Source organism: Atractosteus spatula (genome assembly GCF_055471065.1).
Source record: "Atractosteus spatula isolate fAtrSpa1 chromosome 26 unlocalized genomic scaffold, fAtrSpa1.hap1 SUPER_26_unloc_1, whole genome shotgun sequence".
NCBI classification, from domain to species: Eukaryota; Metazoa; Chordata; class Actinopteri; order Semionotiformes; family Lepisosteidae; genus Atractosteus; species Atractosteus spatula.
The window spans coordinates 1,985,156-2,057,244 of record NW_028296644.1 but is presented as its reverse complement, the minus strand read 5'-3'; the positions used below and the strand labels follow the sequence as shown (position 1 = coordinate 2,057,244).

General features: G+C 44.7%; 1 protein-coding gene, 2 long non-coding RNA genes and 3 other non-coding genes across 7 annotated transcripts in view; 3 read left to right on the top strand and 3 right to left on the bottom strand.

Annotated features, from left to right (window-relative positions):
- The window catches only part of LOC148810578 (uncharacterized), a 3,098-nt gene extending 640 nt beyond the window's left edge, over positions 1 to 2,458 (bottom strand). Inside the window, exons 1-4 of the long non-coding RNA XR_016086613.1 lie at positions 2,316 to 2,458; positions 935 to 1,036; positions 738 to 847; positions 1 to 629 (exon numbers count right to left, since the gene is read on the bottom strand). The exon at positions 1 to 629 is cut by the window's left edge and continues 640 nt beyond it. This is a non-coding gene — a long non-coding RNA (uncharacterized LOC148810578). The remainder of the gene's footprint in view (positions 630 to 737; positions 848 to 934; positions 1,037 to 2,315) is intronic.
- Positions 2,459 to 37,556: 35,098 nt separating this feature from the next.
- On the bottom strand, positions 37,557 to 37,632 carry trnag-ucc (transfer RNA glycine (anticodon UCC)). The gene has a single exon. It is a non-coding gene; the product is annotated as a tRNA-Gly (tRNA).
- A 3-nt stretch (positions 37,633 to 37,635) lies between these two features.
- Positions 37,636 to 52,070, bottom strand: LOC148810576 (uncharacterized). Its single transcript, XM_088909066.1, has 3 exons — positions 51,938 to 52,070; positions 38,169 to 39,407; positions 37,636 to 37,643 (listed from the first exon to the last, which is right to left on the bottom strand). The coding sequence occupies exons 2-3, from the start codon at positions 39,253 to 39,255 to the stop codon at positions 37,636 to 37,638; spliced, it is 1,095 nt and encodes a 364-aa protein (XP_088765192.1). The 5' UTR covers positions 39,256 to 39,407; positions 51,938 to 52,070.
- Positions 52,071 to 52,170: 100 nt separating this feature from the next.
- Positions 52,171 to 55,014, top strand: LOC148810575 (uncharacterized). Of its 2 annotated transcripts, none has more exons than XR_016086618.1 (4): positions 52,171 to 52,288; positions 53,566 to 53,667; positions 53,755 to 53,864; positions 54,584 to 55,014. It is a non-coding gene; the product is annotated as an uncharacterized LOC148810575 (long non-coding RNA). The 2 variants fall into 2 exon arrangements; XR_016086617.1 differs by having other exon boundaries at positions 53,973 to 55,014.
- A 1,263-nt stretch (positions 55,015 to 56,277) lies between these two features.
- LOC148810574 (U4 spliceosomal RNA) lies at positions 56,278 to 56,419 on the top strand. Its single transcript, XR_016086740.1, has one exon. It is a non-coding gene; the product is annotated as a U4 spliceosomal RNA (small nuclear RNA).
- A 1,552-nt stretch (positions 56,420 to 57,971) lies between these two features.
- On the top strand, positions 57,972 to 58,113 carry LOC148810573 (U4 spliceosomal RNA). Its single transcript, XR_016086731.1, has one exon. It is a non-coding gene; the product is annotated as a U4 spliceosomal RNA (small nuclear RNA).
- The last annotated feature ends 13,976 nt before the right edge of the window (positions 58,114 to 72,089 follow it).

Here is a 72,089-nt window from a genome sequence, read left to right as displayed (position 1 = left end):
ACGATGGCACACCCGGGTCTGTAAAACAGAGTGAAAGCTGTATTCACATTTTACATAGATCTTTTTTTTTGCGTCTGTAAAAATAAGAATAGTGTTTCTTTTGCAACGCATCAAAAGTCACGGCTACTAATTTTTCATCCAGCTGTTCAAGTATGGTGTGTACATGCACGTATGGGGAGCGGTCGTCAATTATGTTTTTCAGCAACTGTTTTATGTCCCGCTCAGTGTCATTTGTAATGGTGTACAAACCCAGACACCTGGTGGTGTACAGAACAGCCGATAAAATTCGGGCTAAATTGAGAGACTTATAAATTTCTAAAGCGGCAACCGTCACATCTTCAAACCCATCTGTGTACCCGACAGACAGGTGTGTGACCCCGCTGACCGGGATGGTCAATCAAACAGGCCGGGCAGTCATCAACCAGAACCCCCTTTAAACAGTGTTTGAAGATGCAATAAACTACTGCTTTCACAATCTGGGCCATAACATCGGGCTCATTAGGGACATCGTTAGCTAAACCTGGTTGGGCATCAGCTTTATTAACATTTGGTCGAACACACAAGCATAGACACGAAACATTCAGTTGTGCTGGTAGTCTGAAGATTGACCCGTCGACTTCCTCTTTATTCTATTAAAGGAAAAAGAAAAGGAAGGCTTAACAAAATAGAAATGCTTTGTACCTAAAATATCGAGCATTTAACGCACTTTTGAGCTAAAGTTTTTCGTTAATATTTACCATTTGTAGCGAGGTATCATCGCTAACACCCGGCAGTTCTTCAATATCTGGTACCCCATATGAACTCACACGCCCGCCGCTGTCACCCCGTCACAGGGGTCGGGTTTTTGCTAAAAAGAAGACCAAGTATTAAAATGACATACACTAAGCGCCGATACAACAATTCCACGATCAGAAAAAATATTTTAGCCACCTACCTCTTCACTTTGTAGAGCAGCGGACCCCGGTGTTTCTCCACACAAAGAAGCCATCTTCGCAGCTCCCAACAACGGGTGGTGTCTGACAGCTCCAGGGGCGCGCTGCGAAAAGTATTCACTTATCAGTTTATAAGTTTTAAACTTTAAAAGTATTAACACACAACACAAACACAAATGATGTGTTTGCCCAGAAAAGAAATTTTAAACACGCGGGGTTGGTCTTAAAGTTTTTAAAATAATGTAATAAGACACAACTTATTTTTAATAACACATTCGCGACAGCTTTTTTTGAAAGTTTGAAATAAACTTCCACACACCACAAGCGTAAAAGTCTTTAAGGTATTAACAGGCAACAAATGCTGGGGTGTTGTTCTTTATACTTTAACGGATTGATCTTAAAGTTTTAAAATCACGTATTAGAGATATTTTTGGTGGGGGGTCGGCGTCACGGTAGTTAAAGGCTCTGGAATGCAGAGTTGGGGTGGGGGGTTAAAATTGACCTCAGCGTGAAAGTTTATAAAATTTTTAAATTTTAAGCGGGTACAATTAACAGTGACAATAAACGGACGGATATAGGAGTTATAGTTTTTCATTTGTTTTAAATGCTGTTTTGTATATACATTTTATATTCATGTAAAGTTTTCTAATTTACAATCACCACATGTATTTCACGCAGAAATGTTCTTAACATCGCATCCCAAAAAAATAAAACCTCAAAACGTCAAGCTTGGTTTGTGAACACGTCGCTATAAAGAATAGATACATTTTCTTATAGCGTTACCGTTAATAAAAAACATTTTGCTTAATAATATTCTTAGTGGTCTGTTGGTGAATCAAACACAGACACCGAGGCACATTTTCACCACGTATTAACCGCTATGAAATTTAGACACTGTTGTATGTCTTAAAATAATATAGATTTTAACATTATAACGGTGTAAAACGTTTTCTAAAATGTTTCTTAAAATAATTTCTACAGACCAGTACGTGCACGCCCAATGATACCTAAGATTAATGGTTTTATGGGGGGGCCATGTGTGTTTCTTAGAAGAGAATGTTTATCGGTTTGGGGTATAAGTACCAGCGGTGTAACAGGCGAAGTTTTGGATGGATTCCAATTCTTACACTCTCGCGTTATCGACTAACTCGTCAGAATGGATCACACCGATCAATTACAACAGTCTGAAGATAGTCTATTTACAGACTTAACACTGTTCGATTTGATAGACGAAGACGAGGACTCTCGTATATCTGTTATGTATATCTGGCTTATTGTGAGAAAATTACAACGTCACGGTGCATGTCTCATGTTAGCTATAGTTGCAAAACGTTGTATAATATTTGTATACTAGGCAATATTGAATTATTATAATGGAATTACCAGGGAGTTGTTCCGTAATGTGTTCGTGACTGTGTGTATCCATTCATTTCCATTAGCCCCGAAAACAACAGCTCTAAAAAGACCAGTTACGGCACAACCCAACACTGGTGAGTAATTACGACAATGTTTTGAATAACGCTTTACGACCATGTGAGTCTTAAAGACACAGGGGTACTTTCTCCACACCAATACACGTATGTGTCTATTCCACAGACGCGGGCGAAGGGACAAGTCGCTACACGTTTAAAAAACTTTGTTTCGGTTTACAATACCACCGCAAAACCTTGTGGAGACACATGCAGATGTTCACGTTATACTAGAGGGTGCGGAGCATATTATCAGATCGCCTGGGAGAAGAGGTCGGTATTATATAAAACATTCTTTTAGCATGCCCATTTAAACGTGTCTATAATAAAAATTCCCACCGTTTTTCTATTTTTTGGTAATTTGCGGTGTTGAGTTCTTTCACTAATGGTATTTTCCCTCTCCGTGCAGAACCCGAACCTTCAAAAAATAAACTGCGATGCCGCGCTAACACGTTAACGGGGTCAACGAGCTCAAAACATCTCAAATCAACAACCAAAGGTTAATATAATTTAAGCATGGTCAAGATGTGTTATGATCCACTTACGGCAACCGTTACTTCTTTTGTTAGAATGTTAATTCGTTGAAAGATCCTAGTTCGCGTAGTTTTTTGTTTGGGGGTGTTAAAAAGCCTTATTTTAAAACTGCTTAGCCTTTAAAGTGCCATGGGTCTATATGCCGTTAACCATGCCGCTTGACCCAGTAGCGCCACCACAGTCTTAAAGGAAACCGGTGTAACAACATATCTGGGTAACTTGTTCCATTCACCCGCAGCCCTTTGTGTAAGGATGCGCCACATGTGTGGCGTTTTTATCATAGTTATCGTAGTTTTCTGAATTTGACCGTTTAGAACGCATTGATTGTTGTGTTGAAAAGTCTTTTATTTTTATCACAGTGTAGTTTTCTGATTTTGAGATATGGAGCATTGGCGTGGTATTAAAAAGTCTTTTATTTATTCACTCAGCAGCTGTATCGACGAGCGGCGAAACAAATGTGGCGGAAACGTCGGACCCTAAGGTGGTGACCGCATCGAAGGCGGCTGTTAATACTCTGCCCAAAACCAAACGTGTCAAGCCTTTGGAGCGAAATAATAATGCAATTAGAGACTTGGTGTTTGGTGATGTGCGAGATTCAGTGCGGTATATTACACAGTTAGTATCAACGGTGGGCACTAATGAGGTGGATAAAAAGCGTGATTTAGAGAATCTAAGAGCCGCTTTAGCACGTGTACATTCCGTGTTTCCAAAGCCGATCCAGGTTTACGCTGCTAGCCTCTTAGACGTATTTTCTAAAGAGGATGCCACTCTAAACTCTGGATTTCATTACCTGATAATGCTATTTCATGGTTCATTGGCGAAGACCCACAGGGATAAATGACTAAACATGCGGTCTAAAAAGTGTTTAAAAGACCGACCGCTTGCCAACATCAAGCGTTTGTACATTAATAAAAGAATTAAACTGTCAAAAGCATGTTTGTTGCGTCGCAAAAGATTCAGAGAGAGGCATCAGATTTCCTAAGGGCCGCCAGAACCACGCAATGAGAATGCAGTGGTAGAAAATAACTTAATGCCCGGGGGTGCTGTAGCAGAACAGGATGTCGGTAACTTTGAAAACCGAGAACCGGTTGTGCTGAATGATCTGAATCAGGTTGGTGGCGGTGCAGGGGCGAATAGAGACCCCTTAGTTTTCCTGGAGCGTATACGTAGTTATAACAGGTCTTATAATAATTTTAGAGCAACAGAGCACCATGAAGAATTTCATTTTGATAATCCTGACAGAATAGCCTCGTATGTACAGGCTATAGACGCTGTGCATGGTGCAGTCCAGAGAATATTGGATGAACTTTCTCCAAACATCGGGGCGAATGATTTTGTACAGCTGCGTTTGACTGCGGGTGGTTTTAACAAACCTTTGTTCTCACGCAGGAGACACCCCGGAGAATTAAATGCTGCCGATTTTTTAAGCCACATCTCAGACCTCTTAAAGAGCCACACAGAAGTTCTCACTGATGACAGCCTCCGATTAGTGGTGACGATAGTTAGGAATATGCAGGGGGGTGCCCGCCGAAGATTTAAATCTGTTCTGTACAGCCGGGTACTTGCTCGGAAAAAAGCGCACCTTATCGACTTACATTACACGGGGGGTAATCTGTGTTTCGCCAGGAGTGTGTACGGTTTGTTGAATGAAGGTTGTACCGATGGGGAAATGTTACAGGGCGCTAAACGAATGCACAAAGAGTTGGGTTTTCCAGAGAATCGGAAAATTAGTTTGTCATACATTACCGCTTTTGAAAAACATTTAAAGGTGGTCATTAAAATTTTGTACCACGACCAGGGTGATTGGAAATATTTTACAACGGGGCCCACACCACCAAATTCTAAAATACTTTTTGTTCTACTGCATGAAGAGCATTTTTACGGGGTTTTAAATATTAAAGCTTTTGTGGGGGCGGCGTATTTTTGCACTAACTGCCATGCGGCGTATAGCCACAAGAACGCACACGCCTGTGTTAAAGCTTGTAAAACCTGTTTAGATCCCCAGTGTTGTGAAACTGATGCAGAAATTCAGAATTGCCCGGCCTGTAAGGTCTTTTGTCGTAGCTCTCAGTGTTTGGCGAGACACTTTCAGAATGCGGCGACGGGTGTTGGTAAGTGTGAGCGCAGGGTCTTTTGTGAGAAATGTGGGGTTTATAACCTCGCAAGTCACAAATCTAAAGAGAAACTGTGCTCATGTTGTAACAACGTGATCGACACCCCTGACTTTCAAACAAGTACATTTTTTTCGACTTTGAATGCATGCAAGAAACGGGGACACACATACCAAATTACGTCCACGCCCTTCATATTGACAATAAACGAAGCTGTGAATTCTATGGTGAAACTTGTCTAAAGGATTTTGTGTGTAAATTTATCGATAGACGTTTCAAAAACAATACGTTCATATCGCACAATGGCAAGGGATATGACAATTACCTAGTAATCAGACAGTTGTTAGATGAAAAGATGGACGTTGAACTAATTAATCAGGGTGGTAAGATAATGTGTATGACCGTAAAAGCTCTGAACATCAGATTTATTGATTCTCTAAGCTTTCTACCTATGAAATTAAGCAAACTGCCGGCAGCCATGGGGTTCCCCGGGGGTAAGGGTCATTTTCCACACTTGATGAACACTTCCGAAAACCAAAATTATGTTGGCCCGATGCCGCCGCCAGAACGTTACGGTGTTAACTACATGCTGCCGAGCGAGAAAGCAGAGTTTTTGGTTTGGTATGAAGATTGCAAGGGAAGTGTCTTTAAATTACAGAGAGAGTTGAAACGCTACTACAAGTTGGATATGGCAATTCTAAGAGAAGGCTGTGTCAGGTATTGGGACAAGGTCATGAATATGACCAGACAGACACGCGTGACTGAGTCAGGGGCCTGCGTTGTGTGCATCGACCCCTTTCAGTTTGTGACCATCGCTAGTATCTGCATGGCCATGTTCAGACTTATGTTCTTACAGGAAGAGACGATAGCGTTGCTACCCCATGACAATTACCACCGCCAGCAAAAATGATTTTCTACACCCAGCATTCAGTGGCTTATGTACATCGAACACACAGAGCCCGTTAAAATCCAACATGCGTTAACCACGGCCGGTGAGTTCAAGGTTGGACCATATTTTCTGGATGGTTATGCTGTAATTGACGGAGTACAGACAGCCTTTGAGTTCAACGGTTGCTTTTTTCACGGTTGTAGCGTTTGTTATTGTGAAAACGATTTTAATCCGCTGACAAACACTACTTTTGGTTGGTTGTACAGAAAGACGATGGTGAAAATTAATTTTCTCAAAATGAGAGGTTTTAACGTGCGTGTTTTGTGGGAGCACGAGTTCAGAGACATGCTTGTTGAAAATGGAGACTTGGGTAAATTTCTAACAGCTGCTCAGTTACCAGAGCCTCTGCAACTGCGCGATTCGCTTTTTGGGGGGAGAACAAATGCTATTTGTTTGCATTACACAGCGCAGCCCGGTGAAAAAATTCATTACTATGATTTCACCAGTCTGTATCTGTTTGTGAACAAAAATAAAAAATACCCACTGGGGCACCCCCGAATAATATATAACAACTTTGGAGATTTAAAACAATATTTCGGTTTAGCGAAGGTGAAAGTTTACCCACCCAGACGTTTGTACTTTCCAGTTCTTCCAACCAAAATTGACAAAAAACAGTTTTTCACACTGTGTCGTACGTGTGCTGAAACAAAACAGACCACTCCCTGAGAGCACAGTGATGAAGATCGCACCTTGACTGGTGTCTGGTGCACCCCTGAATTACAGATGGCCTTAGATCTGGGGTATAGAGTGTGTAAAATTTACGAAATTTGGCATTTCGAAAAGGCCTCACATGATCTTTTTTCCGATTACATCAAACTGCATCTGAAAGGGAAACGGGAAGCTTCGGGGTTTCCAGAGTGGTGTACAGATGTCACGAAACAACAAAGATATATCAGCAAATATTATGAAAAAGAGGGTGTCCGGCTGGACCCCGGCAACATTAAAAAGAATCCAGCTAAAAGACAGCTTTGAAAACTTGCCTCGAACCGTTTGTAGGGCAAGTATGGGCAAAGAGACAATTTACCACAGACCACCATCGTGAGAAACCCCGATGAATTGTTCAGGTACTTATTTACGCCATATCATGAGGTGTCAGCCTGCGAGTTTATCAATGAAAACACAGCCTGTGTTACGTGGAAACACACTGAACACCACTATACAGGCCATTCAAACACTAACATTTTCATCGCTAGCTTTACAACCGCCTATGCCCACTTGGAGTTATACAACCTGCTAAATGCTTTGCAAGGCCGCTGTCTGTACCACGACACAGATTCCGTTATCTTTGTGAGCCGGGAGGGTGAGTGGAATCCGGGGCTGGGTGACTATTTGGGTGAGCTGACCAGTGAAATCGATGCTGGACAACACATCACCGAGTTTGTGTCAACAGGACCCAAGTCGTACGGGTACAAGCTGTCTGGCGGGAAAGCCTGTTTAAAGGTGAAAGGCATTACGCTCAATGTGAACAATTGTGAAAAAGTTAACTTTGAGAGTCTGGACTTGGTTTTTGACTATGGCGTTAACCCTTATGCAGAGTGCCGGGAATTTAAACACATTTCTATTCAACAGCCGATGATCGTGCGTGTTAAAAAGGATTGGCGCATTGAGACCCAGACCTTAAAGAAAACCCAGAAGGTGGTGTACGACAAGCAGGTGCTGCAAGAAAATTTGACACCGTTGCCCTACGGATATTAACACGATGGGTGTCAGGTTAAAACACCCTTTTTCATGCATTTTGTCCGGACCCTCGAATTGCGGTAAAAGTTATTTTATAAAACAACTCTTGGAGAATGGTGATACCGTTATGACTCGTAAACCCGAAAACATAGTCTGGTGTTACAGCTGCTGGCAACCTCTATACGCTGAGTTGCTTGTGAAATTTCCATACATTCAATTTATAGAAGGACTACCGACGTTGTTTTCCGACGACCAGCTACTGCTGCCGGGTAGAGTAAATTTGATTATAGTTGATGATTTGATGGAGTCTGCGTGTGAAAATAATGAGATAGAAAAAGCTTTTACCAAATACGTACACCACCAAAACCTCAGCATCATGTATATCGTCCAAAATGTGTTTTGTCAAGGCCGGAAAAGTAGAACCATAGCGTTAAATACAAAGTACATGGTGCTGTTTAAAAACCCTAGAGATAAACTACAGATTACAACCCTGTCCCGGCAGATGTACCCCGGTAAAGCCAAATTTTTTTTGGAAGCGTTCGATGACGCTACTAAAAAACCTTTCAGTTACTGGTTGGTGGATTTAAATGCTGACACCCCAGATGACTATCGCTTGCGAACAGGTCTTTTCCCCCCAGATGATACACCACGGCTTATGTTTTTAAATAATCTAAAAGTCGGTGATCTCGCAACCACAGACTCAGTCGAAAAAACACGTTCGGGGCGTCATCATGTCTTCACGCGTTCGGAGAAACCTGACTCTCTTACATTTTCTGGTAAAAGCCGCACCCAATCAAATGATCTTGTACAGGCCATAGCTGAAATCGCCTTGAATACCTTGAAAGGGAACATACCGTTATCTGCTAAGCAGTTTGGGACCCTGAAGAGAAAGCGTAAGCTTATAAAGACTTTGAGTCGAAAGGGTCTTTCTCTTAAAAGAAAGAGACTCTTGGTGAACCAGTCCGGCGGTTTTATCTGGACCCTATTGAGTATTGCAGTACAATTGATTACGGGGCTTCTACAACGTCAATAATGGAGCACGCTGAAAAAATGTACCTGGTACCTCAGAAACAGCTCGATCGACTCCGAGAGCAGTCTGGGCTCGAAAGCGATGTGAGAAAAATAACAACCTGCCGGTTGGATGATGAAATGAGAGACATTCTTCAGAACTCACATCTGGCCGAATATGAAAAAGTGAAATTGTACAGTCAGGTGTTACAATGGTATTTGACATTAGTACGCCAGGAGACTTCCGAAAAGGGGACTTTAACTGTTGTACTACCGGAAAATGCACCCGCCGAGCTATCACGCACGTTAGCACAACCGCCGTCATCGAGCTTCGCTGACTTTGGGTATATTTTGGACAGCGTGTCTCAGCGGTTCCGGAGAAATGCAGAGATATTGTTGAAGACCATGGTCCGCAATGAACCATTAATAGCCTGGAATGAAAAAGGGAAATTTGTGTACAAGGGGGCACCTGTTGAGGGCTCTCACATGATTGATCTTGTCAGGGCTCTCACACAGCAGCAACCAGTTACGGTCGGTAAGAAGCCAAAAGGTTGGGATGTGTTCATGGAGGCTATGGCAGAAATCAACGTGCCGGGCACCCTGCTAGCCAACGCTGGTAACCGAGAGCTACTTGAAAAGCTCAAGGCTACCCCGCTGGGGTGTGCAGCGTCGGTCAAAACTTTAAAACAACCGGTAGAGTTGTCGACAGTCGACCCGGTCTCTAAGATAACCGCTGAAAGGAGACAATCATTAATACCTCGACCCACATGGTTGTCTTTGTAACATTTTTTCTCTGGGTATGTGTGTTTGTGATAAATGACTTGAAATGTATATTAAAAAGCGTGAGCAATATAGTTAAAAATGTTTGTAATAAAATGGCTTGGATGTAACATGTATTAAAAAAAGCTTGAGTGCTATAACCACGAATGTATAATAAAAATATTGTATTGATTTTAATTCATGTTTTGTGTTCTTTTTTAAATAATAACCACACAGACAATGAAATGGTTCGATTTCATTTTTATTTTAGACGGTCGATTAACATTTATGACATGTTTTAAATTGTCGTAAACACCCGCATAATTGAACATTCGTATTTTCAAATGGCTTAAAAGGGTACAGGGGTCTCCTTCTCACACGGCGTCTGTTTTTCAGAAACATTTCCACCATGCGGTCATTCTGGATTGCATTCGTAGAATAAAGTTCTAAAATGTTTCTAAAAGATAAGCCTTTACATCTATGGTATAGAAAAAAGACGCAATGTAGACCGCAGGTCACCGCAAAAGAATCTTGCAATTGTCTGTTGTTGTAAAATATGGAATTAGCATTTCTGTTTAAGAAATCAATAATGTTCTTGGGAAAGAAAAAAGGCTTCGGGTGAAAATCCGTAGGAGTCGAAAATTCTGCTCCCCCGTCATCGGGTAAGTAAATAGCAAGCCAGTGTTCACCGGGGCGGTCGTGTGGGTGAGTATTAACTATTAAACTCAGAGGGCGCCGCGCCAGTCTCTCGCGCGGTAGGGCATCACTGGGGAACACGCCTAGAAAACTGTCTCAGGTGTAGTGGTCTCGGGTTAGAATGTCTTCCAGCTGTTTGGTGTTCATCTTTATGTGCAGGTTGTGTGGCCTCCCGTGCTTTTTAGCTGAAGTCGTAAATGACTTGACGTCTCATATCAAGCTCTATCACGTTGTCGAACAGTGCATACACAACCATGTTAACTGTAGTGGGTAGCGGTTGCGTGAAGCGTATTTCAGCTCTCAGATTACCTGTTTTGATAAGTGAATAATGACCTGTGCACTCGTCGTCGGGGCTGAGATTGAAAGCGAACAATGTGTAACCGTGCGCGTACTCCTCGCGGTCCACCAGAAGTGGTTTGTCTTTCAGACGCTTCCCGGATGTTTCCACCAGATTAAAATATTCACGGACGCAATGTCTGGAAGTCTGGTTGAAGCGGTTTAGTGGGGATTTGTTCACCATCAGCGTAGAGAGCCAGAAAGTTAACGTTGTAGTGTTTAAAATTGAAGGGGTTTTGTGTAAAACTGCCGCTGAATGCCGCGTTGTCCACAAACCCCAAAATTACCACTTTGGGTAACTGCCCGAGAAAGAGGTTTTCTTGGTCACACACACAGCTCCCTACAGGCAGACTGAAGACTTTCATCTGTACGCGGTCTATGGGATATTTAGCGTTGGCCGTCAGGAGTGCTTCGGTGTGTCCCAGTCTGACCCCGGCTGACACTCTGACTCTTTTCACAAACAAAGATACAGAGAGTACGCTCAGTTTGTGTTCTCCGACATTGTTCATTAAGCAGGAAGCATCTCTGTTTTATTTTCAGGTCTACGCCATTCAGTAGTAGTTTGTCCTGAAAAAACAGGTCTGCGTGAATGTGACCCAGGAGCTCCAGTTTTCGGCTTTGCGTCGTGTATGATGCTCTTTTTCGGAACCCCTGATTGGGGCCGTCCAAAATTGTGGACTCGGCTGTGTCTTTGTAAAAGAGCCCTGTTGAATACTGCGTCTTCAGCGTCTCTTCACTGTAGTTCAGGACAGACTCTATAAAGGCTCTGTAAGGATAGCAGTTGTTGCTGTGGCTGATCAATCGGTCTCCTACGGTGATGTCAACCTGGCTGAAGATGGCAGCGATGGGGTAATTCACCAGACTCACACAGGCTGCCGCATCAATGTCCCGACCGTCTGCTTCCGTTATTTTACAGGTCAAATAGAGCAGCGTGTTGTTTAAATCTAAATAATCTTCTCCGTTGCCTGCGACGTAGAACTCCAGAGGTGCGTTTTCCGTTAGGGCCGTGAGGGGTGGAACTATGTAAAATGTAATGTAAAAGCTTTTCTCGATGCTTGTTTGGGTAGGAGCTAATTGAAATATGTCCAGCTCTGACTTGGCGCATTCTGCAGACCCGTGTGAACAAAAGCCATATTTAAAATATGTCTCGTTTCGTATCTCGTTGATTGCGGTGTGTCACGCCCTTCTTGGTCGACTTGAAGCTTTTATGAGTTGACTGTCTGCGCTTAGCCGTTCTTTTATCAGGTTTCGGAGGCCCCCGACGGTGAGATGATGACGTCTGTCTTTTTCTCTTGACACCCCTGCGGATGTATGCTAGACCCGAACCTTCCTGCTGATGTGCAGCCACCTTAGACATGACCGTGCTTGTAACATTGCTGACCACGTTTTTGGCGATGTTTTTAGCCGCCGATGCCACGTGCGGCTTAGCTATTTCAAACCCTCGTTTCAGAAAAGGCACAGCTTTTCTAAATAGCGCTCTGAAAATACCCCCGATACCCGCGCCGTACTGAACCGGTAGCCCTGAAAATCCTGGTAATCCATAACCAGCCTGTTGTTTGTAGTAGTGCGTATACAAAGAAGGATCCCCCGTAGCTCTTGATGACCGTCATCCTTTTAGATGTTTGTCGCTTTCACAGGTCTGAAATGCAGCTTGACAATGACCTTTCCAAATGCAAATGACGTGCTCGTTTTGATCCGTCTTTATTTCAATAGTGATGTTGTGAAAATGATCGATGCTCACCGGCACGTAATTGGGTTTGTTGTACAATACTGTGACGAATTCACCATCCACACCTCTGAAGGGCACACAACGCAAAAGCGGTGCGTAGACGTCGCCTATTAACTGGTGTTCTATGATATCGGTGTATATATACATGGTGTTAAATCCGCCAGTCATATTGACGGGGTGCGGTGATTTTACACTTCCAACACCCAATTTGAAACCCAACATCCTCTCCAGGCGGTTATGCACCTGTATAACAAACCGTTTATCACTAACAATCCTTACCGACCGGCTAATGGGGTTGTATTTAAGACTTACGGCCGTTAACTTGGATTTTTCCACAGCCCGTTTCATTTCATGCAAGAGCTGCTCGATGTTGCTGTAGTACCCTCTCGGTAAGGTACATGTCCATATAGTTTTGAGCTCATCGCTGACGAACAGAAAAACTTCATCTTCATCAAAAGTGTTTAGTGTATGCGAATAGTGCAGCTCGACCAGGCCCACTTCCCAGCTCCCGTCCAGGTCAATCGCCTTTGCCAGATGCTCTGTGAAGTACGCTTTGGTGTTCTTTGGAAACATCTTTGAGGATGAATTACTGGCCAGCGTCACATAGAAACCATTGGGGTTCATTTTTCACCACCTCTATATGTCTCGGACCTCGGAAGCCTTTACCCAACCTTTGAATTTATCGCTCCAGCCGCGCCATTTTACCAAAAGCTGTTTGTTTTTGCCACGACCCCTGGCTGCTAAAATCTTTTGGATGCAGTAGACGTTCTCAACAGCGGGGTTTATCCTCTGTAGCTCTTCTGCATAGAAGGAGCCCTTAATGTCGTCGCCTGCGTAGTCCTGCAGTTTGTAATAGGGTCTCAGAGCCGAGGTCTGCTCTTTGACAATGAAAATTTCATCAGTGAAGGTCTGTTCATATCCCTTCTCAAACACTCCCTTTATTTTGGACACCCACACGCGATCACCCACATTAAATGAAAACTTTGACGTGGTGTTCGTCATAGACCGTTCTCCACACCTCAAGGGAGTTGTCGGACATAACAGAAGCCAGGGTTCGTTTAATAGTCGTGTGGTAACTATAGTTATAAGCGTAAATAAGATCTGATAGGACGTCGACATATCGTTTTTGTGTGTCAGGTACCTCCACATTTTTGTTTTAATAGTTCTGTTAAACCTCTCGACCACGCTAGCCATCATGAATCATGATCCAGAATCATGCTGGAGCGTAGGAGGGGTCCACTCTTCCGGAGTGGGAATCCTCCTCGGAAACACAGAGATGGCGCTGGTTTCCTCCTTCTCGGTGGTGCAGGGCCGGATCCTGGTTGCAAACATCGACTGGAGGGGGCAGAAGTTGAGAGCGATTAACGTCTATGCTCCGACGGAACCCTCTATCCGGAAGGAAGTGTTTGCTGACCTGGCCAGCTGCTGCACCACCAACAGACAGGTGGTGCTCGGCGGGGACTTCAACGTCGACCGGGAGAAGGGGAGCGACGCTAGCTCGGCAGAGCTGGAGTCGCTACTCAAGCAGTTCTCCCTGGTAGACGGCTTCAGACGGTGCCGCCCTAACGACGCCGGAACGACTTGGAAAAACTCCCGGGGAGTGTGCAGCCGCCTGGACTACATCTTCCTGCACACGACCTGCTCCCTGGAGTCGGCGACGGTGTCCCCGGCGTGGTATTCCAACCACGAGCGCTTGACGGTGGTGGCTAACACCAGCCTGCCGGCATTCGGTCGTAGGTACTGGAAGCTGAACCGGGAGATACTGGAGGAAGACGACTTCAGGGCACTGTTCCGGAAAGACTACGCGAGCTGGGTCGATCTGAGGGACGGCTACAGCTCCGTGGTGGAATGGTGGGAGTCGGTGAAGGACAGGACACGAACCCTGGCGCAGACGTACTGCAGACGGAAGGCGGCCAGGGAGAGGAAGGAAGCTGCACGACTCCAGAGACAACTCGAGGAGGAGTACAGCTCGGCTAACGGGGGAGGAGCCTTCAATTCAGCCCGGGCACGGGACCTGAAGGAGAGGCTCCGCAAACTGCACACCGAGAAAGCCAAGGCTTTCCTGGTCAAGGCACAAAGGGAGAATTATGAAAATAATGAAACCTGTTCCTCCTATTTCTTCAATCAGGTCCGAGGAGCCCAGAAAAAGAGGGTGATCCACAGCCTGAGACGGGGAGATGGAGAGGAAGTGCTGGATGAGAGCGACAAAGTAGAAGCGGCCACCACTTTCTACAAGGAGCTCTTTTCAGAAAAGCAGACGGAGGTGGAGGCAGGCGATGCTTTTCTTGAGGGGCTGAAGGCACGAGTACCGGAGGAGGTGAGGGAGGACTTGGAGGGTCCGATCACGGCCGAGGAGCTGAAGGCGGCGCTCTTGTCCATGGAGAATGGCAAGGTGCCGGGGCCGGACGGACTCCCCAAGGAATTCTACACCTGCTTCTGGGACACCCTGGCGGCAGATCTGGTGGAAGTGGTGCAGGAGATCTTCCGCCGGGGGAAACTCGGAGACACCATGAGGGAGGGCGTCATCTCCCTGCTCTTCAAGGGAGGAGATGCCGCCGACCTCAAAAACTGGAGGCCGATCACGATGCTCTGCGTGGACGTAAAGATCCTGTCCAAGCTCCTGACCGGCAGACTGAGAACCGCCCTCCCCCACATCATCCACAGCGACCAGACGTGCGGGGTGGAGGGGCGATCCGTCAGCTGGAACCTCCAGCTGACCAGAGACGCCATCGCCTGGGCCGAGGACCGGAACGTGCCCATGATGGTGGTCAGCCTGGACCAGGAGAAAGCCTTCGACAGAGTGAACCACAGCTATCTGTTCAGGATGCTGGAACTCTTCGGTTTCGGAGAGAGTTTCAGCCGCTGGATTCAGATTCTGTACTCTGACGTGGGCAGCAGAGTGAACGTGAACGGAAACCTGGGGGATTTCATTCCCCAGGAATCCAGAGTATGACAGGGCTGCCCCCTTTCACCCCTTCTCTATGTTCTCTTCACAGAGCCCTTAGCAGAGGCGGTGAGACGGGACCCTGTCATCGACGGCCTGGAGATACCGGGAGGCGCGGGGGAAACCCTGAAGATCTCCCAGTACGCCGACGACACGACGCTGTTCCTGAGGTCGGACAGGGGGTTGAGGAGGGCCCTGCAGGTCATGGAGCAATACTCCAGAGCCTCGGGGTCGAAGCTCAACCGCCGAAAGAGCAAACTGAAGTTCTTCGGGCCCTGGAAGCACAGGACGACGGCGCCGGAGGGTCTCGAGCTCTGCACGGAGCCCCTCAGAATACTGGGGGTTTCCTTCCAGAGCCAGGACAACGAGACAAACAACTGGACCGAGAGGATCGCCAGGGTGAACGCGAAGCTGGGTCTGTGGAAAACGCGGTCTCTGTCCTACACAGGGAAAGCGATGGTGTTGAAAGCAGACGTCCTGCCGGCTTTGGTTTACCTGGCGGTGGTGTACCCGCTGCCGGCCAGACTCAGACGAGCGCTGCAAGGGATGATCTTCGGCTTCGTCTGGGGCGGCAAGTACGAGTACATCACGAGAAACCGGATGTGTCAACCGGTCGAGGAAGGGGGTCGAGATGTCCCACATTTCCCCCTGAAACTCGACTGCATCTTTTTCTGCAACCTCTGTCGGGCGCTGCGGGAGCCCATCGGCCACAACTACCAGTACTTTGTCAGGCTGTGGCTCTCTGTCCCGATGAGGCACTTGGTCCAGTGGTCAAACACTTGGCCCAAGGCAGAGAGGCGACCGAAGTTCTACACCCACGCTGTCAAGTGGAGCAGGAGGTACGAGGCCACGAGACAGCCAGAGCTCTGCACCAACCACAGAGCTCTGTACAAAGAGGTGAGGGGGCATCTGGTCGCCGACGAAAGGCTGCAAGTTCCCAGACAAGTCTGGGAAAGGACGCAGCCTAAAGAACTGGACAATCAACTGAAGGACCTCAACTGGATGGCCGTACACAAGAGACTGGCCACCAGAGAGGTCCTCTACAGACACTCGCTCACCAGGAACCCGCATTGCCCCCGGGACACGTGTTTCATCGAGGAGACTCAGGAGCACGTGTTCTGGAGCTGCCCCTTCGCCAAGGCGGTGTGGGGCAGAATGGACAACACCATGCAACTCCTGGAGACGGGTGCGGTGCTCAGTTACCAGTACATTCTGCTGGGGCTGGCACCTACCGGATTGGACAAGGGGACGCAGTTCCTGATGTGGCTGCTGCTGTCCCTCACAAAGAAAGGCCTGTGGGACACGAGGAACAATCTCATCCGGCACAACATCGAGTGGGGAGCGAGGGAGCTGGAGGAGAGGATCCTGGCGGACCTCAGGAGGAGGATGAAGCGCGACGTTGCCAAATGGGGTTTCCCCACGGCAAAGGAGCGCTGGAAAGGACTATGGACCCTGTACAGGGATTAATAGTTAACAGCAAGTGGCAGGGTTTGGAGGGACTCTCATAATAGCGCAAATCCGCCCACCCTTGCAACGATTGATAATAATCACCGCCGTTCTGCCGTTGTTTTTACTACATGGAGTGTTAATGTGTGAGATGTTTACATTTGAGATGTTTTTTTTTCTGATTAAAGTATATTTTATAAGAAAAAAAAAATACCGCTGGAGGAAACAGTCCATCTGGCCATGAAACTCATTTGAACGTCTAGCTACAGTAACTAACAATATCATGATTTATTCACAATGTGTGGAATCAGCACGTCCCGGAGACAGCGTCCGATATCGTGAGCATGCTCTGGTGCTGTCCTGCAGGGCTCTAGCGGGCGTTCGTTGGTGGTATAGTGGAGAGCTGCCTTCCAAGCAGTTGACCCGGGTTCGATTCCCGGCCAACGCAGTGGCGAATGTTTTTAAATGCTGTCATGAGCCTAGGAATGTGACTAGCAAAGCCTTTTGAAAGAGGCTGCAAAACAGAATTGGGGGAGAATCTTACAGGGGATTCTGAGCGTTGTCTGCATACACGCAGTCCGATACGGGTGCTGAAAGCTTGAGCAACTCTGAATGTCATGCTGCCTTTCCCCGGAGTAAATCTGTTACATTGAAAGACTGCTTCTCGCAGGTTCAAAAAGGGCCCCCTGTTAATTGGAGAAATCAATGATTTCGCATGAATTCTGTATGCGTTAAAAGACAGCTATACACACAGAAAAAATGCAGGATGTTTCCCGAGCCGAAACACAGTGCGTTTTTCCAAGCCATTTGACAAAGCCCGCCCACTGAAAACTTCAGCAGATCGTGTAAAGACATTGAACTTTGTACAGTGGTGTGAAAAAGTGTTTGCCCCCTTCCTGATTTCTTATTTTTATGCATGTTTGTCACACTGAAATGTTTCAGATCATCAAACAAATTGAAATATTAGACAAAGATAACACAAGTAAACACAAAATGCAGTTTTTAAATGAAGGTTTTTATCATTAAGGGAAAAGAAATCCAAACCTACATGGCCCTGTGTGAAAAAGTGATTGCCTCCCCTGTTAAAACATTAATCAACTGTGGTTTATCACATCTTTGGAAAGCTGAGTTCAATTTCTCTAGCCACACCCAGGCCTGATTACTGCCACACCTGTTCTCAATCAAGAAATCACTTAAATAGGACCTGCCTGACAAAGTGAAGTAGACCAAAAGATCCTCAAAAGCTAGACATCATGCTGCGATCCAAACAAATTCAGGAACAAATGAGAAACAGAGTAATTGAGATTTATCAGTATGGAAAAGGTTATAAAGCCATTTCTAAAGCTTTGGGACTCCAGCGATCCACAGTGAGAGCCATTATCCACAAATGGCGAAAACATGGAACAGTGGTGAACCTTCCCAGGAGTAGCTGGCCGACCAAAATTACCCCAAGAGCGCAGCGACGACTCATCCAAGAGGTCACAAAAAACCCCACAACAACATCCAAAGAACTGCAGGCTTCATTTGCCTCAGTTAAGGTCAGTGTTCGTGACTCCACCATAAGAAAGAGACTGGGCAAAAATGGCCTGCATGGCAGAGTTCCAAGACGAAAACCACTGCTGGGCAAAAAGAACATAAAGGCTCGTCTCAGTTTTGCCAGAAAACATCTTGATGATCCCCAAGACTTTTGGGAAAATACTCTGTGGACTGACGAGACAAAAGTTGAACTTTTTGGAAGGCGTGTGTCCCATTACATCTGGCGTAAAAGTAACACAGCATTTCAGAAAAGGGACATCATACCAACAGTAAAACATGGTGGTGGTAGTGTGATGGTCTGGGGCTGTTTTGCTGCTTCAGGACCTGGAAGACTTGCTGTGGTAAATGGAACCATGAATTCTGCTGTCTACCAAAAAATCCTGAAGGAGAATGTCCGGCCATCTGTTCGTGACCTCAAGCTGAAGCGCACTTGGGTTCTGCAGCAGGACAATGATCCAAAACACACCAGCAAGTTCACCTCTGAATGGCTTAAGAAAAACAAAATGAAGACTTTGGAGTGGCCTAGTCAAAGTCCTGACCTGAATCCGATTGAGATGTTGTGGCATGACCTTAAAAAAGCGGTTAAGGCTCGAAAACCCTCTAATGTGGGTGAATTACAACACTTCTGCAAAGATGAGTGGGCCAAAATTCCTCCACAGCGCTGTAAAAGACTCATTGGCAGTTATCGCAAACGCTTGATTGTAGTTGTTGCTGCTAAGGGTGGCCCAACCAGTTATTAGGTTTAGGGGGCAATCACTTTTTCACACAGGGCCATGTAGGTTCGGATTTTTTTTTCCCTTAATAATAAAAACCTTCATTTAAAAACTGCATTTTGTGTTTACTTGCGTTATCTTTGTCTAATATCTCAATTTGTTTGATGATCTGAAACATTTCAGTGTGACAAACATGCAAAAAAATAAGAAATCAGGAAGGGGGCAAACACTTTTTCACACCACTGTATATTATCATTATGGAAAGATACACTTCAAATGTTTTTTTTATTTAAGTTGCAAGCAGTTACTCATGAACATCTAAACATGTTTACCTTTTTGCCTATAAATATTATCAACCAGTGGTTCAGTTTTTAAAACTGAGTACTTTCAAAGCAAAAATGTGGGTTTAACCCCTGTTTACTCTAAAATAATTTGAAACTCAGTTGTATATGTATTAACAGTGTGTTTTTTACTGTAGAATTACTGTTATTTTCCTCTTGTTGTATAGTGTTATGTGTGACAGGAGGAGTAGAATCTCTTGAATTTCTTGAGTGTCTGAGCTCCACAGCTGGCTCGTCTGATCTGTTCAGCTCTGCTGTGGCTCTGATTGAGGTTTTCTTTTCAAGATTCTTAATGTCTGCTTGAGGTTTGCAGGATGTGCTTTGTCTTTCATTGTATTTTCTTCAGCCACAAAATGCAGACACCGAAGTCAAAGTGAGAACAATGACATGATCACAGCCCTTGTATGATCCTCCTTTCTCAATAAAAAACAAGTGCTACATTTTTATATGAAATTATCCAAATTTATAATGAAAATCCCTCTAACTAGACTTCACAAACTGCCGTTTTTGGGGTACACTGTATGTATTTAATGGACTCTCATATTTACTCAAGATGAGTTTCCTTTTCCATTTATCTGCCAAAGTTCAGTTTGATTGCATTACAGGAGTACAAAACCCATCAGCTGCATACCTATCATGTAGCTTTATAATGCAATTAAACACACTTGCTCCTGAATGATTTACAGGCAGAGTATTTGTCTGATACTGCACTTCCAATAACATTTTAATGAAAAAATAAATGGATTGGGTCATGCTCCTATTTTGCCAAGTCTCAAATAAAGGAAGACTATTAAATAGAAAATAAGGTTAAATAGAAAATAAGGTTATTATCAGCAGTAAATTGTTCACACAACAATGCTTTATAACAGAGGTTCATAACTTCTATACTACAGTTTTACTGCAGCTCCACCCTTTGGTTCTCAAAATCTGTTCTCACATCCCTTCTCAAACCCCTGGCAAAACCAACAGGCCTATGTGCAGTACAGGAAAGGGAGTCTCCTCAGGGTGCAGCTGTGCTTTGCCCCAGGGGCTTTACTGAGATGAGGGCTCTCTCTCACTGAGCTTGTTATTCAAGCTGCACATCCCTGGAGGTCTCCTCTGGACCCACTGTTGGAGACATCTGCGAAGGACAGGAGGCAAGGACCTGTCCTGAGATCCCTCTCAGCTCTCAGAGCCCTGAGTCAGCACAGCTGCAGGGAGCAGTCCCAGTCAGAGCCCAGGCGAACAAGGAAATGCTCTCCAGACAGAATGGACAAGGATGCCTGTCTCCCCAGGATGCAACAGGAGGATCGGCTGGGACACTGGAAGGAGACTGAGGGCAAAAAAGAAAGAACAGAACCCAGACAGCCCAAGAGGCAGGCAAGGTTGGAAAAGAAAAGAGCCCTGAACCAGAGAGGAATGCTCCGCAGAGAGGAGCTGGAAGGGTGGCCAGAAAGAGGCCAGAGAAAAGAACAAGTGGAAGAAGACTGGGCCGTGGGGAAAGGCCCACCCCCTCGGTGGCACAGACATCATGGGGACCTGGATGTGGAAAGGAACCGCCGGAGAAGAAGACCAGCTGGGAAAAGTCCGGTATTCCCAGGAGCAGAGGCCAGGAGACACCGAGCAGTCAGAGTTGGAGCAGAGCTGCAGAGCTGGACGGGGAGAGCTCTGCGGTCCTGGATGGCGGAAGCTGCTGCGGTGATGAGTGAATCCTGGAACTGGAGTGATCTGGACCGGAGCCTGAGCAGACTGCCTCAGCGGCAAGAGATTGGTGGTCAGCGTCTTCGGCTATGTAGTGGCATCATGTGCCAACCTCCCAGGAAGAAAAGGAGGATGCCTGGGTATCTCTGGCTTGGAACAGGGTTCTGTTGCCGAGCACCGAGGGAGAAGGGGTATTTGACTTTGGAGTGGAATCCTGCCGTCAAGAACCACAGAGGGGGTGCAGACAGGTTTTGGGATCCAGAGGGAGACGACCACCTGGACAGGCTTCTGAGGCATCTGCACAAGGAACTGGAGAGCAGGCAAGAACAGACAGGATGGTGGAAAAATAAAAACAGAATGGAGGAGAAAAAAGTGCAGACCTAAAACTAAAAGGAGATGAAAAAATCAATGACAAAGCGCCATTGATGCTGGGCTCCAGCTTTAATTGAGTAATTGAGTAAAGATTGGTATAATTGGTCATTTAATACAGATCACCTGAAGGGGATCTGATTTATGAGACAAGCCTTGGAAAACCTTCAGCCCTTGTGAGAATGTGCCGGTTTCACTGGGCAACCGCTAGCCGAGAGAGGTTGTGTACTTTTGTCTAACTGAGCAATCTGGCTTTTATAAAATACACTGACTTTTTAATGTTTAATGTTTAACATGCTATAATACACAGTTTAAAATTATTAAAAGTCTAAACAGTATACAACATAAATTCTTAATTGGAAAAAGATTGTCCCTCAGCAGTAACTGGGATTCGAAACCGACCATTTTCTGGTGACGGCTCAAATGCTGTACATGAAACATTAAGCTTTATTAGCTCCACTTGGTGGTTTTACAAGGGGCTTCAGAATACTATTATCCTATTTAAAAAAACATGCGGTATGTTGTGCTACGTCCACCGCCTTTTAACGCAGCATACCTCACTCATTTTGAATGGCTGGCTTTATACCTACATCCCCAGTGGGCAAAAGATGTAGAATGTACTTCTATTAAACACATACCTTAGACGTATAAATGTGGTCCGTACTACGTCTATATCGAAATTCAAATATACGTATATAGTTATACGTCAGTTAACATCTATGATTATATGTCCATTACACATATATGGTTGGAGTTCTATTATATAGATAACTTTAGAGGACTATTATACATATATGGTTAGAGGTCTATTATACATCAAAGATTGGTTTTATAGGTGCAGAAACTAGTAAATCATGCCAATCATTTGGTTTAGCAATGTATTCTGAAAATATACAATCATTTGCACCTGGAAAATATGTAGTTTAAATGATACCAGAAACATTATTCACATACCACTCAGCACAATACACTTGCAAGGTCTAATACTAGAAGTAACTAATAACAGAAGTACTCATGAAACGTTTCAAATATATGGCCAATCATAAAAAAGTTTCATTACGTAGCCTTCAGCTATTACTCAACTTGACATGTTTGTACTGAACAATTTTATATTTTTTTCCATCTAAAAACTGACATAGCAAAAATATTGTAATTAACATATGGCCAATCATCATCATCAAAAAAAACCCAACTAATCTTAAACTTCAGCTACAAATTCTAGTAACATGGCAAAATATATACATATAGTAATGACAAACACATGGTCAATCATCAAAAGCAACTAGTGTTCAATAATTGCTATACCTGCATCAAAACTACAAACTCTAATGACAGAGCAAGAGCTATTTACCATCTTAAAGATGCAATTGTGGGTTCACGTATATGGTAAACTGCACAATTTAGTCCAAATAGAATGTGATTTGAGTACCCTTTGTTGATAAATCTTAAAAATAAGTTACATTGCTGATGTGAACTCTAATTGCTAATTACATGAACACGCTAACTGTAATTGATATCGACAATGACAAGCCACACGCTAATTGAATGAGAGTTTAATATCAAACTTAAAACCACATTTTGATCCAAATGTAAGTTTTAAAATGTACAACTTCTGTATTTCTGAGAAAATATTATTGCAATGTGAAGTTAAGAAGATTTTTACTGTCCACCATTTGCAAAGCCCTGTCTAATTGTCCTAACAGCAACTTATTTTCAGTGTCCAGACTTCCTGGCCCCCTGCCTTGCATACACATTCTTCAAATAATGCATTATGTGCTCCTTTATTTCTTTATCTGTTGCTGTTGGGTGGGACTTCAGCACTGCAGCTAGGAGAAAATTTTAGTTAATTAATACTAAAAGAAATGATGACTAATCTCTTCTTGAACATAATCTAAAAAAAGAACCATTAAGATTTACTAAGATCAAAGGTTAGTCAATGTATAAAATTTGACTTGCATTATAGTAATTGAGTAATGAAGTCTGTCCTAATTAAACAGTACCTAAAGTTTGAAAGTACAATATAGAATAAGAGTACCTTTAATTACTATACAAAGATTTGTGTCTCCCAGGCCCCTCTTTTCTTGAATTCTATCATCAGTTCATTTGTCATGAAAATCAGTCTGAAAACCAAATTATCACTGAGCTTAAATATTTTTCAAGTGAGTTCCCACTCAACGTTTATTTACTCAGATGTTTAGGATCAAATGTAGGACTGTAGTCATATTTTAAAAGACAATTTTGCAGTTTTACACCTTGCAAATTCAGGGGTTAGTACATAGGTATCTATAAATTATATTTTGTGGATAGATATTTTGTGTACTTGATCAAAGTTAAAATTTCATGTAAAAATGAAATTAAAAAATCAATAATCAATAATTTCACACTCTCTGGCACTCTTCGGTACTCTCCGAAGTTGGTTTATCTGGAAATAATATGGACGCTATTTTTACTACTAGATCTTCATTAATCAACTAATCAGACATACACATTACACACGACCATTCAATGTAACAAACACATGTTCACGTATTAACTGCACTTTTATGCAGTACTTGCTCAGCCTTAGAAAACAAAGTTCCAAAGTTGTAGTAACCTTAATCCAAAGTAAATGTACTGGCCACTAAATTTATCACTGACTTGCTCTTTCTTAGGTGTTTGTAAGAGAGTCCTTTGGAAGCTTGTGCCCCTGATGTCTCAATATCTCCAATAAATCATTGAAACACTCTCTTTTACAACCATGCTTAGCTGACCAAGCTACAAGTTCAGTAAATAGATTTGGCCCTGCTGAGTCAGTCTGTGCCTAATCTACAAGGTCAATAGATTCAGGACTGGGGTCAGTTACCTCGGATTCATCAGAGTCAAAAATCTGCTCCTTGTTCAAGATTTCTTCTTCAGAAGAAAGAACATCTTTAGTGTACCCATAGACATTTGAGCTCTGATGTATAATGTCATCATTGACACTAGCACCCATATCACCAGATGATTGTTCCACATCTTCATTCTTAGTGTCATCTTCATGAAAACTTTCATTTTGATCATCACTGCTGGATTCTGCAAGAGCATTTAGCTCTGCACTGCACCTCCTCTATTGGGATAGATAGTGCTTTGACACAATGGCTGGTTTAGCGTGCCCCCCTACTACGTGCTGATGTGCACCTACAGACAATTTTAATGCATGCAGTTAGTAAGGAAACTGTGACTGTTGTATGTAAGGTATTATAAGGACTAGGAAATATAAAGTTGGGGGGGGGGGGTGTCAAGGAAATTGGCTTCCTTAATAAGAAGATAAAAATAGAAAATCTACAGGCATTCAAATGATCAAAATTTTACTATTTATTTTCAGGCAGGTGGGTCAGGAACCCCTCAGAAAAACCCCTGTATGCAAAGATCTGTAAATAAATTACATACTGTGAAAATAATTTACTTTGTACACTATGCAGATTGTGGTCATATACTCCTAGTTGAGGCATACACGATATATAAAAAGCCTCAAATTAAAAACCTAAACCTAAAGATCCCAACCTCTTTCCGCTACAGTCCTCTGCTCTACCAACTGATCTATCCAAGGAACAAATATGCAGATTTTCTCACACATACAAGACAATGTAGTGTTCAGCTGAAGTGTGTACTCGCAGGTCCCACTTGTAATCTGGCCTGGCTGGCTCTCCTCCCAGTGGTGAATCAAATGCCAGATCCACTGGAGTACGTAGCTCCTGGCCCAGTATGAGCGAGGCCGGGGTGCACCCAGTGGACTCCTGCACAGCGGTCCAGTACGCCCAGACTGCGAGGGGTAAGTGGCGGTCTCAGTCCTGCTGGTGCTGCGAGACCAAGGTGGCCAGTTGAGTGGAGAGCATCCAATTGAAAAGCTCCACCAACCCGTGGCTCTGGGGGTGCAGTGGGGTGGTCATCGTTTTCTTAATCCCCAGGTGCTGGCACACCCCCGTGAACACCTGGGACTCGAAGTTTAACCCCTGGTCACAGTGGAGCTCATCTGACACCCCCAGCTTGGCGAACATTCCATCCAACAGGGCCTCGGCCACAGTGATCGTGATCTCATCCAGGAGGGCGTAAGCCTCGTGCCACTTCGTAAAATAATCCACTGTCACCAGGACGTAGCAGTTGCCCACCTTGGTGCGTGGAAATGGGCCCAGTGTGTCCACCCCAACTCGCTCCATGGGCGCCCCTCCATCAGCACTAGGTGGGGGCGCCCGGATGAGCTCGGGCCACACATACTGCACACCTGACCTCACCGCTGGAGGGTACCCGCCACCCCCAGCGCAGCACCCCGTCCCTCACCTCCAAGGCTTCCCACAGAGCACAGCGAGCCTTCACGGTCTTGGGGTGAGGGGCGAGCTCCTCCTGCGTGGGCTGGGTCCCCACTGCCTTCCAGTGGAGCACAAGCGGAGCTCCTCCTGCTGCCGCAACACCGAACACCACTCAAGGACGTGGCCTCCTTATGCTGCTCCCGCTGGGCACAGTACCGCCAGTCCGCTTCCTCGGAGGGGTGCTGCAAGAGAGCCTCTGCATTTCAGTGGTGAGACCCCGCATGGTGCACAACCTTGAAGTCGTACTCCTGCAAAAACTCAATCAACCTAGCCATTTGGCCCTCTTGCTCCTTGAAATTCAGCAGGCAGGTGAGGGACACATGAGGGATGAGTCCCGAACAGGTAGGGCTTGAAATGGCAGACCGCAGACCACAGCCAGCAACTCCCTCCAAGTGACACAATAATTTCTCATGGCCTTACTGAGTGTCTGGCTAAAATACGCGACAACTCTTTCCCCGTCCGGACCCTCCTGTGCTAGTACTGCTCCCACTCCCGTGTCACTAGCGTCAGTATCGAGCACATAGGGCAGCGTCGGATCCTGGAAGGCAAGGACAGGATCCCCCACTAGCGCCTCCCGATAACCCCAGAAGGCCTCCTCACACTCCACGTCCCACATGAAATGGCACCCCTTCTCCATGAGGTAGTGCAGCGGAGCGGTGAGGCTGGCGAAGTCCCAAACAAACCTCCAGTAGTAAGACGCCAACCCCAGGAACCTACGGAGCTCTGCCACAGTGCAGGGCATCAGTCAGTCGTGCACCGCAGGGACCTTCACCGGGTCTGTCGCCACCCTTTGCAGGCTGACCACATGCCCCAGGAAAGTAACCACCCATCTCACGAGTTCACATTTCCTGGGGTTGAGCTTCAACCCGGCCCGCCGAATGCAGCCCAACACTAATCGAAGGTTCGCCAGAGCCTGCTCGAAACCCCGGGCATGCACGAGTAGGTCATTTAAATACACAACACACTTGCTCCGGGGGACTGATGCCAGCACTCGCTCTATCAACCACTCAAACGTCGCCGGGGCAATACACAGTCCAAACAACATGACCGTGAATTGCCAGAGCCCCTGGCCGATGAAGAAGGCCGTCTTTTGGCTAGTCTCGGGAGCGAGTGGAACCTGTCAGTTGCCACAGCAGAGGTCGAGCAAGCTGAACCAGGTTGACCCTGAAACATAGTCCAGGGCATCATCTTTCTGCAGAAGCGGATAGGACTCCTTCCGGGTTACCTCGTTCAGCTTTTTGTAGTAAACAAAACCTCCACAAGCCGTCCGTCTTCCAGATCAGGACAACTGGAGCGGACCACGGGCACACGGAGGGCTCGATCACTCCCGCTTAACGTGGACCATCCGCTGGGGTGGAATGCGAATAGGCCGTGCATTCCCGGTGTCAATTTTGTGCTGTGCGAGAGCAGTGCGGATGCAGTCCTCATCCCTTGCCGCGAATAAAATTTTGTTTTCGGTGAGGAGAGACCGCTGCTGGTCTTGGGTGAGGCCCTCACTGCTACGCCACAGCAACTCCCATACAGCATGCCTTATCTCCTCCCTGTGCTTGGCCCCCGCGCTCCCCCCAGCAGCCACCCTGCCAACCACCCGCCTGGGTGGCCCGGAAGCCACCCACCCTTCCCGCTCCAGTCAGCCTGCATGCCCCGGACACCCTCCACCCCGCCCCCCTGCGAGACGGATCCATTCCTCCCGACCCACCGACTCCCGCCGGCTCAAGTCTAGGCAGCCACTCACCTGCTGCACCCAGTCCAACCCCAGGATGTAGTCCTCACGGATTGGGGCGAGATAAAAGGGGTGTTTCACCCTTGTGGCCCAAAACTGCACAGTCTGCACACTGTCCCATCACCGTCCTCAGGTGCAGGCTGGTGGTCACCCATCCTGGGGGTCTGGAGCAGGGTGATGGTCGAGCCGGTGTTGACCAGGGCCTGACAGTGCCTGCCCACTGTGGCAGGTGGGGTGTAGCACTCCTCTGGGCTCTCCGGAGCAGGGTAGCATGATTCAAGAGTGGCCTGCCACCCTTTAGGTTGCCCCAATCCCGTTTCCCAATGGCTTCCAGCAGCCCTGGGGCTCCGGTGCCTGGCACTCCTGGGTGAAGTTCTCCCTAGCAGGTGGAAGGTAGCAGGTGACCAGCTGTCGCTGCTCCACTGGTGTTGCCACACTGGTCATCTCCTCCTCCTCTCCCGATTCCTCTGATGTGGCCTCCACTGCCTGGCAAGGAGCGCCCTTCTCAAACACAGCATCAGCCTGCTCATCCAGCACAAAACCCTGCTCCAAGGAGACCAGCGCAACCAGCATCACATGGTGCTACAACTCTGTCAGCGCCAAGGCCCGGAGGAACACCTGGAGTGCTATCTCCTGGTGAGCCACTTCTGAGAGGGTTTGGGTAACCTGGCGGTTAAGTAGGCCAGGTCTGCAGCAACTGGCCCCAGGGGCTCTCCCGATAGGTGCCGTTGTTGGGCCAGCTTTGTCCGCAGCAATCCGTACACCTCCTCTCCTCTGCCGAAACACGTCAGGAGGGCCGATGCCAACGCCAAGTAGCTGTAGTGCTGGTCACTGGGGACATCCAGCAGTCTGGCAGGCCTTCCCTTCCACCGCCAGGCGAGGGCACCATAATATGAATCTTTTTTGGATCGAGAAGAGGATCATTGTGAGTCACAAAACATACCTGTCTCTTCTTCTTAAAATCAATTAATTTTTCAACTTAAGTGTGAAATTCTGCTCATGATTTCCGCTTTCATCCATTTATTGTACTGTGGCAGAGCTCCGTAGGTTCCTGGGGTTGGCGTTTTACTACTGGAGGTTTGTTTGGGACTTCGCCAGCCTCACCGCTCCGCTGCACTACCTCATGGAGAAGGGGTGCCATTTCATGTGGGACGTGGAGTGTGAGGAGGCCTTCTGGGGTTTTCGGGAGGCGCTAGTGAGGGATCCTGTCCTGGCCTTCCAGGATCCGACGCTGCCCTATGTGCTCGATACTGACGCTAGTGACACGGGAGTGGGAGCAGTACTAGCACAGGAGGGTCCGGACGGGGAAAGAGTTGTCGCATATTTTAGCCAGACACCCAGTAAGGCCATGAGAAATTATTGTGTCACTTGGAGGGAGTTGCTGGCTGTGGTCTGCGGTCTGCCATTTCAAGCCCTACCTGTTCGGGACTCATCCCTCATGTGTCCCTCACCTGCCTGCTGAATTTCAAGGAGCAAGAGGGCCAAATGGCTAGGTTGATTGAGTTTTTGCAGGAGTACGACTTCAAGGTTGTGCACCATGCGGGGTCTCACCACTGAAATGCAGAGGCTCTCTTGCAGCACCCCTCCGAGGAAGCGGACTGGCGGTACTGTGCCCAGCGGGAGCAGCATAAGGAGGCCACGTCCTTGAGTGGTGTTCGGTGTCGCGGCAGCAGGAGGAGCTCCGCTTGTGCTCCACTGGAAGGCAGTGGGGACCCAGCCCACGCAGGAGGAGCTCGCCCCTCACCCCAAGACCGTAAAGGCTCGCTGTGCTCTGTGGGAAGCCTTGGAGGTGAGGGACGGGGTGCTGCGCTGGGGGTGGCGGGTACCCTCCAGAGGTGAGGTCAGGTGTGCAGTATGTGTGGCCCAGAAGGGCCCTCCCGAGCTCATCCGGGCGCCCCTCCATCAGCACTAGGTGGGGGCGCCCATGGAGCAAGTTGGGGTGGACACACTGGGCCCATTTCCACGCACCAAGGTGGGCAACTGCTACGTCCTGGTGACAGTGGATTATTTTACGAAGTGGCACGAGGCTTACGCCCTCCTGGATGAGATCACGATCACTGTGGCCGAGGCCCTGTTGGATGGAATGTTCGCCAAGCTGGGGGTGTCAGATGAGCTCCACAGTGACCAGGGGTTAAACTTCGAGTCCCAGGTGTTCACGGGGGTGTGCCAGCACCTGGGGATTAAGAAAACGATGACCACCCCACTGCACCCCCAGAGCCACGGGTTGGTGGAGCTTTTCAATTGGATGCTCTCCACTCAACTGGCCACCTTGGTCTCGCAGCACCAGCAGGACTGAGACCGCCACTTACCCCTCGCAGTCTGGGCGTACTGGACCGCTGTGCAGGAGTCCACTGGGTGCACCCCGGCCTCGCTCATACTGGGCCAGGAGCTACGTACTCCAGTGGATCTGGCATTTGATTCACCACTGGGAGGAGAGCCAGCCAGGCCAGATTACAAGTGGGACCTGCGAGTACACACTTCAGCTGAACACTACATTGTCTTGTATGTGTGAGAAAATCTGCATATTTGTTCCTTGGATAGATCAGTTGGTAGAGCAGAGGACTGTAGCGGAAAGAGGTTGGGATCTTTAGGTTTAGGTTTTTAATTTGAGGCTTTTTATATATCGTGTATGCCTCAACTAGGAGTATATGACCACAATCTGCATAGTGTACAAAGTAAATTATTTTCACAGTATGTAATTTATTTACAGATCTTTGCATACAGGGGTTTTTCTGAGGGGTTCCTGACCCACCTGCCTGAAAATAAATAGTAAAATTTTGATCATTTGAATGCCTGTAGATTTTCTATTTTTATCTTCTTATTAAGGAAGCCAATTTCCTTGACACCCCCCCCCCCCAACTTTATATTTCCTAGTCCTTATAATACCTTACATACAACAGTCACAGTTTCCTTACTAACTGCATGCATTAAAATTGTCTGTAGGTGCACATCAGCACGTAGTAGGGGGGCACGCTAAACCAGCCATTGTGTCAAAGCACTATCTATCCCAATAGAGGAAGCGCAGTGCAGAGCTAAATGCTCTTGCAGAATCCAGCAGTGATGATCAAAATGAAAGTTTTCATGAAGATGACACTAAGAATGAAGATGTGGAACAATCATCTGGTGATATGGGTGCTAGTGTCAATGATGACATTATACATCAGAGCTCAAATGTCTATGGGTACACTAAAGATGTTCTTTCTTCTGAAGAAGAAATCTTGAACAAGGAGCAGATTTTTGACTCTGATGAATCCGAGGTAACTGACCCCAGTCCTGAATCTATTGACCTTGTAGATTAGGCACAGACTGACTCAGCAGGGCCAAATCTATTTACTGAACTTGTAGCTTGGTCAGCTAAGCATGGTTGTAAAAGAGAGTGTTTCAATGATTTATTGGAGATATTGAGACATCAGGGGCACAAGCTTCCAAAGGACTCTCTTACAAACACCTAAGAAAGAGCAAGTCAGTGATAAATTTAGTGGCCAGTACATTTACTTTGGATTAAGGTTACTACAACTTTGGAACTTTGTTTTCTAAGGCTGAGCAAGTACTGCATAAAAGTGCAGTTAATACGTGAACATGTGTTTGTTACATTGAATGGTCGTGTGTAATGTGTATGTCTGATTAGTTGATTAATGAAGATCTAGTAGTAAAAATAGCGTCCATATTATTTCCAGATAAACCAACTTCGGAGAGTACCGAAGAGTGCCAGAGAGTGTGAAATTATTGATTATTGATTTTTTAATTTCATTTTTACATGAAATTTTAACTTTGATCAAGTACACAAAATATCTATCCACAAAATATAATTTATAGATACCTATGTACTAACCCCTGAATTTGCAAGGTGTAAAACTGCAAAATTGTCTTTTAAAATATGACTACAGTCCTACATTTGATCCTAAACATCTGAGTAAATAAACGTTGAGTGGGAACTCACTTGAAAAATATTTAAGCTCAGTGATAATTTGGTTTTCAGACTGATTTTCATGACAAATGAACTGATGATAGAATTCAAGAAAAGAGGGGCCTGGGAGACACAAATCTTTGTATAGTAATTAAAGGTACTCTTATTCTATATTGTACTTTCAAACTTTAGGTACTGTTTAATTAGGACAGACTTCATTACTCAATTACTATAATGCAAGTCAAATTTTATACATTGACTAACCTTTGATCTTAGTAAATCTTAATGGTTCTTTTTTTAGATTATGTTCAAGAAGAGATTAGTCATCATTTCTTTTAGTATTAATTAACTAAAATTTTCTCCTAGCTGCAGTGCTGAAGTCCCACCCAACAGCAACAGATAAAGAAATAAAGGAGCACATAATGCATTATTTGAAGAATGTGTATGCAAGGCAGGGGGCCAGGAAGTCTGGACACTGAAAATAAGTTGCTGTTAGGACAATTAGACAGGGCTTTGCAAATGGTGGACAGTAAAAATCTTCTTAACTTCACATTGCAATAATATTTTCTCAGAAATACAGAAGTTGTACATTTTAAAACTTACATTTGGATCGAAATGTGGTTTTAAGTTTGATATTAAACTCTCATTCAATTAGCGTGTGGCTTGTCATTGTCGATATCAATTACAGTTAACGTGTTCATGTAATTAGCAATTAGAGTTCACATCAGCAATGTAACTTATTTTTAAGATTTATCAACAAAGGGTACTCAAATCACATTCTATTTGGACTAAATTGTGCAGTTTACCATATACGTGAACCCACAATTGCATCTTTAAGATGGTAAATAGCTCTTGCTCTGTCATTAGAGTTTGTAGTTTTGATGCAGGTATAGCAATTATTGAACACTAGTTGCTTTTGATGATTGACCATGTGTTTGTCATTACTATATGTATATATTTTGCCATGTTACTAGAATTTGTAGCTGAAGTTTAAGCTTAGTTGGGTTTTTTTTGATGATGATGATTGGCCATATGTTAATTACAATATTTTTGCTATGTCAGTTTTTAGATGGAAAAAAATATAAAATTGTTCAGTACAAACATGTCAAGTTGAGTAATAGCTGAAGGCTACGTAATGAAACTTTTTTATGATTGGCCATATATTTGAAACGTTTCATGAGTACTTCTGTTATTAGTTACTTCTAGTATTAGACCTTGCAAGTGTATTGTGCTGAGTGGTATGTGAATAATGTTTCTGGTATCATTTAAACTACATATTTTCCAGGTGCAAATGATTGTATATTTTCAGAATACATTGCTAAACCAAATGATTGGCATGATTTACTAGTTTCTGCACCTATAAAACCAATCTTTGATGTATAATAGACCTCTAACCATATATGTATAATAGTCCTCTAAAGTTATCTATATAATAGAACTCCAACCATATATGTGTAATGGACATATAATCATAGATGTTAACTGACGTATAACTATATACGTATATTTGAATTTCGATATAGACGTAGTACGGACCACATTTATACGTCTAAGGTATGTGTTTAATAGAAGTACATTCTACATCTTTTGCCCACTGGGGATGTAGGTATAAAGCCAGCCATTCAAAATGAGTGAGGTATGCTGCGTTAAAAGGCGGTGGACGTAGCACAACATACCGCATGTTTTTTTAAATAGGATAATAGTATTCTGAAGCCCCTTGTAAAACCACCAAGTGGAGCTAATAAAGCTTAATGTTTCATGTACAGCATTTGAGCCGTCACCAGAAAATGGTCGGTTTCGAATCCCAGTTACTGCTGAGGGACAATCTTTTTCCAATTAAGAATTTATGTTGTATACTGTTTAGACTTTTAATAATTTTAAACTGTGTATTATAGCATGTTAAACATTAAACATTAAAAAGTCAGTGTATTTTATAAAAGCCAGATTGCTCAGTTAGACAAAAGTACACAACCTCTCTCGGCTAGCGGTTGCCCAGTGAAACCGGCACATTCTCACAAGGGCTGAAGGTTTTCCAAGGCTTGTCTCATAAATCAGATCCCCTTCAGGTGATCTGTATTAAATGACCAATTATACCAATCTTTACTCAATTACTCAATTAAAGCTGGAGCCCAGCATCAATGGCGCTTTGTCATTGATTTTTTCATCTCCTTTTAGTTTTAGGTCTGCACTTTTTTCTCCTCCATTCTGTTTTTATTTTTCCACCATCCTGTCTGTTCTTGCCTGCTCTCCAGTTCCTTGTGCAGATGCCTCAGAAGCCTGTCCAGGTGGTCGTCTCCCTCTGGATCCCAAAACCTGTCTGCACCCCCTCTGTGGTTCTTGACGGCAGGATTCCACTCCAAAGTCAAATACCCCTTCTCCCTCGGTGCTCGGCAACAGAACCCTGTTCCAAGCCAGAGATACCCAGGCATCCTCCTTTTCTTCCTGGGAGGTTGGCACATGATGCCACTACATAGCCGAAGACGCTGACCACCAATCTCTTGCCGCTGAGGCAGTCTGCTCAGGCTCCGGTCCAGATCACTCCAGTTCCAGGATTCACTCATCACCGCAGCAGCTTCCGCCATCCAGGACCGCAGAGCTCTCCCCGTCCAGCTCTGCAGCTCTGCTCCAACTCTGACTGCTCGGTGTCTCCTGGCCTCTGCTCCTGGGAATACCGGACTTTTCCCAGCTGGTCTTCTTCTCCGGCGGTTCCTTTCCACATCCAGGTCCCCATGATGTCTGTGCCACCGAGGGGGTGGGCCTTTCCCCACGGCCCAGTCTTCTTCCACTTGTTCTTTTCTCTGGCCTCTTTCTGGCCACCCTTCCAGCTCCTCTCTGCGGAGCATTCCTCTCTGGTTCAGGGCTCTTTTCTTTTCCAACCTTGCCTGCCTCTTGGGCTGTCTGGGTTCTGTTCTTTCTTTTTTGCCCTCAGTCTCCTTCCAGTGTCCCAGCCGATCCTCCTGTTGCATCCTGGGGAGACAGGCATCCTTGTCCATTCTGTCTGGAGAGCATTTCCTTGTTCGCCTGGGCTCTGACTGGGACTGCTCCCTGCAGCTGTGCTGACTCAGGGCTCTGAGAGCTGAGAGGGATCTCAGGACAGGTCCTTGCCTCCTGTCCTTCGCAGATGTCTCCAACAGTGGGTCCAGAGGAGACCTCCAGGGATGTGCAGCTTGAATAACAAGCTCAGTGAGAGAGAGCCCTCATCTCAGTAAAGCCCCTGGGGCAAAGCACAGCTGCACCCTGAGGAGACTCCCTTTCCTGTACTGCACATAGGCCTGTTGGTTTTGCCAGGGGTTTGAGAAGGGATGTGAGAACAGATTTTGAGAACCAAAGGGTGGAGCTGTAGTATAGAAGTTATGAACCTCTGTTATAAAGCATTGTTGTGTGAACAATTTACTGCTGATAATAACCTTATTTTCTATTTAACCTTATTTTCTATTTAATAGTCTTCCTTTATTTGAGACTTGGCAAAATAGGAGCATGACCCAATCCATTTATTTTTTCATTAAAATGTTATTGGAAGTGCAGTATCAGACAAATACTCTGCCTGTAAATCATTCAGGAGCAAGTGTGTTTAATTGCATTATAAAGCTACATGATAGGTATGCAGCTGATGGGTTTTGTACTCCTGTAATGCAATCAAACTGAACTTTGGCAGATAAATGGAAAAGGAAACTCATCTTGAGTAAATATGAGAGTCCATTAAATACATACAGTGTACCCCAAAAACGGCAGTTTGTGAAGTCTAGTTAGAGGGATTTTCATTATAAATTTGGATAATTTCATATAAAAATGTAGCACTTGTTTTTTATTGAGAAAGGAGGATCATACAAGGGCTGTGATCATGTCATTGTTCTCACTTTGACTTCGGTGTCTGCATTTTGTGGCTGAAGAAAATACAATGAAAGACAAAGCACATCCTGCAAACCTCAAGCAGACATTAAGAATCTTGAAAAGAAAACCTCAATCAGAGCCACAGCAGAGCTGAACAGATCAGACGAGCCAGCTGTGGAGCTCAGACACTCAAGAAATTCAAGAGATTCTACTCCTCCTGTCACACATAACACTATACAACAAGAGGAAAATAACAGTAATTCTACAGTAAAAAACACACTGTTAATACATATACAACTGAGTTTCAAATTATTTTAGAGTAAACAGGGGTTAAACCCACATTTTTGCTTTGAAAGTACTCAGTTTTAAAAACTGAACCACTGGTTGATAATATTTATAGGCAAAAAGGTAAACATGTTTAGATGTTCATGAGTAACTGCTTGCAACTTAAATAAAAAAAACATTTGAAGTGTATCTTTCCATAATGATAATATACAGTGGTGTGAAAAAGTGTTTGCCCCCTTCCTGATTTCTTATTTTTTTGCATGTTTGTCACACTGAAATGTTTCAGATCATCAAACAAATTGAGATATTAGACAAAGATAACGCAAGTAAACACAAAATGCAGTTTTTAAATGAAGGTTTTTATTATTAAGGGAAAAAAAAATCCGAACCTACATGGCCCTGTGTGAAAAAGTGATTGCCCCCTAAACCTAATAACTGGTTGGGCCACCCTTAGCAGCAACAACTACAATCAAGCGTTTGCGATAACTGCCAATGAGTCTTTTACAGCGCTGCGGAGGAATTTTGGCCCACTCATCTTTGCAGAAGTGTTGTAATTCACCCACATTAGAGGGTTTTCGAGCCTTAACCGCTTTTTTAAGGTCATGCCACAACATCTCAATCGGATTCAGGTCAATACTTTGACTAGGCCACTCCAAAGTCTTCATTTTGTTTTTCTTAAGCCATTCAGAGGTGAACTTGCTGGTGTGTTTTGGATCATTGTCCTGCTGCAGAACCCAAGTGCGCTTCAGCTTGAGGTCACGAACAGATGGCCGGACATTCTCCTTCAGGATTTTTTGGTAGACAGCAGAATTCATGGTTCCATTTACCACAGCAAGTCTTCCAGGTCCTGAAGCAGCAAAACAGCCCCAGACCATCACACTACCACCACCATGTTTTACTGTTGGTATGATGTCCCTTTTCTGAAATGCTGTGTTACTTTTACGCCAGATGTAATGGGACACACGCCTTCCAAAAAGTTCAACTTTTGTCTCGTCAGTCCACAGAGTATTTTCCCAAAAGTCTTGGGGATCATCAAGATGTTTTCTGGCAAAACTGAGACGAGCCTTTATGTTCTTTTTGCCCAGCAGTGGTTTTCGTCTTGGAACTCTGCCATGCAGGCCATTTTTGCCCAGTCTCTTTCTTATGGTGGAGTCACGAACACTGACCTTAACTGAGGCAAATGAAGCCTGCAGTTCTTTGGATGTTGTTGTGGGGTTTTTTGTGACCTCTTGGATGAGTCGTCGCTGCGCTCTTGGGGTAATTTTGGTCGGCCAGCTACTCCTGGGAAGGTTCACCACTGTTCCATGTTTTCGCCATTTGTGGATAATGGCTCTCACTGTGGATCGCTGGAGTCCCAAAGCTTTAGAAATGGCTTTATAACCTTTTCCATACTGATAAATCTCAATTACTCTGTTTCTCATTTGTTCCTGAATTTGTTTGGATCGCAGCATGATGTCTAGCTTTTGAGGATCTTTTGGTCTACTTCACTTTGTCAGGCAGGTCCTATTTAAGTGATTTCTTGATTGAGAACAGGTGTGGCAGTAATCAGGCCTGGGTGTGGCTAGAGAAATTGAACTCAGCTTTCCAAAGATGTGATAAACCACAGTTGATTAATGTTTTAACAGGGGAGGCAATCACTTTTTCACACAGGGCCATGTAGGTTTGGATTTCTTTTCCCTTAATGATAAAAACCTTCATTTAAAAACTGCATTTTGTGTTTACTTGTGTTATCTTTGTCTAATATTTCAATTTGTTTGATGATCTGAAACATTTCAGTGTGACAAACATGCATAAAAATAAGAAATCAGGAAGGGGGCAAACACTTTTTCACACCACTGTACAAAGTTCAATGTCTTTACACGATCTGCTGAAGTTTTCAGTGGGCGGGCTTTGTCAAATGGCTTGGAAAAACGCACTGTGTTTCGGCTCGGGAAACATCCTGCATTTTTTCTGTGTGTATAGCTGTCTTTTAACGCATACAGAATTCATGCGAAATCATTGATTTCTCCAATTAACAGGGGGCCCTTTTTGAACCTGCGAGAAGCAGTCTTTCAATGTAACAGATTTACTCCGGGGAAAGGCAGCATGACATTCAGAGTTGCTCAAGCTTTCAGCACCCGTATCGGACTGCGTGTATGCAGACAACGCTCAGAATCCCCTGTAAGATTCTCCCCCAATTCTGTTTTGCAGCCTCTTTCAAAAGGCTTTGCTAGTCACATTCCTAGGCTCATGACAGCATTTAAAAACATTCGCCACTGCGTTGGCCGGGAATCGAACCCGGGTCAACTGCTTGGAAGGCAGCTCTGCTCACCACTATACCACCAACGAACGCCCGCTAGAGCCCTGCAGGACACCACCAGAGCATGCTCACGATATCGGACGCTGTCTCCGGGACGTGCTGATTCCACACATTGTGAATAAATCATGATATTGTTAGTTACTGTAGCTAGACGTTCAAATGAGTTTCATGGCCAGATGGACTGTTTCCTCCAGCGGTATTTTTTTTTTCTTATAAAATATACTTTAATCAGAAAAAAAAACATCTCAAATGTAAACATCTCACACATTAACACTCCATGTAGTAAAAACAACGGCAGAACGGCGGTGATTGTCCATTATCAATCGTTGCAAGGGTGGGCGGATTTGCGCTATTATGAGAGTCCCTCCAAACCCTGCCACTTGCTGTTAACTATTAATCCCTGTACAGGGTCCATAGTCCTTTCCAGCGCTCCTTTGCCGTGGGGAAACCCCATTTGGCAACGTCGCGCTTCATCCTCCTCCTGAGGTCCGCCAGGATCCTCTCCTCCAGCTCCCTCGCTCCCCACTCGATGTTGTGCCGGATGAGATTGTTCCTCGTGTCCCACAGGCCTTTCTTTGTGAGGGACAGCAGCAGCCACATCAGGAACTGCGTCCCCTTGTCCAATCTGGTAGGTGCCAGCCCCAGCAGAATGTACTGGTAACTGAGCACCGCACCCGTCTCCAGGAGTTGCATGGTGTTGTCCATTCTGCCCCACACCGCCTTGGCGAAGGGGCAGCTCCAGAACACGTGCTCCTGAGTCTCCTCGATGAAACACGTGTCCCGGGGGCAATGCGGGTTCCTGGTGAGCGAGTGTCTGTAGAGGACCTCTCTGGTGGCCAGTCTCTTGTGTACGGCCATCCAGTTGAGGTCCTTCAGTTGATTGTCCAGTTCTTTAGGCTGCGTCCTTTCCCAGACTTGTCTGGGAACTTGCAGCCTTTCGTCGGCGACCAGATGCCCCCTCACCTCTTTGTACAGAGCTCTGTGGTTGGTGCAGAGCTCTGGCTGTCTCGTGGCCTCGTACCTCCTGCTCCACTTGACAGCGTGGGTGTAGAACTTCGGTCGCCTCTCTGCCTTGGGCCAAGTGTTTGACCACTGGACCAAGTGCCTCATCGGGACAGAGAGCCACAGCCTGACAAAGTACTGGTAGTTGTGGCCGATGGGCTCCCGCAGCGCCCGACAGAGGTTGCAGAAAAAGATGCAGTCGAGTTTCAGGGGGAAATGTGGGACATCTCGACCCCCTTCCTCGACCGGTTGACACATCCGGTTTCTCGTGATGTACTCGTACTTGCCGCCCCAGACGAAGCCGAAGATCATCCCTTGCAGCGCTCGTCTGAGTCTGGCCGGCAGCGGGTACACCACCGCCAGGTAAACCAAAGCCGGCAGGACGTCTGCTTTCAACACCATCGCTTTCCCTGTGTAGGACAGAGACCGCGTTTTCCACAGACCCAGCTTCGCGTTCACCCTGGCGATCCTCTCGGTCCAGTTGTTTGTCTCGTTGTCCTGGCTCTGGAAGGAAACCCCCAGTATTCTGAGGGGCTCCGTGCAGAGCTCGAGACCCTCCGGCGCCGTCGTCCTGTGCTTCCAGGGCCCGAAGAACTTCAGTTTGCTCTTTCGGCGGTTGAGCTTCGACCCCGAGGCTCTGGAGTATTGCTCCATGACCTGCAGGGCCCTCCTCAACCCCCTGTCCGACCTCAGGAACAGCGTCGTGTCGTCGGCGTACTGGGAGATCTTCAGGGTTTCCCCCGCGCCTCCCGGTATCTCCAGGCCGTCGATGACAGGGTCCCGTCTCACCGCCTCTGCTAAGGGCTCTGTGAAGAGAACATAGAGAAGGGGTGAAAGGGGGCAGCCCTGTCATACTCTGGATTCCTGGGGAATGAAATCCCCCAGGTTTCCGTTCACGTTCACTCTGCTGCCCACGTCAGAGTACAGAATCTGAATCCAGCGGCTGAAACTCTCTCCGAAACCGAAGAGTTCCAGCATCCTGAACAGATAGCTGTGGTTCACTCTGTCGAAGGCTTTCTCCTGGTCCAGGCTGACCACCATCATGGGCACGTTCCGGTCCTCGGCCCAGGCGATGGCGTCTCTGGTCAGCTGGAGGTTCCAGCTGACGGATCGCCCCTCCACCCCGCACGTCTGGTCGCTGTGGATGATGTGGGGGAGGGTGGTTCTCAGTCTGCCGGTCAGGAGCTTGGACAGGATCTTTACGTCCACGCAGAGCATCGTGATCGGCCTCCAGTTTTTGAGGTCGGCGGCATCTCCTCCCTTGAAGAGCAGGGAGATGACGCCCTCCCTCATGGTGTCTCCGAGTTTCCCCCGGCGGAAGATCTCCTGCACCACTTCCACCAGATCTGCCGCCAGGGTGTCCCAGAAGCAGGTGTAGAATTCCTTGGGGAGTCCGTCCGGCCCCGGCACCTTGCCATTCTCCATGGACAAGAGCGCCGCCTTCAGCTCCTCGGCCGTGATCGGACCCTCCAAGACCTCCCTCACCTCCTCTGGTACTCGTGCCTTCAGCCCCTCAAGAAAAGCATCGCCTGCCTCCACCTCCGTCTGCTTTTCTGAAAAGAGCTCCTTGTAGAAAGTGGTGGCCGCTTCTACTTTGTCGCTCTCATCCAGCACTTCCTCTCCATCTCCCCGTTTCAGGCTGTGGATCACCCTCTTTTTCTGGGCTCCTCGGACCTGGTTGAAGAAATAGGAGGAACAGGTTTCATTATTTTCATAATTCTCCCTTTGTGCCTTGACCAGGAAAGCCTTGGCTTTCTCGGTGTGCAGTTTGCGGAGCCTCTCCTTCAGGTCCCGTGCCCGGGCTGAATTGAAGGCTCCTCTCCCGTTAGCCGAGCTGTACTCCTCCTCGAGTTGTCTCTGGAGTCGTGCAGCTTCCTTCCTCTCCCTGGCCGCCTTCCGTCTGCAGTACGTCTGCGCCAGGGTTCGTGTCCTGTCCGTCACCGACTCCCACCATTCCACCACGGAGCTGTAGCCGTCCCTCAGATCGACCCAGCTCGCGTAGTCTTTCCGGAACAGTGCCCTGAAGTCGTCTTCCTCCAGTATCTCCCGGTTCAGCTTCCAGTACCTACGACCGAATGCCGGCAGGCTGGTGTTAGCCACCACCGTCAAGCGCTCGTGGTTGGAATACCACGCCGGGGACACCGTCGCCGACTCCAGGGAGCAGGTCGTGTGCAGGAAGATGTAGTCCAGGCGGCTGCACACTCCCCGGGAGTTTTTCCAAGTCGTTCCGGCGTCGTTAGGGCGGCACCGTCTGAAGCCGTCTACCAGGGAGAACTGCTTGAGTAGCGACTCCAGCTCTGCCGAGCTAGCATCGCTCCCCTTCTCCCGGTCGACGTTGAAGTCCCCGCCGAGCACCACCTGTCTGTTGGTGGTGCAGCAGCTGGCCAGGTCAGCAAACACTTCCTTCCGGATAGAGGGTTCCGTCGGAGCATAGACGTTAATCGCTCTCAACTTCTGCCCCCTCCAGTCGATGTTTGCAACCAGGATCCGGCCCTGCACCACCGAGAAGGAGGAAACCAGCGCCATCTCTGTGTTTCCGAGGAGGATTCCCACTCCGGAAGAGTGGACCCCTCCTACGCTCCAGCATGATTCTGGATCATGATTCATGATGGCTAGCGTGGTCGAGAGGTTTAACAGAACTATTAAAACAAAAATGTGGAGGTACCTGACACACAAAAACGATATGTCGACGTCCTATCAGATCTTATTTACGCTTATAACTATAGTTACCACACGACTATTAAACGAACCCTGGCTTCTGTTATGTCCGACAACTCCCTTGAGGTGTGGAGAACGGTCTATGACGAACACCACGTCAAAGTTTTCATTTAATGTGGGTGATCGCGTGTGGGTGTCCAAAATAAAGGGAGTGTTTGAGAAGGGATATGAACAGACCTTCACTGATGAAATTTTCATTGTCAAAGAGCAGACCTCGGCTCTGAGACCCTATTACAAACTGCAGGACTACGCAGGCGAAGACATTAAGGGCTCCTTCTATGCAGAAGAGCTACAGAGGATAAACCCCGCTGTTGAGAACGTCTACTGCATCCAAAAGATTTTAGCAGCCAGGGGTCGTGGCAAAAACAAACAGCTTTTGGTAAAATGGCGCGGCTGGAGCAATAAATTCAAAGGTTGGGTAAAGGCTTCCGAGGTCCGAGACATATAGAGGTGGTGAAAAATGAACCCCAATGGTTTCTATGTGACGCTGGCCAGTAATTCATCCTCAAAGATGTTTCCAAAGAACACCAAAGCGTACTTCACAGAGCATCTGGCAAAGGCGATTGACCTGGACGGGAGCTGGGAAGTGGGCCTGGTCGAGCTGCACTATTCGCATACACTAAACACTTTTGATGAAGATGAAGTTTTTCTGTTCGTCAGCGATGAGCTCAAAACTATATGGACATGTACCTTACCGAGAGGGTACTACAGCAACATCGAGCAGCTCTTGCATGAAATGAAACGGGCTGTGGAAAAATCCAAGTTAACGGCCGTAAGTCTTAAATACAACCCCATTAGCCGGTCGGTAAGGATTGTTAGTGATAAACGGTTTGTTATACAGGTGCATAACCGCCTGGAGAGGATGTTGGGTTTCAAATTGGGTGTCGGAAGTGTAAAATCACCGCACCCCGTCAATATGACTGGCGGATTTAACACCATGTATATATACACCGATATCATAGAACACCAGTTAATAGGCGACGTCTACGCACCGCTTTTGCGTTGTGTGCCCTTCAGAGGTGTGGATGGTGAATTCGTCACAGTATTGTACAACAAACCCAATTACGTGCCGGTGAGCATCGATCATTTTCACAACATCACTATTGAAATAAAGACGGATCAAAACGAGCACATGTCATTTGCATTTGGAAAGGTCATTGTCAAGCTGCATTTCAGACCTGTGAAAGCGACAAACATCTAAAAGGATGACGGTCATCAAGAGCTACGGGGATCCTTCTTTGTATACGCACTACTACAAACAACAGGCTGGTTATGGATTACCAGGATTTTCAGGGCTACCGGTTCAGTACGGCGCGGGTATCGGGGGTATTTTCAGAGCGCTATTTAGAAAAGCCGTGCCTTTTCTGAAACGAGGGTTTGAAATAGCTAAGCTGCACGTGGCATCGGCGGCTAAAAACATCGCCAAAAACGTGGTCAGCAATGTTACAAGCACGGTCATGTCTAAGGTGGCTGCACATCAGCAGGAAGGTTCGGGTCTAGCATACATCCGCAGGGGTGTCAAGAGAAAAAGACAGACGTCATCATCTCACCGTCGGGGGCCTCCGAAACCTGATAAAAGAACGGCTAAGCGCAGACAGTCAACTCATAAAAGCTTCAAGTCGACCAAGAAGGGCGTGACACACCGCAATCAACGAGATACGAAACGAGACATATTTTAAATATGGCTTTTGTTCACACGGGTCTGCAGAATGCGCCAAGTCAGAGCTGGACATATTTCAATTAGCTCCTACCCAAACAAGCATCGAGAAAAGCTTTTACATTACATTTTACATAGTTCCACCCCTCACGGCCCTAACGGAAAACGCACCTCTGGAGTTCTATGTCGCAGGCAACGGAGAAGATTATTTAGATTTAAACAACACGCTGCTCTATTTGACCTGTAAAATAACGGAAGCAGACGGTCGGGACATTGATGCGGCAGCCTGTGTGAGTCTGGTGAATTACCCCATCGCTGCCATCTTCAGCCAGGTTGACATCACCGTAGGAGACCGATTGATCAGCCACAGCAACAACTGCTATCCTTACAGAGCCTTTATAGAGTCTGTCCTGAACTACAGTGAAGAGACGCTGAAGACGCAGTATTCAACAGGGCTCTTTTACAAAGACACAGCCGGGCAACACGAGTCCACAATTTTGGACGGCCCCAATCAGGGGTTCCGAAAAAGAGCATCATACACGACGCAAAGCCGAAAACTGGAGCTCCTGGGTCACATTCACGCAGACCTGTTTTTTCAGGACAAACTACTACTGAATGGCGTAGACCTGAAAATAAAACAGAGATGCTTCCTGCTTAATGAACAATGTCGGAGAACACAAACTGAGCGTACTCTCTGTATCTTTGTTTGTGAAAAGAGTCAGAGTGTCACCCGGGGTCAGACTGGGACACACCGAAGCACTCCTGACGGCCAACGCTAAATATCCCATAGACCGCGTGCAGATGAAAGTCTTCAGTCTGCCTGTAGGGAGCTGTGTGTGTGACCAAGAAAACCTCTTTCTCGGGCAGTTACCCAAAGTGGTAATTTTGGGGTTTGTGGACAACGCGGCATTCAGCGGCAGTTTTACACAAAACCCCTTCAATTTTAAACACTACAACGTTAACTTTCTGGCTCTCTACGCTGATGGTGAACAAATCCCCACTAAACCGCTTCAACCAGACTTCCAGACATTGCGTCCGTGAATATTTTAATCTGGTGGAAACATCCGGGAAGCGTCTGAAAGACAAATCACTTCTGGTGGACCGCGAGGAGTACGCGCACGGTTACACATTGTTCGCTTTCAATCTCAGCCCCGACGACCAGTGCACAGGTCATTATTCACTTATCAAAACAGGTAATCTGAGAGCTGAAATACGCTTCACGCAACCGCTACCCACTACAGTTAACATGGTTGTGTATGCACTGTTCGACAACGTGATAGAGCTTGATATGAGACGTCAAGTCATTTACGACTTCAGCTAAAAAGCACGGGAGGCCACACAACCTGCACATAAAGATGAACACCAAACAGCTGGAAGACATTCTAACCCGAGACCACTACACCTGAGACAGTTTTCTAGGCGTGTTCCCCAGTGATGCCCTACCGCGCGAGAGACTGGCGCGGCGCCCTCTGAGTTTAATAGTTAATACTCACCCACACGACCGCCCCGGTGAACACTGGCTTGCTATTTACTTACCCGATGACAGGGGAGCAGAATTTTCGACTCCTACGGATTTTCACCCGAAGCCTTTTTTCTTTCCCAAGAACATTATTGATTTCTTAAACAGAAATGCTAATTCCATATTTTACAACAACAGACAATTGCAAGATTCTTTTGCGGTGACCTGCGGTCTACATTGCGTCTTTTTTCTATACCATAGATGTAAAGGCTTATCTTTTAGAAACATTTTAGAACTTTATTCTACGAATGCAATCCAGAATGACCGCATGGTGGAAATGTTTCTGAAAAACAGACGCCGTGTGAGAAGGAGACCCCTGTACCCTTTTAAGCCATTTGAAAATACGAATGTTCAATTATGCGGGTGTTTACGACAATTTAAAACATGTCATAAATGTTAATCGACCGTCTAAAATAAAAATGAAATCGAACCATTTCATTGTCTGTGTGGTTATTATTTAAAAAAGAACACAAAACATGAATTAAAATCAATACAATATTTTTATTATACATTCGCGGTTATAGCACTCAAGCTTTTTTTAATACATGTTACATCCAAGCCATTTTATTACAAACATTTTTAACTATATTGCTCACGCTTTTTAATATACATTTCAAGTCATTTATCACAAACACACATACCCAGAGAAAAAATGTTACAAAGACAACCATGTGGGTCGAGGTATTAATGATTGTCTCCTTTCAGCGGTTATCTTAGAGACCGGGTCGACTGTCGACAACTCTACCGGTTGTTTTAAAGTTTTGACCGACGCTGCACACCCCAGCGGGGTAGCCTTGAGCTTTTCAAGTAGCTCTCGGTTACCAGCGTTGGCTAGCAGGGTGCCCGGCACGTTGATTTCTGCCATAGCCTCCATGAACACATCCCAACCTTTTGGCTTCTTACCGACCGCAACTGGTTGCTGCTGTGTGAGAGCCCTGACAAGATCAATCATGTGAGAGCCCTCAACAGGTGCCCCCTTGTACACAAATTTCCCTTTTTCATTCCAGGCTATTAATGGTTCATTGCGGACCATGGTCTTCAACAATATCTCTGCATTTCTCCGGAACCGCTGAGACACGCTGTCCAAAATATACCCAAAGTCAGCGTCGCTCGATGACGGCGGTTGTGCTAACGTGCGTGATAGCTTGGCGGGTGCATTTTCCGGTAGTACAACAGTTAAAGTCCCCTTTTCGGAAGTCTCCTGGCGTACTAATGTCAAATACCATTGTAACACCTGACTGTACAATTTCACTTTTTCATATTCGGCCAGATGTGAGTTCTGAAGAATGTCTCTCATTTCATCATCCAACCGGCAGGTTGTTATTTTTCTCACATCGCTTTCGAGCCCAGACTGCTCTCGGAGTCGATCGAGCTGTTTCTGAGGTACCAGGTACATTTTTTCAGCGTGCTCCATTATTGACGTTGTAGAAGCCCCGTAATCAATTGTACTGCAATACTCAATAGGGTCCAGATAAAACCGCCGGACTGGTTCACCAAGAGTCTCTTTCTTTTAAGAGAAAGACCCTTTCGACTCAAAGTCTTTATAAGCTTACGCTTTCTCTTCAGGGTCCCAAACTGCTTAGCAGATAACGGTATGTTCCCTTTCAAGGTATTCAAGGCGATTTCAGCTATGGCCTGTACAAGATCATTTGATTGGTTGCGGCTTTTACCAGAAAATGTAAGAGAGTCAGGTTTCTCCGAACGCGTGAAGACATGATGACGCCCCGAACGTGTTTTTTCGACTGAGTCTGTGGTTGCGAGATCACCGACTTTTAGATTATTTAAAAACATAAGCCGTGGGTACATCTGGGGGGAAAAGACCTGTTCGCAAGCGATAGTCATCTGGGGTGTCAGCATTTAAATCCACCAACCAGTAACTGAAAGGTTTTTTAGTAGCGTCATCGAACGCTTCCAAAAAAAATTTGGCTTTACCAGGGTACATCTGCCGGGACAGGGTTGTAATCTGTAGTTTATCTCTAGGGTTTTTAAACAGCACCATGTACTTTGTATTTAACGCTATGGTTCTACTTTTCCGGCCTTGACAAAACACATTTTGGACGATATACATGATGCTGAGGTTTTGGTGGTGTACGTATTTGGTAAAAGCTTTTTCTATCTCATTATTTTCACACGCAGACTCCATCAAATCATCAACTATAATCAAATTTACTCTACCCGGCAGCAGTAGCTGGTCGTCGGAAAACAACGTCGGTAGTCCTTCTATAAATTGAATGTATGGAAATTTCACAAGCAACTCAGCGTATAGAGGTTGCCAGCAGCTGTAACACCAGACTATGTTTTCGGGTTTACGAGTCATAACGGTATTACCATTCTCCAAGAGTTGTTTTATCAAATAACTTTTACCGCAATTCGAGGGTCCGGACAAAATGCATGAAAAAGGGTGTTTTAACCTGACATCCATCGTGTTAATATCCGTAGGGCAACGGTGTCAAATTTTCTTGCAGCACCTGCTTGTCGTACACCACCTTCTGGGTTTTCTTTAAGGTCTGGGTCTCAATGCGCCAATCCTTTTTAACACGCACGATCATTGGCTGTTGAATAGAAATGTGTTTAAATTCCCGGCACTCTGCATAAGGGTTGACGCCATAGTCAAAAACCAAGTCCAGACTCTCAAAGTTAACTTTTTCACAATTGTTCACATTGAGCGTAATGCCTTTCACCTTTAAACAGGCTTTCCCGCCAGACAGCTTGTACCCGTACGACTTGGGTCCTGTTGACACAAACTCGGTGATGTGTTGTCCAGCATCGATTTCACTGGTCAGCTCACCCAAATAGTCACCCAGCCCCGGATTCCACTCACCCTCCCGGCTCACAAAGATAACGGAATCTGTGTCGTGGTACAGACAGCGGCCTTGCAAAGCATTTAGCAGGTTGTATAACTCCAAGTGGGCATAGGCGGTTGTAAAGCTAGCGATGAAAATGTTAGTGTTTGAATGGCCTGTATAGTGGTGTTCAGTGTGTTTCCACGTAACACAGGCTGTGTTTTCATTGATAAACTCGCAGGCTGACACCTCATGATATGGCGTAAATAAGTACCTGAACAATTCATCGGGGTTTCTCACGATGGTGGTCTGTGGTAAATTGTCTCTTTGCCCATACTTGCCCCACAAACGGTTCGAGGCAAGTTTTCAAAGCTGTCTTTTGGCTGGATTCCTTTTAATGTTGCCGGGGTCCAGCCGGACACCCTCTTTTTCATAATATTTGCTGATATATCTTTGTTGTTTCGTGACATCTGTACACCACTCTGGAAACCCCGAAGCTTCCTGTTTCCCTTTCAGATGCAGTTTGATGTAATCGGAAAAAAGATCATGTGAGGCCTTTTCGAAATGCCAAATTTCGTAAATTTTACACACTCTATACCCCAGATCTAAGGCCATCTGTAATTCAGGGGTGCACCAGACACCACTCAAGGTGCGATCTTCATCACTGTGCTCTCAGGGAGTGGTCTGTTTTGTTTCAGCACACGTACGACACAGTGTGAAAAACTGTTTTTTGTCAATTCTGGTTGGAAGAACTGGAAAGTACAAACGTCTGGGTGGGTAAACTTTCACCTTCGCTAAACCGAAATATTGTTTTAAATCTCCAAAGTTGTTATATATTATTCGGGGGTGCCCCAGTGGGTATTTTTTATTTTTGTTCACAAACGGATACAGACTGGTGAAATCATAGTAATGAATTTTTTCACCGGGCTGCGCTGTGTAATGCAAACAAATAGCATTTGTTCTCCCCCCAAAAAGCGAATCGCGCAGTTGCAGAGGCTCTGGTAACTGAGCAGCTGTTAGAAATTTACCCAAGTCTCCATTTTCAACAAGCATGTCTCTGAACTCGTGCTCCCACAAAACACGCACGTTAAAACCTCTCATTTTGAGAAAATTAATTTTCACCATCGTCTTTCTGTACAACCAACCAAAAGTAGTGTTTGTCAGCGGATTAAAATCGTTTTCACAATAACAAACGCTACAACCGTGAAAAAAGCAACCGTTGAACTCAAAGGCTGTCTGTACTCCGTCAATTACAGCATAACCATCCAGAAAATATGGTCCAACCTTGAACTCACTGGCCGTGGTTAACGCATGTTGGATTTTAACGGGCTCTGTGTGTTCGATGTACATAAGCCACTGAATGCTGGGTGTAGAAAATCATTTTTGCTGGCGGTGGTAATTGTCATGGGGTAGCAACGCTATCGTCTCTTCCTGTAAGAACATAAGTCTGAACATGGCCATGCAGATACTAGCGATGGTCACAAACTGAAAGGGGTCGATGCACACAACGCAGGCCCCTGACTCAGTCACGCGTGTCTGTCTGGTCATATGCATGACCTTGTCCCAATACCTGACACAGCCTTCTCTTAGAATTGCCACATCCAACTGGTAGTAGCGTTTCAACTCTCTCTGTAAGTTAAAGACACTTCCCTTGCAATCTTCATACCAAACCAAAAACTCTGCTTTCTCGCTCGGCAGCATGTAGTTAACACCGTAACGTTCTGGCGGCGGCATCGGGCCAACATAATTTTGGTTTTCGGAAGTGATCATCAAGTGTGGAAAATGACCCTTACCCCCGGGGAACCCCATGGCTGCCGGCAGTTTGCTTAATTTCATAGGTAGAAAGCTTAGAGAATCAATAAATCTGATGTTCAGAGCTTTTACGGTCATACACATTATCTTACCACCCTGATTAATTAGTTCAACGTCCATCTTTTCATCTAACAACTGTCTGATTACTAGGTAATTGTCATATCCCTTGCCATTGTGCGATATGAACGTATTGTTTTTGAAACGTCTATCGATAAATTTACACACAAAATCCTTTAGACAAGTTTCACCATAGAATTCACAGCTTCGTTTATTGTCAATATGAAGGGCGTGGACGTAATTTGGTATGTGTGTCCCCGTTTCTTGCATGCATTCAAAGTCGAAAAAAATGTACTTGTTTGAAAGTCAGGGGTGTCGATCACGTTGTTACAACGCGAGCACAGTTTCTCTTTACATTTGTGACTTGCGAGGTTATAAACCCCACATTTCTCACAAAAGACCCTGCGCTCACACTTACCAACACCCGTCGCCGCATTCTGAAAGTGTCTCGCCAAACACTGAGAGCTACAACAAAAGACCTTACAGGCCGGGCAATTCTGAATTTCTGCATCAGTTTCGCAACACTGGGGATCTAAACAGGTTTTACAAGCTTTAACACAGGCGTGTGCGTTCTTGTGGCTATACGCCGCATGGCAGTTAGTGCAAAAATACGCCGCCCCCACAAAAGCTTTAATATTTAAAACCCCGTAAAAATGCTCTTCATGCAGTAGAACAAAAAGTATTTTAGAATTTGGTGGTGTGGGCCCCGTTGTAAAATATTTCCAATCACCCTGGTCGTGGTACAAAATTTTAATGACCACCTTTAAATGTTTTTCAAAAGCGGTAATGTATGACAAACTAATTTTCCGATTCTCTGGAAAACCCAACTCTTTGTGCATTCGTTTAGCGCCCTGTAACATTTCCCCATCGGTACAACCTTCATTCAACAAACCGTACACACTCCTGGCGAAACACAGATTACCCCCCGTGTAATGTAAGTCGATAAGGTGCGCTTTTTTCCGAGCAAGTACCCGGCTGTACAGAACAGATTTAAATCTTCGGCGGGCACCCCCCTGCATATTCCTAACTATCGTCACCACTAATCGGAGGCTGTCATCAGTGATAACTTCTGTGTGGCTCTTTAAGAGGTCTGAGATGTGGCTTAAAAAATCGGCAGCATTTAATTCTCCGGGGTGTCTCCTGCGTGAGAACAAAGGTTTGTTAAAACCACCCGCAGTCAAACGCAGCTGTACAAAATCATTCGCCCCGATGTTTGGAGAAAGTTCATCCAATATTCTCTGGACTGCACCATGCACAGCGTCTATAGCCTGTACATACGAGGCTATTCTGTCAAGATTAACAAAACGAAATTCTTCATGGTGCTCTGTTGCTCTAAAATTATTATAAGACCTGTTATAACTACGTATACGCTCCAGGAAAACTAAGGGGTCTCTTTTCGCCCCTGCACCGCCACCAACCTGATTCAGATCGTTCAGCACAACCGGTTCTCGGTTTTCAAAGTTACCGACATCCTGTTCTGCTACAGCACCCCCGGGCATTAAGTTATTTTCTACCACTGCATTCTCATTGCGTGGTTCTGGCGGCCCTTAGGAAATCTGATGCCTCTCTCTGAATCTTTTGCGACGCAACAAACATGCTTTTGACAGTTTAATTCTTTTATTAATGTACAAACGCTTGATGTTGGCAAGCGGTCGGTCTTTTAAACACTTTTTAGACCGCATGTTTAGCCATTTATCCCTGTGGGTCTTCGCCAATGAACCATGAAATAGCATTATCAGGTAATGAAATCCAGAGTTTAGAGTGGCATCCTCTTTAGAAAATACGTCTAAGAGGCTAGCAGCGTAAACCTGGATCGGCTTTGGAAACACGGAATGTACACGTGCTAAAGCGGCTCTTAGATTCTCTAAATCACGCTTTTTATCCACCTCATTAGTGCCCACCGTTGATACTAACTGTGTAATATACCGCACTGAATCTCGCACATCACCAAACACCAAGTCTCTAATTGCATTATTATTTCGCTCCAAAGGCTTGACACGTTTGGTTTTGGGCAGAGTATTAACAGCCGCCTTCGATGCGGTCACCACCTTAGGGTCCGACGTTTCCGCCACATTTGTTTCGCCGCTCGTCGATACAGCTGCTGAGTGAATAAATAAAAGACTTTTTAATACCACGCCAATGCTCCATATCTCAAAATCAGAAAACTTCACTGTGATAAAAATAAAAGACTTTTCAACACAACAATCAATGCGTTCTAAACGGTTAAATTCAGAAAACTACGATAACTATGATAAAAACGCCACACATGTGGCGCATCCTTACACAAAGGGCTGCGGGTGAATGGAACAAGTTACCCAGACATGTTGTTACACCGGTTTCCTTTAAGACTGTGGTGGCGCTACTGGGTCAAGCGGCATGGTTAACGGCATATAGACCCATGGCACTTTAAAGGCTAAGCAGTTTTAAAATAAGGCTTTTTAACACCCCCAAACAAAAAACTACGCGAACTAGGATCTTTCAACGAATTAACATTCTAACAAAAGAAGTAACGGTTGCCGTAAGTGGATCATAACACATCTTGACCATGCTTAAATTATATTAACCTTTGGTTGTTGATTTGAGATGTTTTGAGCTCGTTGACCCCGTTAACGTGTTAGCGCGGCATCGCAGTTTATTTTTTGAAGGTTTGGGTTCTGCACGGAGAGGGAAAATACCATTAGTGAAAGAACTCAATGCCGCAAATTACCAAAAAATAGAAAAATGGTGGGAATTTTTATTATAGACACGTTTAAATGGGCATGCTAAAAAAATGTTTTATATAATACCGACCTCTTCTTCCAGGCGATCTGATAATATACTCTGCACCCTCTGGTATAACGTGAACATCTGCATGTGTCTCCACAAGGTTTTGCGGTGGTATTGTAAACCGAAACGAGGTTTTTTAAATGTGTAGCGACTTGTCCCTTCGCCCACGTCTGTGGAATAGACACATACGTGTATTGGTGTGGAGAAAGAACCCCTGTGTCTTTAAGACTCTTTAAGCGTTATTCAAAGCATTGTCGTAATTACTCACCAGTGTTGGGTTGTGCCGTAACTGGTCTTTTTAGAGTTGTTGTTTTCGGGGCTAATGGAAATGAATGGATACACACAGTCACGAACACATTACGGAACAACTCCCTGGTAATTCCATTATAATAATTCAATATTGCCTAGTATACAAATATTATACAATGTTTTGCAACTATAGCTAACATGAGACATGCAACGTGACGTTGTAATTTTCTCACAATAAGCCAGATATACATAACAGATATACGAGAGTCCTCGTCTTCGTCTATCAAATCGAAAAGTGTTAAGTCTGTAAATAGACTATCTTCAGACTGTTGTAATTGATCGGTGTGATCCATTCTGACGAGTTAGTCGATAACGCGAGACTGTAAGAATTGGAATCCATCCAAAACTTCGCCTGTTACACCGCTGGTACTTATACCCCAAACCGATAAACATTCTCTTCTAAGAAACACACATGGCCCCCCCATAAAACCATTAATCTTAGGTATCATTGGGCATGCACGTACTGGTCTGTAGAAATTATTTTAAGAAACATTTTAGAAAACGTTTTACACCGTTATAATGTTAAAATCTATATTATTTTAAGACATACAACAGTGTCTAAATTTCATAGCGGTTAAAACGTGGTGAAAATGTGCCTCGGTGTCTGTGTTTGATTCACCAACAGACCACTAAGAATATTATTAAGCAAAATGTTTTTTATTAACGGTAACGCTATAAGAAAATGTATCTATTCTTTATAGCGACGTGTTCACAAACCAAGCTTGACGTTTTGAGGTTTTATTTTTTTGGGATGCGATGTTAAGAACATTTTTGCGTGAAATACATGTGGTGATTGTAAATTAGAAAACTTTACATGAATATAAAATGTATATACAAAACAGCATTTAAAACAAATGAAAAACTATAACTCCTATATCCGTCCGTTTATTGTCACTGTTAATTGTACCCGCTTAAAATTTAAAAATTTTATAAACTTTCACGCTGAGGTCAATTTTAACCCCCCACCCCAACTCTGCATTCCAGAGCCTTTAACTACCGTGACGCCGACCCCCCACCAAAAATATCTCTAATACATGATTTTAAAACTTTAAGATCAATCCGTTAAAGTATAAAGAACAACACCCATCATTTGTTGCCTGTTAATACCTTAAAGACTTTTATGCTTGCGGTGTGTGGAAATTTATTTCAAACTTTCGAAAAAAGCTGTCGCGAATGTGTTATTAAAAATAAGCTGTGTCTTATTACATTATTTTATAACTTTAAGACCAACCCCGCGTGTTCAAAATTTCTTGTCTGGTCAAACACATCATTTGTGTTTGTGTTGTGTGTTAATACTTTTAAAGTTTAAAACTTATAAACTGATAAGTGAATACTTTTCGCAGCGCGCCCCTGGAGCTGTCAGACACCACCCGTTGTTGGGAGCTGCGAAGATGGCTTCTTTGTGTGGAGAAACACCGGGGTCCGCTGCTCTACAAAGTGAAGAGGTAGGTGGCTAAAATATTTTTTCTGATCGTGGAATTGTTGTATCGGCGCTTAGTGTATGTCATTTTAATACTTGGTCTTCTTTTTAGCAAAAACCCGACCCCTGTGATGGGGTGACAGCGGCGGGCGTGTGAGTTCAGATGGGGTACCAGATATTGAAGATCTGCCGGGTGTTAGCGATGATACCTCGCTACAAATGGTAAATATTAACGAAAAACTTTAGCTCAAAAGTGCGTTAAATGCTCGATATTTTAGGTACAAAGCATTTCTATTTTGTTAAGCCTTCCTTTTCTTTTTCCTTTAATAGAATAAAGAGGAGGTCGACGGGTCAATCTTCAGACTACCAGCACAACTGAATGTTTCGTGTCTATGCTTGTGTGTTCGACCAAATGTTAATAAAGCTGATGCCCAACCAGGTTTAGCTAACGATGTCCCTAATGAGCCCGATGTTATGGCCCAGATTGTGAAAGCAGTAGTTTATTGCATCTTCAAACACTGTTTAAAGGGGGTTCTGGTTGATGACTGCCCGGCCTGTTTGATTGATCATCCCGGTCAGCGTGGTCATACACCTGTCTGTCGGGTACACAGATGGGTTTGAAGATGTGACGGTTGCCGCTTTAGAAATTTATAAGTCTCTCAGTTTAGCCCGAATTTTATCGGCTGTTCTGTACACCACCAGGTGTCTGGGTTCGTACACCATTACAAATGACACTGAGCGGGACATAAAACAGTTGCTGAAAAACATAATTGACGACCGCTCCCCATACGCGCATGTACACACCATACTTGAACAGCTGGATGAAAAATTAGTAGCCGTGACTTTTGATGCGTTGCAAAAGAAACACTATTCTTATTTTTACAGGCGCAAAAAAAAAGATCTATGTAAAATGTGAATACAGCTTTCACTCTGTTTTACAGACCCGGGTGTGCCATCGTCCGAAGAATGAAGAATTTCGAATGTATACGTCTGAATTCTTACTAAGAGTGCTTTATACACTTCTCTCTACAAAGCCTGATATGCAAAACAAAGAGTCGAATGCTAATGTCCTTAAATTTGTTAAAGAGATAGATGTGTATGTCAAGAACTTGAATGAAATTATTGCGGATCTGATGTTTTCAGATCAGAAACAGAAGCCTGGGGGGTTCTACAGTGTGTATTCCAAAATACAGTGTGTTTTGCACAGAACCTGTGGTAACACCATCCCGCTGATTACGCAGGCAAATTTTTTTGCTCTGTTAGATCGGATCGCCCAGTGTGGTTCGCATGGCTTTAGACATGGGGAGCGGAAGGGGGTTATGAATGCTTTTTCAGATGCCTCAAAGTTTCTCAGCAATGTTGGGGTGGTGGTTACGCGTTCTGAACAAATTTTCCGCACCAACATTTAATTGTTGAATGCAAACAGGAGCCGGTAACGCATTTGTACTGCGATGTTTCTGTGTTTGAAACCTACTGTTGAAATAAAGCGGTTCACATTTCACATACTTGCAAACAGGAGTCTGTAACTTGTGTAAAAAGTGTACTGCGCTGTTTCTGTGTTTGAAAACCCACTGTTGAAATAAAGCGGTTCACATTTCACATGGTGTTTGTCCTGCGAGTTCTTTCCGTGAGACTTTACGCAGTCAGTGTGTGTGTGTTAGCTTACAACCCTGATGCCTCTGAGACACGGCTTGTGCAGCGTATAAGCACCCCGGCCACCCGACCGCGGCTGGTGCCGCTCACACCCCGGGATCTCGCGGCCATCACCAGACTCCCCGCGCCGCCGTAACTACCCGATTCCCTAGGGTTATAATAGAGCGCACTCAACCCCGCTGCAGACATGGTCCCCTTCCAAACCAATACACACTTTCACACACCTAAAGCGAGGGATGCGCAGCCTTGGGGCTTTTGGACCCTGAGGCTCCGGACCGACCGGCCAGGGAGGGGAAGGCGGGAGTTCCGACCCTTAACGACACACCATTGGCTCCTAAGGGGGCGTGACATGCACACATAACAACACGCCATTGGCTGGCAAGGGGGCGGGACATCCACCCACAGCGGACTCCCATTGGCTGGAAAAAGGGTGCGTGGTACCTGTCAAAAGTTTGACAAAAAATGTCGCTTTATACTACTACTACTGTTTCCTCCAGCGGTATAGTATTGCAGTGAGACAGCACGATGCCTGCAAGACTATGTCACGCTAAACGCCACAGATTGTGTTTGTCCGTTCGTGTCAGTCGTCCTGCAGCTACGAGGAGTGGGACACAAACATGCTGCAATGCTTTCAGGACGTTAGGATTTGTTTGTGCAACATCCGAGAAGAGTACTTGTGGCTTGAATGTGAACTGTACGTGCCCGCCCCCTTTCCTCTGTAGTGCATGAGTTCCTCCCGGCATGCTCTTCGTCATTGTTCTGTCATCTTGTATTTAAAGGGTTGTATTTCTGCTGCTGAAAATAAGCAACGGTTTTCTCACAACGCCCTTTGTTCCCGACGGAGACCTTGTCTGTCATGAAATTCTTCAAAACCTCGAGCTATAAGAAGAATAAGACAAATATGAAGCGTTACAGCAACGACATGCCATGAGATGATTGATAACGATTTCCATAGGATCCCTGCTGTTGCCTGGAAGCCGGCAGCTTTGCACAGCGGCAGTACCGTAGCATGTGAGGTTTAGCCGAGGCGCGATTATTGCTAGTTGAAAACTTTTCCCAATACCCCGCTTCCGCCGGTTTGCAATACAATCGGCGAAAGCAATTTTTGACAGTCTCGTCAGAGACTGAGCAAGGTGTTTAAAGACAGATTTTGTCATGGTGACATCATGGTAGAAAGAAACGAGCTTGTTTCTTCTCAACAAAAACGCTCTTTAGCTGTTTCAGCATTATGCAGGGAACAGCGTCTGTCGAGATCACTTTTGAGACAGCGCGAAACGCCGTGTGTTGTCAGTTTGATTTCACATTGCTCGTAGCGGCGCCTGGCTTTGGTCTGTCAAACGATAGGTTGCGCTTTTTCATGCTGCATCGTCGGCACGAGTGGAGCTTTTTAAACGTCTGTACTTACTGCGCCCCATAAGAAATCATTTGTCCCCGTTCAAAAGAGATTGTGCGATGTCCTGCAGCGTTCGCAAAGCAAACCTTTGACAGTTTGAAAAGAGGAATTTATTCTGCTTCCTGTGCTTGCAGTAGTTAAAAGTTGAACGTCTTTACACGATCAGCTGCAGTTTTCAGTGGGCTGGCTTTGTCAAATGGCTTGGAAAAATGCACTGTGTTTCGGCTTGGGAAATATCCTGCATGTTTTCTGTGTGTATAGCTGTCTTTTAACGTATACAGAATTCATTCAAAATCATTGATTTCTCCAATTAACAGGGGGCCCTTTTTGAACCTGCGAGAAGCAGTCTTTCAATGTAACAGATTTACTCCGGGGAAAGGCATCATGACATTAAGAGTTGCTCAAGCTTTCAGCACCCATATCGGACTGCGTGTATGCAGACATCTCTCAGATTCCCCTGTGAGTTTCTCCCCAAATTCCGTTTTGCAGCCTCTTTCAAAAGGCTTCGCTTTGCTAGTCACATTCCTAGGCTCATGACAGCATTTGAAAACATTCACCACTGAGTTGGCTAGGAATTGAACCCAAATCAACTGCTTGGAAGGTACCTATGCTCACCACTATACCACCAACGCACGCCTGCTGGATCTTTGCAGGACACCACCAGAGCATGCTCACGATATTGGACGCTGTCTCCGGGACGTGCTGATTCCACACATCGTGAATAAATCATGATATTGTTAGTTATTGTAGCTAGACGTTCAAATGAGTTTCATGGCCAGATGGACTGTTTCCTCCAGCGGTATAGTATTGCAGTGAGACAGCACGATGCCTGCAAGACTATGTCACGCTAAACGCCACAGACTGTGTTTGTCCGTTCGTGTCAGTCGTATTGCAGCTACGGGAAGTGGGACACAAACATGCTGCAATGCTTTCAGGACGTTAGGATTTGTTTGTGCAACATCTGAGGAGAGTACTTGTGGCTTGAATGTGAACTGTACGTGCCCGCCCCCTTTCCTCTGTAGTGCATGAGTTCCTCCCGGCATGCCCATTGTCATTATTCTGTCATCTTGTATTTAAAGGGTTGTATTTCTGCTGCTGAAAATAAGCAACGGTTTTCTCACAATGCCCTTTGTTCCCGATGGAGACCTTGTCTGTCATGAAATTCTTCAAAAATCTCAAGCTATAAGAAGAAGACGACAAATATGAAGCGTTACAGCAACGACATGCCATGAGACGATTGATAACGATTTCCATAGGATCCCTGCGGTTGCCTGGCAACCGTCAGCTTTGCGCAGTGGCAGTACCGTAGCATGTGAGGTTTAGCCGAGGCGCGATTATTGCTAGTTGAAAACTTTTCCCAATACCCCGCTTCCGCCGGTTTGCAATACAATCGGCGAAAGCAATTTTTGACAGTCTCGTCAGAGACTGAGCAAGGTGTTTAAAGACAGATTTTGTCATGGTGACATCATGGTAGAAAGAAACGAGCTTGTTTCTTCTCAACAGAAACGCTCTTTAGCTGTTTCAGCGTTATGCAGGGAGCAGCGTCTGTCGAGATTACTTTTGAGACAGCGCGAAACGCAGTGTGTCGTCAGTTTGATTTCATATTGCTCGTAGCAACGCCCGGCTTTTGTCTGTCAAACGTTAGGATGGGCTTCTTCATGCTGCATCGTCGGCATGAGTGGAGCTTTTTAAACGTCTGTACTTACTGCGCCCCATAAGAAATCATTTGTCCCCGTTCAAAAGAGATTGTGCGATGTCCTGCAGCGTTCGCAAAGCAAACCTTTGACAGTTTGAAAAGACGAATTTATTCTGCTTCCTGTGCTTGCAGTAGTAACAAACAAAGTTGAACGTCTTTACACGATCTGCTGCAGTTTTTAGTGGGGGGCTTTGTCAAATGGCTTGGAAAAACGCACTGTGTTTCGGCTCGGGAAACATCCTGCATGTTTTCTGTGTGTATAGCTGTCTTTTAACGCATACAGAATTCATTCGAAATCATTGATTTCTCCATTTAACAGGGGGCCCTTTTTGAACCTGCGAGAAGCAGTCTTTCAATGTAACAGATTTACTCCGGGGAAAGGCCCCAGTGGACAAAAGACGTATAATATAAGTCTATTAAACGCATACCTTATACGTCTAAATGTGGTCCGCAATTCGTCTAGAATGAAATTCTAATATACGTCTTTTGTTATATGTCAATTATACGTCTATGATTAGATGTTCATTATACATAAATGGTTGGAGTTCTATTATACGGATAAATTCAGAGGACTATTATACATGTAACCGGGTGGTTACGGAGTGGATATTTGAAATCTGACACTGAAATTGGTAGCTGTCGCTTTAAGACACACATGTATGAGTGACATCAGTGTGCCAGTAATTGTGGAAGTGGACATCGTAAAGTTGAGTGTGGTGTGTGGCTATGGGTGATGTGATATTCTTTGCGTCTCGGATTAGACGAGATTAAAGGAAATTGCCACTACCGTATTTTTTTCTTTGTCTTTGTTATATTAGTAGCACTTTGTGCAACCTGGTGTGTGTATATCTCCATGTATATCTATGTGAATCTTTCGGGTTAAAGGTTATACTGCATCCAATCTAAGTTCTGTTACAGAAAATAATACAACCACTCATTTTTATGATTTCATGCAGATCCAGAATAAAAAGAATCCCCATTTAAGTTTATTGTAGCACGGTGTGTTCTTTCCCAGGCTACATTAAAAACGTGTTTGCGTTTGTTTGGATGCATTTGTTTGGGTGCTATATTATGTATTTTTCATATATAAGATATAATGATGTGTTCCTGCTTAGACATTGCACAACTTTAAAAGCTATTAAAACAGGTTTCGACAGTTAAAAACCACTTTTTATGCGCGAAACACGGGTGATTTTTCTTCTTCCTGATCAGCTTAGAAATCTGTGTACCCTGTAAGGCTTTTACTACTTAATTAAACGTTTAAAATACACGTTTCGAATAGAAAAAATCATATTCTGTTGGCTTCCTGGTATGTAGAACAAATCAGCAGGTCTTTTGTTCCCCAATCAGATGATCACCACAATTCACACTCAACCACATCACAGATCTGCCACACACGCCTCGGGACAGTGACATCACTGTCTTTCATATGAATCCTTTCATATGGAAACATTTTGAGACTGCGCTTAGTACGTAATTCAGGCTTTATGAACTCTAATAATTAATAACCCTAATTAATTGAATCCCAGGTGTGAGTTCATAAAGCCTGAATTACGTACTATGCCTATGTCTGCGAAACACCTGATCATCTACTCTAAAGACTTCAGTGCATTGTGTATATTCTAATCGCAGTGGGGGCAGGGTGTGTGGGGACAGGTTTGGTTGAAATTGCATTGGGGATCTGTGTTCTTCACACCTGAAACATTTTCTCTGAAAGCATTTTCTTCCCAGTTTAGCTGATCTTTTGCTGCCTACACATGCTTACACAGCTCCCTAGGTAAATGATCATACTTGACTGAGAAAGCTTTAGAGAACTTAACATTTTTATTATCAACAATATGTAAATACGACGTTTACATTGGCGTTATTAATTTTTCACTTGAGTGTATGGAGGAGTGTCAGCTGTCAATGAGAGCAGACCCCCCCCCTCTTAGGCTGGGCAAACGATTTTTTTTAATTTTTAAAAAAGAAATAAAAATTAGATATAATGATATAAACATTTACTGCAATACATTTACTTTGGTGGGTAGCCTTGTCAGCTTGCAACATTTTGGCTGTGAATCCTTCTTCAGATGTGAGGGTCTTCAGCTCAAAATGAAATGCTTGGAGTTTGTAACGTAGGGCGTGCTGAACAAGTTAAACTTTAATGCAGGGAAAATGTATTTCCCAGAATCTATACTTATTCTTATGGAAGCCTGTTTCCGCCAGGGAGTAAAAAAAAATTCGCTCTGGTATTCTCTCCGATGCGGTGCAGTTAAAAAAATATTTCTGATGCTGTTCCTAAATTAATATTGTTTATGACCATCAGAAGCTTTATGCTTCTTTTCTTTTTTCCGATGGATTGAACAGGGAGAGGCATTTCATAATGTACTTTTCACTGATGAAACAACAGTGGCTCTGGAACAGTTTTCAACCATGTTGTTTTATAAAAAGGGGAGATATGTGAACAAGCAGAACCCAAAACATCCACCGAAAGTTAGCCTATTCTTTTCTGAGAAGAGAAGATGGGATGGAAAGTGTCCGCGGTCATTTAATTAGTATTAAAATTTGCACTGATCCCCTTGCGAAGATATGGACATAAGAATATTTGTGCGTGGTCCAAAAAATGGCATAAAAACGACAAAGTGAAGGCTGTGAAAGCATTCACAATGTACTTTATACACAAAGGAAGTGTTCTCTTACCTCTAGGAGGTTTCTTGAAAATGCTACAGGTGTACCAAAATTATTTTTGAACTTCAAGCTAACTTTACCCTGTTTTCATTCAGGTAAGGGTCAACTATATACACGATACTGCTGACAGCAGGAAAATTCCTATACAGATGCAGCCATTTAAAACGCGTGAGGTACACCACGGTACCATGCAGTGGGCGTGTCGCATCCTAACGCGGCATGACGCAGTATCACGCGTCATATGACGTCATATCGGAAAGTATCCGGAATCACGTTGTAAAACCGCCAGGAGGAGCCAATAAAGCTCAACCTCTCATGTACAGCATTTGAGCTTTTAAATTTAAACTGTGTATTACAGCATGTTAATCATCAGTCATTAAGAAGTTGGTATATTTTATGAAAGCATTATTGCTCAGTTGGGCAAAAGTGCACAACCTACCTTTATCATAAATATTTTAATTATGCAGAAATATTTTATGCATCAAAGCCTTTACCGAAGATATTACTAATAGTATTAATAATGAATGACCTTGGACAAGCATTATGCTTTTCCACATTAATTGTAACCATCATTTTAAATGAAAAGACTTTATTTTTTCATCGACAAAAAGTAACACCACAGCATTTTGTTGATCTAACTAACAAGGACGGGACATTAGCTAGCCAAAAGGATAAAGGAACAAATTACTTTTTTTGTTTATTTCTTTAGCACATTTATTTGAACATTTCCATCGATTGTACAAGCATTGAAAAACTGTCCAATCCCTAGTTCGTCTGGCATTTTCTTTTAGTATAACAGACATAAAAACTCCCTTGCTTTTAACAGAGCGTTTCATAATTTCTAACAACGAAAATTATTTAAACTGCGACACCTATCATTCAACCAGAGCTCAAAACATCACAAGGATCCTCAAGAGCACAACAAAGACTGTATTAAAAGATTCAGGTGGGTAGCTGCGTCAGCATGCGTAGGCTGCAAAGGAACAAGTAATAGGTTTATTCCATGCTGAAAAAAAGAAGAAAGAGAACACAACGTTTCGGCCGTGGAGCCTTCTTCAGGTGTCGCCTGAAGAAGGCTCCACGGCCGAAACGTTGTGTTCTCTTTCTTCTTTTTTTCAGCATGGAATAAACCTATTACTTGTTCCTGTATTAAAAGATACTTGTATCAGATACATTAGAATCCAAGCTTTTTTATTTACGCTTTCTTATCTATGCTAAGAATTAGTCTTTAAAATTTATCACACAGTAAAAAGTCAAATTTCTGGGGCGTCCGTATACCAGAGATTAGGGTACCGCTTCAGAGATGTCAGCTAGTCAGATTCCAGGACTGGAATTATCTGTTTTATAATCGAGAATATGTAAAGAATATATCTAAATGTATCTATATAGCTGGTAGTATTACTGTATTTCACTTTCTTTGTAAACACGTTTTGTTAACACCCGAATCACAGGTGGATTCTGTTTTTTGGCCTGTTATGGTCTGTAGCTCAAATCCTGCTTAACTAAAAATTAGACACAAGAAGAGTATTATTGGACAATGTTGTGAGGCTCTGGCGGAATTTCTCTGTAAACTGAAGAGTTATAGAGGAGACAGGTTGTGTATCGCTTCTTTTGATACTTGTAAAAAAAACATTTTGTGTTGTGTTAATGCGACACGGAAGATAATGTGGTGTATTGGTCGTTAGTGAAGAGATTTTATCATTTAATCTCTTTACTGGGCACATTTTAATCCACTTAGTATTGAATATTTATATGGAATTTTACCACTAAAGGGAAATTTTAGTTGTTAAGCATAAAACGCAGAGGAGCATAATGAAGGTCATAAAGTTCATAAACGATATTAATTTAGGAATATTAACATATTATGTAAACTGTATGTTGCTGTTATTGGTATTTTAAAGAAAAAATACACACCAATACTCAATTTCTCCTACAGTATATTGACATTCTTTATATTTCAAAATAACACGTTCGTACTGTACTGTATGTACAGTACACAGCGGTACCGCAGGTTGAACTGTAGGGCACAAATCCACCCGAACCCAAAAGCCCAACATATTAATGTGCATTCGCCTGGCATCACTCTTTGCGGGAGTGCTGGCTGTGACTAAACCGGTTTCACAGGTATTTTCAAAGTAGAAGGCAGCGAGTCTTCCAGCGAAAGACACCTCCCCCTCCTTCAAAACCCCTTTTTTGCTTACACTAGTAGTTCTTAAGTACAGTACAGTACAGCGGCGAGGTCAGGTGGCAGTTTGTGGTGTCGCGGTCGCTCCGTGGGGCAGTTCTCCAAGCAGTGCATGGCCAGCCGGAGGCCGCCAAGCAGTGACCTAGCCGCTGGAGGGCACCTGCCACCCTCGGCACAGCACCCCGTCCCTCACCTCCAAGGCCTCCCACAGTGCACAGAGTGCCTTACAGGCCCAGGTGACACCCGCCACTGCCACCTCCGCTTCCCGCTCCGGTCAACCCACACACCCCAGACACCTCCCGCTCCACCCACCGCGAGACTGATTCATTTCCCCTGCCTCACCAACTCTCACCGGCCCAAGTCAAGGCAACCACCCACCTGCTGCAACCAGTCCAACCCCAGGATACAGTCCTCGTGGACTGGGGCAAGGTAGAAGGGGTGTTTCACCCTCGCAGCCCCAAAGTGCATGGTGAGCGCCCTGGGGGTCCGGCTGCCTCGGTGCCTTGCAGGACACCAGGCCGGAGCAGGGTGATGGTCGAACCGGTGTCGACGAGGGCCTGGCAGGGTCTGCCCTCGATGAGGCAGGGAAGAAATAAGCCCTGGCTGTGGCCAACCCTTCCCACAACAGGCAGGGTGAAGCACTCCTTCTGGCTTTCCGGAGCGGGGGTAGCGTCACTCAAGGGCGGCCTTCCCCCCTTTAGGCCGCCCCGCTCCCATTTCCCGACGGCCTCCAGAGTCCCCAGGGCTCCTGCGCCTGGCACTCTTGGGCGATGTGCCCCCTCTCCCCACAGCGGTGGCAGATGACCCGCCGTTGTCGCTCCCCCGGTGTCGCCGCGCTGGCCGTCTCCTCCGCCCCATCTGATTCCCCGTGAGCCCCTCCTCTCCTCTCCTCGAATACAGCATCAACCTGCTCAGCCAGAGCCAGGGCCTGCTCCAAGAGGACCGGCGCGGCCAGCATCACGTGGCGCTGCACCTCAGTCGGCGTCAGGGCCCAGAGAAACACCTTGAGCGTTATCTCCCGGTGGGCCTCCTCCGGGAGAGTAGGGTAACCCTGGCAGGCTAAGTAGGCCATGTCTGCAGCGACTGGACCCAGTGGCTCTCCCGCTAGGCAGCAGCGTTGGGTCAACCTTGCCCACAGCAGTCCCAGCGCCTCCCCTCTCCTGCCAAAACGCCTCCGGATGGCCGTTGCCAACGCTGCGTAGTTGTACCGCTGGTCCCTGGGTACATCCAGCAACGCCTGGCAGGCCTTCCCCTCCAGGACGGCGGCGAGGTGGCCCACCATCTCCACCTGAGACCAGCCGTTTGCCCAGTCCGCCATCTGGATCTGGGCCTCAAACATCTGCTATGGGTTCTACCCATTATAACGGCTCGGTCTCACCAGCGGAGGCTGGAGCAGGGGTGGCGGGCTGGACCCCGCTGGTCTGGCGTCTCCTTCCTGCCACACGGCCTGAGGCGACCTGGGAAAGGGCCCCCTTTCCGCTGAGTAGGTCACCGTGTGGTAGCCCTGATAAGGGCTGTGGCCACTGGCGGTGCTGAGGGGTCGTCCTGGCCCCTGGCGGCTGCTGCTTGCCCCCAATAGGCGCATTGGGGGTCACTCGGCTGCTGGGTGAACCGGCGCTTCTCTGAGTCCGACATCATCGGCCGTTCACTGTCCATCCTCCCGCTTCTGACACCAATGTAATGAATTTGGGTTCGTTGAGGACAAACACAGAGACTCAAACTTGTGGAGTTTGCGCTTTATTTCTTCTCCGTCACCACCCGCCAGCAGCACTCCCGCGCCCAGACGAGAGAGAGACACAAGACAAGCCCGCCAAGAGCACGGGCCCGAGAGAGAGACAGAGAGAGAGACACCAAGGGGTGCGGAACCAGGGAACTATTTACATGGAAAAGGGGCAATATCCCCAGACTGTACACCCGTTTCACTGTTATCTGGATACCTCTTGGGGGATATCCTCTATATCCTCTTGGGGGGAATATCCTCTTTGGGATTGGGGGGCATATTCTAACAACAAGTGATTATAAGACGATCTGTCAAAGTGCGATGAAATACAATATGCTGGACAGTGTAGCGGCAAGGCTTATTAAAATACAGGAATTAAGTTTTCTGCTCCCTTTCCCAAATGAGGCCCCATCTGTCTCTTCATCTTTGTGGTGCAGCCACAGAGAAACTATTCATGCAGGCTGATTTAAAGATGTTTTCTTTTGATAAGGGACAGCTCCCAAATGGGGGTGCACTTAGCTAAGCCTGGCTATCATGATTAATGGTCATCCATTGGCGTCTATCTGTCTAGGGAGTGCCAGATGGACATCTGGACTGCATCCCTGTCAGGAGTAAGTGACTCATATCTCACCTTGATCAACCAATCAGGAACTGGTAGGGCTGAGTAACCCACGTGGGTCTCTGATGCCCATGAAACTTTCAGCCAATGAACGAGCTGAAGTTCCTCCAGGTAAAAACAGGCAACACAGAGAAATTCAAGAGACTATTCTAAAGAGAATTCTAAGGAGAATTCCAGAGGTGCGAAAGAATTCCAGGGCAGGACGGCCCAGGAGCAGAAAGGCTCCCAAGGGGAGGACATTCTCGCAGCGCGCCTCCTGACCATCCTAAAACTCAGCCCGGACAACCACGGAATGGCCAGTGTGTCCGAGTGCCAGAACTTTCCTTTGTTCTAAGAGTCGAGAGCGGAGGTTGCCACAAGTAACCAGAGGATCCACCCGAGGTTAGCATCAGCAGCAAGCCTTGTGAACAGGTCAGAACTGTGGACAGCTGAATCAGTATTCAGAACTAGCGCTTCATCAGGAACGAACCGGTCCTCTTCCTGACTTGCTGGGATCCACAGTCATCTTTTCTCCTGTGCACAAACTTCGCTAGTTAAAGCCAACACTAACCAGCTGGTGTTCAGAGCACATCGCAGGAACTTCTCGCAAGCCGCACAGCACAGCCTGGCACCGAGCCAGAGAGCGCGGATTGGACAGCAACAAGCCTGCAACTGTTTCTTTGTGCCCACAGGAGATCTGAATCCCCAGAGATTGGATGAGTATTCAACTTCACTGCATTACAGCTCGAGAATTCAATTGTTATCCCAACCAGTTGATATCAATTTAATTCCTAAGGGTTATGTACTTGTTTTGAGTATCTAATGTAGAAGTTGTAACCAAGTTCAATCACGAAACGGTCTAAATGAATGATATACCGAACGTATGTCCTCTTGATATGTGTAACTCTTTGTAACTGAATGAATATATATCTTTTGTATTCTGATAACCCTCACAATAAGATCTGTTGGGTTTACATGCATATTCTATGTATTAATAAATGTATCCTCGAGTATTAGTACCTGTGTGTGTGCGTTGTTTGAGTTATATCGCATGGTTGAATTCTAAGGCCATTAAAAGAATCAATTTTGTGATTTACTGCCACAATTAATAATTGTCCCAGTAAATGCCCAAACCCCTACAGAACTGGTGCCTCGTGAGAGCACACTACAACAGTATGCTTCTTAAAGTGCTTTACGGGATAACAACAATAACAACAACAATTTTACAAGTCCTGGGAGGAAGAATATCATCAATATTAATAATAATAAACTTTATTTTATATAGCGCCTTTAAAGGTGGCTTTTAAAAAAAAAAACTTTTTTTAAATGCATTTGCATTTGCACACAGAGCAGTGTTTACTTGAACATGGAAATGCCATACTGAATAATTCCTGCATACAACCATTGCAGCTGAATTTGCATCATTTGGCAGGGCTATGATTCATACAAGTGGTGGTGGATTTGGAGACAAAATGTATTTACATTGGGTTGCTGTAAGTGGAGCACTAATAAGCCCAAAGCTCTACTTATTATTTTACAAGAGAATGCACCTGACAAGCTGGACAGTATGCTTCTCAAAGCACTTTACAGGATAACAACAACAATAACAACAACAATTTACAAGTTATGGGAGGAAAAATATGATCAATGTTAATAATAATAATAAACTTTATTTTATATAGCGCCTTTAAAGGTGACTCCTCAAAGCGCTTTACAGGATAACAGCCGATGAAACAACAGTGGCTGGGGGTTGAAAATACCTGTGAAACTGGTTTGTTTACAATGTACTGCAGACACAGAGTGTTACACCAACGCATTAGCATGTTAAAGTGATTCCATTGAGGAGCTGGGCGCGATAATTGTTTTGTTCCTTGATATCTGATCTGCAAGGCCATTTGGCTGCAGCGAATGTGAATTCTGTCTGAAAAAATAAAAGTATTTTAATCAAGATTCCCTTATAAAATTAATGTGAAACAAAACAAAAACTACAAATAAGATACAATCTACAGACATTCATAACATAAACATATCTTAAAACATTGACATATATTGTTAAATTATTACTTTAAATATATACTTTAAGTTACTGAAACGGACAATTAATAAAATCGTTGCAATTTTGTTCTTGTTTGGAGGTGGGGATATTCTGACAACAATTGATTTAAAGACAATCTGTCAAAGTGCAATGAAATACAATATTACGGGGGTACCTTTAAAAATAAAGTTTATTATTAATTTACTGGACAGAGAGGTGAACATCATTATGCAGAAGACAAAGATAACGATTTATGTTGCATTGCCAGATTGTGAATCAATAAAAATATTAAATTAAACACGGGTTTGCGATTTAAATGGAAATGGGGGTGACGGGAACTCTTAATCTAAATAAAAATAAAATAAATAAAACAGGTTTCGATAGTTAATAACCACTTTTTATGTGCGAAACACGGGTGATTTTTCTTCCTCCTGATCAGTTTAGAAATCTGTGTATGCTGTAAGGTTTTTACTTCCTAATTTAACTTTTAAAATACGCGTTTCCAATAGAAGCAGCATATGCTCAAGTCTTCCTGCTATGTAGAACAAATCAGCAAGTTTTTTTTCTCCAATCAGAGGGGTGTCAGATGGTGTCAGCCAATCACCATTCTGAAGCCTACCGTAATCTCTGGTATAGGGGTAGTCCAGAATGCTGTCGCATTTTCATTTTAGGAAATTATGAAACGCTCGGTTAAAAACAGAGGAGATTGTCCATTATAGTGGACATAAAAACAAGAGTTTGTTGCGGCGTTATTGGAAACCCAATTTTAACACAAATCGCCGGCATTATATCCTAGAAGACACAGAAAGAAAATGCAGACGAACTAGGGATTGGACAGTTTCCAAGTGCTTGTACAATCGATGGAAATGTTCAAATAAATATGCAAAAGAAATAAAAAAATCATTTATTCCTTTATCATATTGGCTAGCTAATGTCCTCTCTTTGCTAGTTACCTGTGGCTGTGTTTCTGCGTTGCGTAGCAACAAGTGACTATATTCTCAGGCGGAGGAACGTAAACAGCTTAATTTTCGTGTTAAATAATTTTTTTTAAATTAAAATTCAATCTATACAGCAATCGCATATTTGGGGACAGTTTCATAAAACTTTGATGCTTAAAATGTTTAGGGAGAAATGGAAAACTGGTGTGTATTTTTTCTTTAAATTACCAAGACCAGCCCTATACAATACAGTTTACATACAGTAATATGTTTATGTTCCTAAATTAATATCGTTTAAGACCTTCAGATGCGTTATGCTCCTCTTCTTTTTATGCTCAGCTACTAAAATTTCCCTTTAGTGGTAAAATTCCACATAAATATTCAATACTAAGCGGATTAAAACGTGCACAGTAAAGAGATTAAATGATTAAATCTTTTCACTACCGACCAATGCACCACGAGTGCCCCTGCTGGTCATTTTGGCCAGCCAATCACTTACTGCGGTAGACTGCGGTGGCTTGTGGGTAGTTGCGTCCGTTATGGGTTTGTACCGTGCATTTTGAATGGCTGCATCTGTACTTTACTCAGCAGCGTCTTAAAAACAGCACCCATTGTGTTCGAAACTATTTTTTTTACACAGAGGACTGACACAGCTTCGCATTGTGAATCTGTTTTTCTAAGAAAACGTGTCCGTTGGGGGGAGGTGGAGTGTCTGTCATTGGAAGACTTGCCCTGTTCTACTTTGAAAATACCTATGAAACTGGTTTGTTTTTAAACAATGTAGACACAGAGAGTCAGGCAGTGGAGTGAAATTTGGCACAGCCAGCACTCTAAGAGCGAGAGAGAGAGATGCAAAAACCGCGCAGCACCAGGAGAATGCACAACATTAATGTAGGGCTTTCAGGCTCACGTGGATTTGCGCCCTACACTCTGCGGTACTGCTGTGTACATACAGTACAAACACGTTGTGATATTTAGAAATTTTAAAACAATATTTGCCATTTTAGTTTTTCAAAGAAATGTTTATTTGTTAAAAGAAAACTCATGGTGACAGCGGGGTTTGAACACCCAACCTCAAGGTTACAAATCAGCCACTTAAACTATCATGCCACCAAGGCAAGTCATGTGATATCTTCTGAAACAGCCATACACATATCAATGGAAAGTCTTATACTACTGTTTGTGCAACACGATATGGATATAGTTATACCATTATTAATTTATTTGGATACGCGAATCCATATTATATTTTCTATTAATCAAATTCTAAAAGTATGCTTTTGTTTAATTCGATAACGAGCGTATTCACAGAAAAGGTTCAAACGATCACTTTTCACAAAGTATATAAACGTACAGAAATATGGTCAGAAGGAGCACGTAAAAACGTTTCGAAATAACCACATGTAAGACTTTGATGCTTAAAATGTTTAGGGAGAAATGAAACACTAGTCTGCATTTTTTCTTTAAACTACCAAGACCAGCCATATACAGTACAGTTTACATAGAGTAATATGTTTATGTTCCTAAATTAATATCTTTTATGAGCAGTGAAAGGCATGGTGAATAGGAGATTCTCAAGAGTTACTTTGTATGATTGGAAATGAATGTGTAATTGGGTCAACGAAATGCTGTGGTGTTACTTTTTGCCAATGAAAAAATAAAGTCTTTTCGTTTACAAAGACGGTTACAAAGAATGTGGACCGGGGTAATACTTTGAGTTTACAGCTTGTCCAAGGTCATTCATTATTAATACTATTAGTAATATCTTCGGTAAAGACTTTGATGCATAAAATATTTCTGCATAATTAAAATATTTATGATAAAGGTAGTAGGTTGTGTACTTTTGTCCAACTGAGCAATCTTGCTTTCATAAAATATACCAACTTTTTAATGTATAATGATTAAAATACTGTAATACACAGTTTAAATTTAAAAGTCTAAAGAGTATACACTTTAAATTCTTAATTGAATAAAGATCGTCCCTCAGCAGTGATTGGGATTTGAAATGGAGTGTTTTCTGGTGACAGATCAAATGCTGTATATGAGAGGTTAAACTTTATTAGCTCCACCTGGCAGTTTTGCAAGGTGTTTCTGGATACTATTAACATAATCTCATTTGCATACGGTACAGCTCGGTATGACGCAAAATGATGCGTTATGATGCGACACGCCCACAGCGTTGTACCGCAGCATACCCCGCTTGTTTTGAATGGCTGCGTCTGTAAAGCCCGATGTAGTGTAGTTCAACATCAAATTTCTACATTTCTACTGAAAACATACTCTGTGCGTTAATTCCAATACCGCCATGTGTCCAACTACTAGAATTGTTTTTACACAGGATGTGAAAAGGCAAAGAAAGGCAAAAGGTGATAGGGTGAGGTAGCAGGGATCAGTTCAGCGGAAATGGGTGGGACACTTCGGTAGTGTTCTGAATACAAACAGTGTTACACCCAACAGTATGGAACTGAATGCAATTATTTACGTTGCGTTCTTCTGTAGAGACATCAAAATACAAAAAAAAACACCTGCTACTAAATAACAGTGAAACAAAACGTTCTGTCATTTATTCCACTAAATTCAGAAAGTCCTTAAAATAGCACTTTCTTTAGTTTTCTTTTACAACTTCCTTCATTTGTTCAAAGAAAGCTGTAGGAAATGTAGTAACAGACAAAGAACTTCTGGATCCCGAGATGAAGTTAAACAAATGAGTTTTATTGCATGCAAGGAACAATATAACCGAAGTATTGTTCAAAGTGCCGATACAAAACTTCCAGTTTATATAGCCCTCTTCTGCTGCTTCTGACGTAACTCATTATTATGGTAATTGCCCTTTTCTGCCTGTTCTGACGTAGCTCATTATTATGGTAATGGGGGGAGGTCACGGTGTTCGGACAGTTCACAGACTTTGGCCAAATGGTCAGTGTTAGGTTTCCTTCCTTGAGAAGGAGGGCATCTGGAATCCTTTTTAGTTATCCCTCTTTCCTGCCATAACTCTAAGCCTGGAATGTCTGGTGTCACAAGAAGTCCAGTCCTTGTGCAGAAAGGAATCAGTTAACCCTTTCTTCACATCTTATATCTTTCTTCATTCCCCCCTTATAGAATACGGCATACGTCAGTGCTGCCTATTTTTATACACAAACAATGGCAGGGCAGATCTTTCCTTTCTAGGTGTACAGGCATGCATTACCATGACATTGTGAGCTCCACAGTTACAGCAAGATGTGATTAATGTCTTTGTACAAGTGATTACAATTACTGTATACATATAAGCAATACTAACCCTTCAAATAAATATTGTAATAAAGTTCCACCCCAGGACCCAAACGCAGACCTCAGCCACGTGGAGATCTATCATCAGGATCTTGGAAATGCAATATAGACCCAACTCTGATTATCATTTTTTGCTGATAGACATGACAACACCAGGAATGTATTGATACCACATTCCCCAGTAATGCTCCTCAGGCCTAACAAGCACACTGTTGGCCCACCTTAGGAAGCATCAGACACAGAAACAGTAACAACATCTTTCTTTCTGTTTACTCTGTCTCCGGTGCGG

Excerpts from the sequence above, each read along its gene's own strand:
- LOC148810576 (XM_088909066.1), bottom strand. The coding sequence starts at position 39,255 with ATGGAGCAATACTCCAGAGCCTCGGGGTCGAAGCTCAACCGCCGAAAG.